This window comes from Aedes aegypti, chromosome 2 (genome assembly GCF_002204515.2).
Source record: "Aedes aegypti strain LVP_AGWG chromosome 2, AaegL5.0 Primary Assembly, whole genome shotgun sequence".
In the NCBI taxonomy this organism is placed as follows: domain Eukaryota; kingdom Metazoa; phylum Arthropoda; class Insecta; order Diptera; family Culicidae; genus Aedes; species Aedes aegypti.
Genome location: NC_035108.1, coordinates 109,448,764 through 109,520,852, shown reverse-complemented (window position 1 = coordinate 109,520,852; position 72,089 = coordinate 109,448,764). Strand labels below are relative to the sequence as shown.

General features: G+C 39.2%; 1 protein-coding gene and 1 long non-coding RNA gene across 2 annotated transcripts; both read right to left on the bottom strand.

Moving 5' to 3' along the window:
- Window positions 1–1,279: 1,279 nt before the first annotated feature.
- On the bottom strand, window positions 1,280–3,580 carry LOC110675269. Its single transcript, XR_002499319.1, has 3 exons — window positions 3,187–3,580; window positions 2,741–2,907; window positions 1,280–1,307 (listed from the first exon to the last, which is right to left on the bottom strand). It is a non-coding gene; the product is annotated as an uncharacterized LOC110675269 (long non-coding RNA).
- Window positions 3,581–24,054: 20,474 nt separating this feature from the next.
- Window positions 24,055–63,239, bottom strand: LOC5564738 (neogenin). Its single transcript, XM_021839501.1, has 10 exons — window positions 63,212–63,239; window positions 61,724–62,041; window positions 50,950–51,706; window positions 50,716–50,831; window positions 49,608–50,166; window positions 38,317–39,098; window positions 36,971–38,251; window positions 36,711–36,912; window positions 36,513–36,646; window positions 24,055–26,381 (listed from the first exon to the last, which is right to left on the bottom strand). Exons 1-10 carry the CDS (start codon window positions 63,237–63,239, stop codon window positions 26,140–26,142), a joined length of 4,419 nt encoding a protein of 1,472 aa, XP_021695193.1. The 3' UTR covers window positions 24,055–26,139.
- Between the last annotated feature and the right edge of the window lie 8,850 nt (window positions 63,240–72,089).

Below are 72,089 nucleotides of genomic sequence, written 5' to 3'. Positions count from 1 at the left end.
GATCTCCGTCGTAGTGCAAGGAAGTCGCGCGTTTTGCCCGAAGATAGCGTAATCATACAACGTCAAACACGTAGCAAAGGACAATCAAGGTTCTCCCCCACGAGATACACAGTTGTAGATGAGAATAATGGCAGCTTGCTTCTACACTCCGCGGATGGCCAATCCATCAAACGACATGTCACGCAAACGAAGAGGGTTTTCCAGGAGCAAATCGTTCCATTCCCCGGTGACGCCGCTGATGTTAGTGCTCCAAATGTACTAAGCGAACCTAGCAATGCAGCGAATGCACCAGAGCGAGCAAAATACTGCAGCCGCAGAGGCGATCGTCCGAAGAAAATTCCAGCCTATTTAGACCAGTACGTCCGGTCAGTTTTTAAGGAGCATCATTTTTTCAGAATGATTCGCAATAGCATGCGCTGAAAATATCAATCGTAGAAGGATCGTTGCGAATCTTCTCATTTAAATGATCCTATGCTCACTAGATATGAAATAGTGCATCATTGATTCAAATCATTTCGCTGGTTGTCAACATAAAGGATATAGGTAAATTCAGCACAAAGTTTAATGGAAACTACTGACAAGGACAGGCATTATTGTGAATTAGTGTTACTATTAGCAAGTAAGAACATTATTAAAAATAAACAACATAATTCTGCGATGTAATATCCATTAATTGTACATCTAATGACTGAAAATACAACATAACTCCGTCCTGTTGTGATACATTAATACAGATGAGTGATATATCAATACAGATTTTATACTACAGCCTTTATTACAAGTGCATAACTTAAACATATATTAAGAATAAAATTATAGTAAATTATTTTAATCCTAGTCGCTCGATGGCTTCAGGAAGCAGGTTCATATCACATCTGATGATCATTAAGTCATTCAGCTTAGATGAACTTAGTCTTAATCTTTGGTCTTCTAATAACAAACTTCAAGCCGGAAAAACACCGTTCTACAGAAACTTGAGTGCAAGGGACAGATAACGCAGTTATGGCGAGCATGTAAAGATCTGTATCTTCGTATCGCTTCGATTCCCATAACTTTAGCACATCTGTCTTAGAATCCATGCGTTGCTTGGAGTTAGCGAGACTTAAAAGCTTAATTTTGAGGTCAATATCCGTAGAAATTGCAGATTCCATGTGGCTGCTGCACTCATTTTCGAGGCTTTTCTCAAAATCTTCATCGCCTACATATGTTTCGGATGAACCAGGAGTTTGATCTGTTTGAATTATTGGTTGATCGTTTGGGGTTCCCGAAACTATTTTCAATATCTTGGCCATTTTCAATATGTGATCCTGCAATAATAGTATAACAATGTGAGTTGTAAAATTAATTTAGAAAAAGAAACTTTTCGTGGTTCTTACAATGGCAATGACTTTATCTTCTTTAGGGCCGATTTCTTCACCAACGCTTAGGCCTTAAACCTAGCTTAACTATATGGGTAAGCGTGGTTTACGGCTTAAGCCATGGTGAAGAAATCGACCCTTAGTCAAATACGGAGATTCCATAAAATTCCATCTTGGATAAAAAAAAGGGCGGTTTTGGCAGCTGTACTGGAAAAAATCTCGATACCTTGTAATTTATATTGGCAAACTTTTATTGATCTGAACATATCCCCAACGATTAGGTTTTGCTTCTGAAGTTCTTTCGTTAAAAATAGTTGCGGTTTCAAAAGCTTCGAGAAAACTTTCCATCATGGCCCATTCTTCTTCGGTAATTTTGACCCTCTCGTCGCTCTTTCCAATAGTTGAGTAGAAGTCTTTGTCTTCCACAATTCGTTGGAACATCTCGTACTTAGAGCTCCATCTCGTTGGCATACTCAGTTTTGGCAGACGTACATTAGCTACTGTAAACAACGAGCGGTACTGAGCAGTTTTCAAAATTTTTAGTTTTGAATGGACTGAAGAAATTTGCTCAGATACTTCTGCGCTGATTGATTCGTTAACTGCCAACTGGATTGTGTGCGCACCGCATCGAACAAAATCGAGACATTCGGCATTTGGTGTTGAAAAAATGTCTTTTATCTGCATTTCGGCGGAAGTAATGCTATCTTGCAAATCTTCATTTTCGCCAAAATCGTTGTCATCCATATCTTCATCCTCATCTTCGCAGTGTACATCAATATTAGCATCATCATCAGTCACGTTTAAGGGTAACGAAAGAGCTTGCTCTTGACTTAGTTTTTTCACGCAACCAATCATGTTCGCCCCATTATCCACTGTGACGGCGAAAACATTTAATGTATTGATTTTGTAATCTTCCAACACTTGCAACATTCGTTCCTTCAAATTAGCGATTGTCTGTCTTTCGTTAATTTCGAGCATGGATAACGTTTGTACGTGAACGATACCATTGTGTAAGTACTGACAGTTAATTCAGAATATTTTTTTCTCATGGCGCTGTCGCATTTAAGGCAAACCATGCGATTCTTAATTCTCTCAGATATTACGTGCCGGATTTCAGAAGCTACCTTCACAACTTCTGCAGAAACCGTCTCCGAATTCAATGTCATCCCCAATTCTTTCGCCAGAGGACAAATGGTCTTCTTGCAGGCTTCGGAATTGAAAAAAATGAACGAAATCGATTGCTTGGCAGACATTTCAACAATACCGGATCGAAAATCATCGGGCTCTACCAAAACCGTCACCTTTTTGTAAAATTTTCCGTGGAACTGCATGATCATTTTCCGTTTTGAGTTTATTAAAGATACTAGCTAATAAAAACGCACCATTGCTATATCAGAATGCATGTTCATAACATGACGGGTGAAATTCCCAATGTGATCCTTTATGAAGCCGTACCCTGTACATCCTTCAATTACGCACTTAAATTTCTGCTCCGCTTCACTCCAAACAAAATATTTTCTGAATTCACTATGTTTTTCACGGCCCATTCCTAAAATATATATTTAAAGATAAAAATCGTCATAAATTCATATATTTTGAACCATGTTGCATCGATTTGCCGGACGCTTCGAAAGTTGGACACTCGCATATTTGACGGTATTTGCAAACCCAAATCCATTTATTTTTCGTTTTTTTTTTGCATCCATATAAGTAGACCAGACAACATTGTTGGCAGAATTAAGGTCAGTGTCCAGGATTCGAAGCGTCCGGGTAATTTTAATGAACACAGTTCATTTTGTGTGGAATTTAAAAGTACAAAACACTTTACCTTACGTTGAATATAGTTGAATAATGGTTTGAAGAGCCTACGCAAAAGCAAAACTGGGACTCACTGATCAGTTAAACTAAAACCTTACTAAGTTTGCTAATACGATCAACGGAGATGCAGCTTGCGTCACGCAAGGATGAAAATTTATGACTTTGTTATCGGTAAGCAGAGAGAACTAGATCATTTTCTTAACTGTATAACTAATGAATGATTCAGATAAATGATGCAGTATTTTAGCTGAAAAGATGGGAGCAAATCAACGCCTCACTCGATTGAAAAATCAGGATTTTTCATTCTCTTGTTCCTTGCTTTGTGAATCAAAGTAATGCAATGCAAAAGAAATTTTGAAGACTGCGTCCGGTCTATTCAACAATAATCCACGGAAACACTTTCCATTTCGTTACTTGGAGATGTAAAACATCTGAAATAATATTATTAATCAATAAAATCGATTGAATTGAAGAAATTCTGTTGTGCTTCTTATCGAGCTATGTTTGATTTTGTTTCATTTTCCGTTCGTCCTCATTTTAAGTAAAATGACATTTGTTTCATGGTTTCATTAAACCACCCAACAATACACCGCTTTGTTTACGCCCACTCCATCCCACACGGGGAAAACAAAGTACCGTTTTGTCTCAAATTCCGAACAGACTCATATTCCGAACACTCGCTTTTTGTATGGAGATTTGGTTGAAATGTTTCGCTGAAATATGTCACCAAATAGCAATGAAATGGCCGTCAATTGCAATTCAATTTTATCGTCTCCAATATAATTTATATCGCGGGAGTAGTGATGGTTCTCTAGTTTGAGACTAGTTGAATCAGCTCAGATAAATTTATTTGCGAAATTATTCATTTGAATACGATTTTTTCGAGCTGTTCGGAATTTGAATCAGAGTGTTCGGAATATGAGACAGAATCAACACAGTGTTCGGCATTTGAATCAAAATGTTGTTCCATACTTTCACGTAAAAACAATACTAAAACTAATTAAATCAACATTATTATCAGTACACCCACCAGCTAACAGTTAGGCTTTGTGAAGAAATTAAAATTTACACAAATATCAACTAATTTATGCCAATCAGATGCATTTGAAGTCACTGCTGGCCTTAAGTGTTCGGAATATGAGTCAAAACGGTACACTCGAATCTCGTTGTACCATCTTTATGAGCAGGCTATGTTATAGTTAAGCTACTGTTTATCAGGTTAGAACGCTGATTGTAGCATAATTGAGTGTAGGCGATGTAAAACACATTTTGTCAAAGCTGTCTGTATAAGATAGAACTTTCTAATAATGAAACATTGAATCTCTTTTGTTGTTGTTGTTGTTGTTGGAAAAAAAAACAGTTCATCGTCGTTAAACGGGATACGCTCAACACAAATGCATGCGTGCGACTCGTCCACTCTTTTGTCAACCATCCTCGAGGTAAGTCACGCTACTAGGAAACAGGAGCTGCACACCTGCTATACCGAACACGGACCAGTTCAACCCAAGGCCGACGAGATGTGCGAGTCAGAAGCCTGAGACGGACCCCTGGTTCCGAGATATCCCTGAAGCGATTCGGAATCCGAAGACACGTACCATTCAAGGCCAGCGGGCCGTTTGAAAAGCCTGTTACAGACCTAAACCCTCACCGATCGCCGATGGGCAGAAACTCCCAACCGAAATGTCGATTTTTGTGTTTCCCCCTTATGTCAGCGCGTTTTCGCTGTCTGAGTGGGGCTCAGCGGCACGAAGGAGTAGGAATTTTTTTACAAACACTAACCAATACAATTTCGAGGCGATTGGGTATAATCTAAGGGACATTTGTTTTAAATGTAACAAACGCTTGAATTTATAATTATTGATCCCATACCCTTGGTAACGCTTTTTGTATATATTTTTCTAAATGCGTTTGAGTCGTAATTCTTGAGCTTCCCTCCCACCCTTTTGAGCACTACGTAATTTGTGGACGCCGCCTTATGTTTACAACACTGTTATTAATTAAATTCATGTCCTACGAAGTCGAATGTAAAGGCCAAGTATTTTTTTCCTGTCAGGGTCCGTCACTGCGACCAGTTTTTAGATCTATTATGACAAACTCATACAAATAATTTATTTTTTTGTATTCTGAAATGAAAAACAACATTAACTACGTACGACGCTTAAATATGAACAATTTCTTAAGGAGCTTATTCGCCCACCCCTGATGGATAAACTGGCTACACCTATGATGCGGGCCCAGCATTACTGGCCTTTGCCGATGAGTAGGTAGACAGAAATATTCGAGGGCCTCATCATAAGTGGTAATCAGCGACAATGGTGGTGACACTGTGACACCGGGCGTCCGCTTATGTCCTACTCTTCACATTGCGTGTATGTTTTTTTTTGCCATGAAGTGTGTCTGCACGCTACTCCACACTGATCAGTCGAATCTAACGAGAGGAACTCTGTGAAAATATTCAGATGCTTGGCAACACACACTTCGGGGCTGGAAACTAGAAGCGTTTTCAAACGACAGTGACTTTAGGCAGCCGACAACATATGTCTTGTTTTCTTGGTCGATGAACAAGACATATTTTCGAGTTTGCTTTGTTCCGCAAGATTAGCCACATTAGAATATGCAAATTCGACGGGACTGCAACAGAGATTTTAGGAGAAATTTGCGACTGGGAGTTGCGCTGATAATTTTAGTTTTGGTATTGGATCGTACGCTGATGACTTCTTTGACTTTAGAAAATGTCATGTTTGGAAAAATTTACAGAAGTGAAACATTTTCAACCGATTTTTCTTATGATTAGGAAATTTCCTGCCCTTAGGCATATTCCTTAATTCAAGGTGTTTTTAATTTTAAAATGACTAAAAAAGTATAACGATTTGTAAGAGTTTGGTATTTATATTTGGCTTCAGGGCCATGGTTCAAGTAAATAACAACTTTTTCAATATTACCGATCATTGTTCAAATGGTTAATCAATGTAACTCGAATCACATAACACATTTTTTAAACATGCTCAAAACCAACTATCTATTCTATTTATAAATAGAAAACATGCAACATTTACATTTTGAAATGAAATTTGTGGCCGTACGGATAGTGTTACCAAGCATTTTGCCTCATCGAGTCAAGGAGTATGGGTTCGATTCCCGCTTTAGCCTGGAAAACTTTTCGTCAGAAACGTACTTAGATTATGCTACTGGGCGTTGCATGCTATTCCATTGTCTAGTGTGGTGCTTCTTTCAAAGGGTAAATCGTCCACTGGAAGCACTAACGAGTCAGTGCCTTTAAATTTTCAATACATAACACAAAAAAAACTGATCAATGTTACCCCGGATTGCGGGACCAACACACAAGACTTTGCTTAGAGTCCATACAAAGCACTCGGGAATGCATATCCCAGCTATTCATATGAAAAACCCCGAAAATTAATGGATAGCCCCTTTACATAGTAGATAGATGTGTTTATTCCAGCATTTGTGGGTTATCCATAACTGTGGGATGACTATAATTATTTTTAAATTAAGTGAAACAAACACATTCGATTGAATAAAGGGTTCATTCACAAATTTTGTATCACCAAAATTGACTATTTTTGTATCCTACCGTAACGCTTTTTGTATGAATAATCCACAAATTTTGAATAACTGGTAGCATTTGAGAACACCCACCCCTTCAGCGTTATGAAATTTGTGAATTGACCCGAAATGGGACCTAACCTATCCATAACGATTTCCAGTTTATTATTTTCTTTTTAAACTAAATCGATCTCACTGAATTTTGTGTAGAATTTTCTTACCGTTTATAATCGTGAACACATTTGCAAGTATACATTTAGGCGTAAGCAGAAAACTTAAAGGTGATGGAAAGTTTGCTCGATGAGACCGATGCTATAATATTTTAGGCGCAATAACATAGTAGGCGTAGAAAATTTTATATGTTTATCTATCATTCGCGTTTGATTCGAGAAATGTTGCCACCGATACCAAGGACCTTTTCCATGTGAGGTTGGGAAAAAGTGCCATTCTGCTTTAATTTTAAAATCATTTTCATGGTTGCATACATTTTTGAAATTTGACATTAAGCGAATGGCTAGAGATGCTAGTATTAGAAAGTCAGCAGAAATTAACAACGCCAAACAATTTTTCGACTGGGCTGTGTCGCAAAAGGTGAAAGACCAATTTAAAAAAGATTGGGAATTTATCTATGCAACTGAAAATGACTATTCAGAGGCTGGAAAATTTCTTCAGGAAAGATTTTCTAACCTTGTTCCAATTCCTGGAACAAAAAAAAATATCATTCATATATACCAAAAGACGAACGAAGCATTTTTGCTAGTGAATTCTCAGATGCACATGAAAACCAAGAAAATACAGCATGCCTTGTTTGTAATAATACAAAGAAACGAAAATCTTCTGGTGTTAGGAATCTTCCCGGTTGAAAAAATAGATAGTATTAAGATGAAAATGTAAGTTATATACTGCATAATTGAATAAATAAAATAATAATCTTATTTGTTCCATAGAAAAAAATCCCTTTTCAGTGTATTGAAAAATTGAGGCAGAAACAGTTTTTTCAGTTTTTCTTAGCGTTGTAATTTTTCATGAAAAATATCATCCATTCCGACTTATACTTCATTAAAACCAATCCCATATCTTTTTTTCAGATGTTTTAGAAAATTTACAATTGCTTTGATACAGAGTCTTTGTTTTTCCGATGCTTCGATTGAAATATGGGTTTTCAAAGAAAAGGCTTATATGGTCATTTTCCACAAAATTGGCCATAACTCAAGAACGAAAAAAATACCATTTCAAAAATTTCAGCGATTAAAGCTTATAAAATTATCTTCTCAAAAATATATTTTTGAAAATCTTTCACGAGTTGGAGCATACTTTTTCCGGCTTTTCTTTACAAATTTTCTCAACGGTGGAAAATTTTGTGGGTAACTGTTTCCAGGTAATATTTTTTTTTATTCCTGAGAAAATTTGCTTTCAGTTTCATAAAAAAAATTGTTTATAAGATGCTTCTTTCTTGAGTTATGATTTTTCAAAGAAAAGGCTCAAAATGGCACATTTGCACATTTTTTACAAAATTGGCCATAACTCAAAAACGAAAAAAAAAAGTACCTTTCAAAAATTTCAGCGATTAAAGCTTATGAAATTACCTTCTCAAAAATATTTTTTTTTAAATTTTCCACGAGTTGCAGCATAGTTTTTCCGGCTTTTCTTTAGGAATTTTCTCAACGGTGGAAAATTTTATGGAAAACTTTTTCCAGTCAATATTTTTTTTATTCCTGAGAAAATTTGCTTTCATTTTCATTTAAAAAAAAACTTTGTTTCTACGATGCTTCGTTCTTGAGTTATGATTTTTCAAAGTAAGTAGTGTCAGAGGAAAACAAACAAAAATTCCAACTGAGTTTTCCGGGAAAATAAGCGACCCTGAATTTTTCTCAATTTTTTTTATTCATATATTGATGAGCCCTGCCTGTGGAAAAAGTTTCATGAAAATCTGAGACCCTTCGGCCCACTTTGTACGAAAAAAAACCCCCTAATCATAAACCAAAATAGAAAAAAAATAAGTATTGAACAGAAAAATGAGCCTCTGTACGAGCCATAAATTCTTTTGTTCTTTTGACTTTTACTGTGCGCCGCGTGTTGGTGCTGTCTCGCTCTATCTCACGGCAACTTTAAAACAGGTCGCACAGTAAAAGTCAAACGTTTTATGGCATGCACAGGCTCATATGAAAATAGTTTTAAAATTCCCATTCCCCGTAATCACGAAAGTTTGACGTTTCTCTTATATTGAGGATTTTGCCCTCTAATAGACTCACACCTAAATAATTTTGTCACACCAAAATATTCTCTCACCATGTTTGCCATATATTGGATGGCGTCGTAGCTAACAATACCAACAAGTAACGCACACGTGACGCATTATGTTGGATTGTACATTGAATGCAAGGTGCGTGCTTCTATGAAAGCGCCATATAGGCCTATTCAAATGACGTCTTAAATCAGCTGATCGGGAAGCACTTTGACATTTCTTCTATGGAAATGACAGACCCGTGTTAGCACCGGTCCTCCATCGATGTAAACAAATGCATAGACGGATCTGTCACATGAAAAGGCCTATAAACCGACGTGTGAGTATTTATTTTTCCACGTTGAAAATGTGCACGAGAATCTATTCCTCAACAAAACGAACAATATCAACATGAAAAAATTTACATCGCAAAGTTTGCTTTGATGAAACCAATCTTCTAAGATCATCCTTTTGCTCCCAGATTTAAACAAGCATGCTTTGAAATCATCTCATTGTGCGGGATTGTTTTAAATCCTGATTTTTTTAATCTCAGCGTGCGTGATTTATGCGACAGATTTCACGCCAACTCGACAAAGGGATTGGCAGCACCCCTTTAGAATTCAATGAAACTTTCTGGGTGTGAAGACTATGTGAAACTATACTGCTTCGCGTTGAAAAATGGGTTAACCAACGTGCGAAGTTTGATTTTTAACCAACTTCGCAGCGTCGCAACTCGATTCTCAATAGTGCGCATAATGCACACGGTGAAGGGCATAGATGCGCACTATAGCGAAACGACTCGCGAAGCTGCGAAGTTTGTCAAAAATCGAACTTCGCAACGTTGGTTAACCCATTTTTAGTCGCGAAGCAGTATAAGATACTTTACATTCTTTGTTTTTTCAAAATCGATCTAGACTAACATTTGGAAAGGGTCAAAGTTTTTTTTTTTGTTTTTTTATAAACCCGTATAACTCGAAAACGGTAAGACCTACAAAAAAGTGTTGTATGGGGGACTGTCGTGAAATTTCCTGACGTTTTAGAGAAAAATATTGAAAAAATAAAAACACATTTTCTACACTGAAAAAAATATATTCAAAACTTTAAAGTCGATTTAAAAAAAACGGCCATTTCAGATTTTGATCATCCTTAAGCAAAAAGTTTCGTAATTAAATTTACTAAAAGTCGTCCATACATTGCAAATTGGGCATATCTAAGGGAAAAAAGTTTTTCTAACAACGAATTTTTCAAGTCCAAAACTGAATTCTATGTACCACAAGGGCTCGAAGTGGGCATGGAATTAGTGAAACAGATAAACAGGTTGTTATTGATTTCTTTGATAGTGATGATATTAGGAGGCCTATGCCAGGAGCCAATGACTTAGTTTCTGAGTACCGAAATGGTAGTAAAGAACAAGTTCAAAAGCGTCTATTGATGATGTCTCTTAAAGAGGCGTACATGATTTTTGAAGAAAGATGCCAAAATGTAGAAATTGGTTTTACTTTGTTTACTATGTTGAGGCCTAAACATTGTAGGCTTCTCGATAGCACAGGAATTCACAATGTATGTGTGTGCACATACCACGAAAATGTTAAATTTATGCTTAACAGTTTAGGAATTGTCTCTCAGGCAGAAATTTGTGAAAAACTGTTATGCGATGTTTTAGTAAGAACGACTGATTGTTTTTTTTCGAGAATGTGAAAAGTGTAATTCCAAAGAAAATATTACAGGAGAACTAATCTCGCTTTTAGAGGAAAGCGACAAAGAAGATGTAGTTTTTCAGCAATGGCTCACCACCGATCGCTGTAATTTAGAAACTATAATAAAGCCTGTTGAAGAATTTGTTACGTATTTCGTGGAGAAAGTTGATAAGCTAATAACTCATGATTTTATTTGCGAAGAACAGTCTTCTTTTCTACGAAACAAAAAAACTCCTTAAAACAAGGTGAAATACTGGTAATTAGCGACTTTTCTGAAAATTATAGTTTTATCATACAAAACGCTGCTCAAGGATATCACTGGAATAATTCCCAAGCAACGATACACCCATTTGAGATTTACCATAAAAAAAAGATAATAAATTGGAAAACGTTAGTTTTATTATAATATCAGAAGTGTTGACCCATGATACAGTAGCAGTTCAGCTATTTATTTCAAAATTGATAAATTTTGTTAAACAAAAAATAAATTTCTCAAAAGTTATTTTTATGTCAGATGGAGCTGCAGCTCATTATAAAAATAAAAAAAAATTGCCAGCTTATGTAATTTCAAGAAAATACATGGATTGGAAGCAGAGTGGCACTTTTTTACCACATCCCACGGCAAAGGCCCCTGTGACGCTATTGGTGGCACTCTCAAGCGAATGGCGAAAAGAGCAAGTCTTGCAAAAGACTATGGAAACACAATCGCAACTCCGCGAGAACTATTCGACTGGGCAGTGAAACAAACTGATACATGTATCACCAAATTAAATTTCTGTTATATATCTAATGAACAGTATGTTAAAATGTCAGAGGAATTGATGGAATTGTTTGATAAGGTTAAAATTGTCCCTGGTACCCAAAAATATCATTTTTTTATGCCTATTAGTGATACACAAATTGCAGCCAAACGGTATACCAATTCAGAGGATGAACTAAAAATATTCAATTTATTCAGTAAAGCCCAAAAATAATGTAAATATTCATGTGCAGATACTACGTTTTAGGATATATAGCAATAATAAAAATAATGATGCATGATAAAAAAAAAACAATGACTTTTTTTTATAAGCATAATATTGACCCTTTCCAGACACCTGTTAAGAATGGCTTTGACCAAATCTATATAAATAAAAATGAAATGGTGTTTGTATGTCACGAAATGGCTTACGAACGGGTTAACGGATTTGAATGATCATTTCTCCGTTTTGTTCGTCAAGGGTTCCGACGTGTTCGTGCGTATAAAAATCCCAGGATATTTACCGGGAAAGCCGAAAAATCGAGAATGGACGGAACTGTCCTTTTGTATAGGACGATCCATAGCGTATACAACAGCCTACTTGATGGCAAGACGAAGTTTGCCGGGACCACTAGTAAGAAATAAAATATTATTGTGATATCTTTCCAACCATTAAAAACCCATCGGATTGTTAGACGGAGTTCATTTTCTCATAAGCGGTTTGGTGCGAGATCAATTGTATTTAATTAAAAAAAAACTCTGTATAATTCCATTTTATTTCTTTTAACTACTCCCAATAAAACAAATAAAATCTATTTTGTGATTAAAACTCATTTATCACTACAAAATATGAGCATACTAGACTATTTAAAGCGAAATAAAAAAAAAATCAAAAAAAAATTTTGGACTTAAAAAATTCGTTGTTAGAAAAACTTTTTTCCCTAAAATATGCCCAATTTGCAATGTATGGACGACTTTTAGTAAATTTAATTACGAAACTTTTTGCTTAAGGATGATCAAAATCTGAAATGGCCGTTTTTTTAAATCGACTTTAAAGTTTTGAATCATTGTTTTTTCGGTGTAGAAAATGTTTTTTTATTTTTTCAATATTTTTTTCTAAAACTTCAGGAAATTTCACGACAGTCCCCCATACAACACTTTTTTGTAGGTCTGACCGTTTTCGAGTTATACGGGTTTATAAAAAAGTAAAAAAAAAACTGACCATTTTCAAATGTTAGTCTAGATCGATTTTGAAAATACAAAGTATCTTAGTTTTACATACTTTTGACATCCAGAAAGTTTCATTGAATTCTGAAGGGGTGCTGCCAATCGCGTGTCGAGTTGGCGTGAAATCCGTCATGCAAGGATTCAATCCCACGATTGAATCGCTGTCATTACGCTCATAGGCAATCGAGTCAAGGTAAAATGCTCTTCGTCTGGTATATTTTACGTTTCATAGGAGATTGGGACAAACAAAACCAGACTACCGAACAAGAGACAAAGTAATGTGGAAGCCAATGGAATTCAGCAAACAAAAATAGAGTAGAAATGGTATCATACCACTGCGAATTGGGACTAATTGTGGTTAGTTTCACTCAAGGAGAAATTAATTTAGACTAAAATTTGAGCGCAGGAGTTTTGTTGAATTCAGACATCTTTCAACGGAAATTCAATCTTAAACTCTTGATAGCACCTGATTCATATTTTACGTGTAAGAGCTTGAAGTCTCGTCTACATGAGGAGTCATTACATCAGATCAGAATGTTACCAAAAATTGTCGCTAGTTTCCATAAACTGTTCACTGGAAACAGCTGTGCATGATAAAATCTTTCAGACATATGCCAAGTATCTTCTGTCAGACAAAAGTTTTCAACCGATATGGAATGAAATAGCAATGCTTACTCGATTCATTTACCCGGCTATCAATCGATCAAAGATCGAATCCTGGGATTCAATCGTCTAATGAGCCTATGCATGCTATAAAACGTTTGACTTTTACTGTGCGCTCTGTTTTCAAGTTGCCCGTGAGAGAGAGACCTAGACAGCACCAAAGAATTTATAGCACGTACAGAGGCTCATTCACGTGGCATGATTCGTTGCATTCCTGAATTTGAACAAAAGATGCGCGAGTTCGCGTTTTCGCGGTTGGGGTTTCTTTTTAAAAAAAGAACCAAGTCGATTGACTACTAAACTTAAACTGTTTTATTGCCTTAATGTAACCTACCACCTAACCTAATAATGCCATATCAGCACCCTACAACTGGCCTCGATGCCAATCGATGATACTGCTGACCGAGCTCCGTGCCGTCGCCGTTGCCGAGGGCACCCAAATTGCTGACGTCGGTGGTGCCATCGATGAAATGTGCTAAGTCCGGTTGGCTGGGGCGTTAACTCGACCTTCCTTAGAGATGAACCTCCTGGTTCATAGTATCCACTATGGAAAAGGTTTTGAAATTTTCCACGCTCTGCCTAGGTTCCTGTGCTCCATGATGTTCCTTGTTGCTTGGTACCGTCTGTAGCTTGATCTTGGTAGTCCTATGGAAGAAAATGCTGAAGAAAATAGCAATACCGATTATGATGGGGAGGATGGCAATTCCTCCAAACAGTGGCCAATGTGGAAAATGTAGGCTGTTGGTTTCCAAGCGAAGTAGATCCAACTCCTTTCGGGTTTCTGACTGGAGTTTGTGGAGATGTTCCATGCTGAGGTTCAAAACATCTCCGTTTTTAGAAATGGTTATCCCGTCCAAAGGGAGATATATCGGTTTTCCGGCAATGTTTCGGGTTTGACTTGTGTATGGGATACCATTGATCTGTATGGTGCAATTCTCGTACTGGATTAAATACGATCCGGATAGGATCCTCTCAGAACCGCTGCAATCGGATGAAAAGGTGAAGTTTTTTGCAATGTTGACCAGTATATGGTGTGTATCAATTGAAATGATCTCTTGTTGGATAGGGTTTGATGTGTAGTTGCAGACAGCTGCTTTTCCGTCCAAGAGATTGGGTATACATGAGGAATCGGCTACTTCAGTATCTTCCAAATTGTAAATTGTTGGTTCTAGCGTGTGGACTGTAAATTTTTCAGACGGGTGGATTAAGAAATACTTCTTGGTCGTGTGTATTTGTTGTCGATTATGGAAGGTTGGACAAACAAGGATCTTATGAAAAACTCGAGGATCCAATTTCGGCATTTTGATGAGCAGTATGATCTCCTGGTAGTTGGTGGCTATTGAAGTAGTGGCATATGTGACAACTTCGGCTGACGAATGGACAGTTACATTTTCCCTCTCTAAATCTTTCCTGAACATTTCTATCTCATTTTTAGTCAATATTTTTTCATTTAAAATCCCTAATTTAGCTAACATTATCGTATCTATTATATCTCCAATTTTCTCACTTAAATCTTTGAGGTTAAAGAGAATGTTTATTGAATATAGCTCTGAGGATTTGTTCTTGAATAACTGAATAGCTTCTTTAGTCTTGAAAACGGATTCCTTTAGCTGAAGAGTCATTTCTCTATTAATTTTGACTTGCTTGTTATTATTGTAGATGAGATTGTTAATGCTATTGTTAATCAATTTTAAATCATTTGCATCGGGTGACCCAGCAATAAATTTCCAAACAGTTCCTACAGCATCCCATCTTCTTTGCCTTCTAATAGGGATTATACTTTTTAAATACTCATTAATTTCATCGAATTTTTGTAGTATAAATTCCGAGAATTGATTTTTGTCTATTTCATCAAATCTATTCCTGAGATCTACGACATGTGTTCTTAATGACTCTATGCTGAAGTGGTGGATGTAATGATACGATGAATATTTTAATCTGCTCATTCCGTGGTCAAAGACGAAAATAGGTTGTTCCAGTCGTTGTATGTGTAACGTCCATGCTTCTGTCAGTAGGGATGAGAGTCTGAAAAAGGGGGGAGTTTGTCAGTCAAATTTTCCTGATTTTTATGTCGTTTTTGTGGACACGTCTACCGTCATCTGTTTTTATTGTGCTTTTGTTAACCTTAGCTATTTTAATCTTTTTATATCGTGGGGTCGTTTTTACTCTACGTCTTGTCTTTTCGTATGCGTCAATTCCTGCTTCAATTTCTGTATGTTTTGTCTTTTGATTGTGACGTTTCAAGTCTTTAGTCTGTGTCGCCAGCAAGTTACTATAAACGGTTTCACATATTGTCGAGCTTTGAGAGCTGGGAATGACTACTTCGTATGGGGTATGTCTCGTAGTGGAGTGAATGGTGTTGTTGTACTTTATTATTGAGATGTCCATGATTTCTTGTGGGGTTTTACTTGGATTCTCAGCTTTGCTTATTCGATAAATTTCTAGCAAAGTCGAATGGAAGCGTTCTACGATCCCATTCATCTCGCTTCGACCAGTAGCCACGATATATGGCGTGATTTTGTTGGTGTTATAAAAATTTACTAGCTCGCCCGTCATAAATGACTTTTCCTGGTCCATGACCAAGGTTTCAGGGAACCTAAATTTTGATAACACTTCCTTTACAGCCGGAATAAGGTCTACAGCGGCTCTCGATTCAATTAAACGAGCTTGGGCGTACTTTGAAAATTTATCGACATAAGTTAAGTACTGAAGATTGTCTATGAAAAGAATGTCGATGTGAGCTATTTGAAACGGTTGATTAGGTATTGGAGTTTTTTGGATAGGGAAGTGAATAGGGCTTCTATCATATTTATTCTCGTGACATATTCGGCAATTTTTTATAAAGTCATGCAATTTTTGAGAGAGCTTTGGAAAATAAAACTTCCTCAAAAGCTGCCATTTATTTTCATCTGCGCCGCGGTGCGCTCGATAATGTTCTTTGTGTATCAAATCCCACTGTTCGTTCTCTTCTCGGACATCCTGGAGTTGACGTTGAGTGAAACGGATTTTTAACAGCTTTTTATCTCCAAAGTGAGTTTTATACACTTCCTGTAATTTACCCATAATTTCCTCAGTTGTTAAGAGTCCGTTTAACTTATTAACATCAAAATGGTTTTTCAATACCTGTAATAGAGAATTGTCGTTAATATCACTGATAAAAACATTTACTCTGGTGAATTTTTCAAAGGGGTGTTCTGTATTGACTTTATCGGGACCTTTTTTCAAAATAACCTGGTGTTTAAATACATTAATAGGGGATTCCGTAGATTTGATATAGAAATGATCGCTATTTTCCGCTGAGTGTTGGGTGGCTGTCATGGAACACACTATTCGACTCAAAGCGTCAGCAACCACATTGCTTTTGCCTGGCTTGTATTCAATGGTATAATCGTGTTCTTCCAAATACGCCTTCCAACGCTTAAGCTTTGCATTTGTGTTTTTTGCTGATAGAGAAAAAGTTAAGGGTTGATGATCTGTGAGGATTTTGAATTTGGAACCGTATAAATAGTTTCGAAACGTTTGTAATGCCCAGAATATGGCTAACATCTCCTTTTCTGGTACTGAGAATCCTTCTTCGGATTTCGAGAGAGTTCTAGATGCAAAATGGATAGGCTTATCTTTACCTGCCTCGCCTTGCGACAAGACAGCTCCGATGGCGAAATCAGATGCATCGGTTGTGAGAATAAAAGGCTTGCTGTAGTCGGGATAAATTAAAATGTCTGAGGAAGATAGAATACTTTTCATCTTCCTAAAACAGTTAGATTCCGCTTCGTTAAATTTGATCTTTTTATTTGAGGTACATCCCTCCCCTCTCAGAAGGCTTGTAAGGGGTTTTGCGATTTTCGCAAAGTCCTTTACGAACCGTCTGTAATAGCCCATCATTCCTAGGAATGATCTCAGCTCTTTGATTGTTGATGGTTCGGGATACTTCTCTATCGCTTCAATTTTTTTAATGTTTGGTTTAAGACCCTTAGATGTGATGACATAACCGAGAAACTCAATTTCCTTATGTAAGAATTCTGACTTATCCAATTGAATTTTCAGATTAGCATCATTCAGTGCCTTTAAAATTACCTCGAGATTCTTAAGTGTTTCTTCGAGTGTTTTGCCGAATATGATTACGTCATCAATATAGACGTAACATATTTTCCCAATATGTTCCCTTAATACATCATCGATTGCACGTTGAAATATCGCGGGAGCATTCTTGAGACCGAATGGCATACGAGTAAATTCGTATTTGCCATTATTAATCGAGAAAGCAGTTTTCTCGATGTCACTCTCTTTCATCTTTATCTGGTGGAAACCAGATGCCAAATCGAGGGTGATAAAATATTGTTGACCTTTTAATTGGTCAATAACATAATTTATTTCAGGCATCGGGTACCTGTCTGATATAGTTTTTTCATTTAATTTTCGGTAGTCTACTACCATTCGAAACTTTTTCTCTCCGGAGGCATCGGATTTCTTTGGAACAATCCACACAGGGGACGTCCAAGCAGATCGGGATGGCCTTATAATTCCATCATCGAGAAGTTTTTTTACTTGTTTATTTACCTCTGTTGCATATGCAGCAGGGTATGGATAAACTTTTTGGTGGATTGGAATATCATCCGCGGTGTTTATAGCACACTCAATTACAGTACTGCAAGTCAATTTTGCATCGGGCTGATGAAACACTTCTTGATGCCGTTCAAGCACCTCGAATAATTTGCCCTTCTCGTCGTCTGAAAGATGAGCCGTTCTAAACATTTTGTCAACGTTGCTTGCCCGTGGCTCGAGGGCCGATTGTTGGGGTAGGCAACTGGATGGGTTTGGATTTGTTTCCAGGGAACTAACAATTTGTGCGGGGGAATATTGAAGAAGGGGAATAGTCAGAAATTCATTGTCTTTACTTAGCTGGAGAGTGTTATTTTTGAGGTCAATCTTTGCACTGAGTGCGTTTAATATTCCGGTACCTATTATACCGTGAAAAAAAGGATGAAACTCATGTAATAGAAATTGTGCTCGGTAATGTATTTTTGGTCTAAAAAATTCAATATCAATCGCAGTGTTAGAGCTGAATTTCCCATTAGCGCTACTGATACCATTTGCCGCGAAATGATACGGTTTTGCTAATGAATAATTGTACGCTAGCATTGGATGTATTAGATTTATATTCGCGCCTGTATCAATTAAAAAGGGGAATTCGCCAATGCTTGTTTTAAGGTTGATGTAAGGCATCGTTGGGGTTACCAACGGGGGAGCCATTCTAAAAAATTTGCTTGCTGTTCTGGAGGTTCAGCAGCATTTTGTTTTGGCGGAGAGGTACCAGAGGCTTCTCCTATTTCAAAGTTGTCAACAGGAGGCGCTTCGTCATATGAGCCGTCCTGCGTGGGATATGGGATCGAATAATCTGGATAACATTCGTTGTAGTATGATTGATCGTACTGATAAGCATACTGGTTGTAATTATCGTAATTATCATAATAATCATAAACAGGGTATGCGTTTTCTAACGGATGTGCTTGGCGTTTGATATTTTGGTGATATTGTTGAGAAGCTGGCCTTTTCAAATTCATTGGCGGCCGATTACCATAATTTATGAATTTCGATTGTTGACTCTGGTCAACTTCCATGGGTTCTACTTTTTGGGAAATTTGAGGTGACCTGAAGGGGTTTTGTGAAAATGGATTGTATGAGAATGTATTTTGGGAAGGCTGATTTCTAAATGGGTTGGTTTGCAAGGGGACTCTGGGAGGTAAAGCATAATTTTGAGGCACACTAGGCCTTCTTGGAGGTAATGGTGGCGGTAATAGAATTTTTGGATTTAAAAACTGTGTCCTGGAAGGTATTTTTGGAGGTTCCTTTGGCTTAGGCAATGATTGGCTACCATGTTCGTTTCGAAAGGGGGCGGAACGGATATCTAAATTATAATATTCAGTGCAGAAGTTGTAAGCTTGACCCAAGGTTCTTGGATTTGTACTTTTTAACAGGATGCTCAGAGGTTTATCCAATCCTCTGATGAATACATCGAGTGACTTGTCACGGAAGTAGTCGATATGTGCTGCGGCATTCGGTCGCAGTTTGTCGTCCGTTTGTATCTGAGCTATTATCAAAGATAATAATTCATTGACACGGCTGTAATAACTGCTGAGGCTTTCCTCGGCAGATTTTCTTATAGATGTTAATTGGAAATCTAACGTTTTAACATCCCGTCGGTCGCGATAATACAGGATTAACGTGTTTTTTATATCCGTCCAAGAGGACGAGATATTATTCGCATTCAAAATATCGGCAGCTTCGCCATCAATTTTGCGGCGCACTGACCGTTCAAGGATATTAATTTGCGACGGTGTCGCACCGTTGTCGCGGTAAGTTCTGAAAATGGAATCAACATCGGTGATCCAATCAATAAGTCTGGTAGGATCACCCTTGAAAATTTTAATTTCTTTGACAAAGTCTGGAACTTTGCCTAGATCAATAAACTGTTGAATGGTCATAGGAGAAGGTGGGGGCACTGGATTAGGGTTAGGATTCATCATATTGGAGTAATAGAAATTTACTCGCGGTTTCTTCTTCGGTAAAATATTGAGCGAATTGGGAAAGAGCTTGAGAACTACGACAAAATCACCGTAATCAGAAAATCACTCAGATAGGAACAAAAATTAAAACTTTTGAAATATTTCACTCACACTTTTCGGATTTAAAACTATCACTAGCACTTGTTTGATTGAATAAAATAAAAGTAACTTACAGTAAAATTGCCAACATCCTCCGTTGGACTTCCTGGGTTTTCCTGGGATGATTTTTTTTTTGATGGCGGGACTCCGTCTATGGGGGAGAACCAGGCAGTTATTTCGGGTTGATCCGTTTTGCTGCTGACTGCTACTCCGGGCCCTGATAACGATTGATCCAGCTGGATGCGGTGTCCTGATCCTCGCTTCGTTCCGTAGGGTAGGCTCGTTGAACCTAGGGTGTGGTGTTAGGCTCCTTCCACCAATGGTGTGATAGATCACTTTGAGGATTTTTACACTACACTTGTTGAACGATTTTTCACTACCGGACACTTATACGATTCCCACTTCGACGGGTCCCTATTCGGGCGCCAGTTCGCGTTTTCGCGGTTGGGGTTTCTTTTTAAAAAAAGAACCAAGTCGATTGACTACTAAACTTAAACTGTTTTATTGCCTTAATGTAACCTACCACCTAACCTAATAATGCCATATCAGCACCCTACAACTGGCCTCGATGCCAATCGATGATACTGCTGACCGAGCTCCGTGCCGTCGCCGTTGCCGAGGGCACCCAAATTGCTGACGTCGGTGGTGCCATCGATGAAATGTGCTAAGTCCGGTTGGCTGGGGCGTTAACTCGCGCAGAATTAATCTTGCTCTGATGGTGTTCGATCTCAGCAGCTCTTGGAGTGTGATTTTTGAAGACTGGATGAAACCATAAAAAATATTATAGTGTAGGTATAGTGTATAGTGTAAGATAAGTCGAAAAGAGATGATTTAAAGTTTATAGCGAGCTAGCGTAAAAAGCTGGATAGTACTAAATTCGCCACTAGGTTCGTAGAGGGAAATCAACGGAACGGTTGGATCGACGAGGACTGTCAGTTTGGAAGAGAATAATGCAGCGCGGGCGATGATGATGCAGTAATAAACCCGTTAAAATGTAGAACGATAAAAACAAAAGAGAAAACCCATTTATTCCGGGATGAAAAGCTGGAATAGTTAGAGTGCGAAGAAATGGAGCAGCTGTATCGTTCTCAAGAAACGTGCAAGTCCTAAAATTCAACAAAAAACACAGAATGGCTTCATCAGTTCGGCGGATGAGGGAGACGTGCCAACTTCCACAACAGATGAAGTTAAGGATGCTATCAAACAGCTCAGAAGCAACAAATCAGCTGGGAAAGATTGTATTGGAGCGGAATTTTAATCAAATCTTTATGTTGCGGCAGATCCTCCAAAAGTGTCGCGAATATCAAGTTCCTACGCACCACCGAATCATCGATTTCAAAGCGGCCTATGATACCATCGACCACAAAGAGCTATGGAAAACTATGGACGAGAACGGGTTTCCCGGAAACCTGATCAAAGCAACGATGGATAGTGTACAGTGCTGTGGAAATACGAGACAATGAGTCAAAAAGGTGAGCCAACTCATCCATGATTTTTTGACTGCTGAGTTGGGTGCTTGACAACTCACGTATGAAAAATCTCAAGCGTGAGTTATGAGAAATTGAGGTTTTCACAACACTGATTGGCATTCGTGTTGGATGAATTTGTCTTCCTTGGATCGTTGATAACGTCGGATAAAAACTGCAGCAGAGAAATTCGAAGACGGGTCATTGCCGGAAGTCGTGCTTACTACGAAAAGACCTTGTGGTCTGGTAAACTTCACCTCCGTAGTCAGTGTACCATGTACAAGACGTTGATAAGACCGGTAGTCCTCTATGGGTAGGAGACGTGAAGAGGACCTGCAAGCGCTAGGAGTTTATCGTGTGTCTAGGACGATCTTTGGCGGAATATGTGAAAACGGCGTCCACTGATGGACGGCATTTCTTCGACATTATTGACGTCAGAACCTATTGTGGTGCTAACATCAACTCTGACCACTATCTGGTGATGGTTGAACTGCGCCCAAAACTCTCCGTCGTTAACAACGAACGGTACCGGTATGACCTAGAGCAGCATCTCGAGGCTGCATTACCGGAAGAGGGTGAGTTGAATGAAACCCCTCTTGAGGACTGCTGGACAACAGCGAAGGCATCCATCAACAATGCAGCTGAGAGCAACGTCGGGTACATGGGACGAAGTCGACGGAACGATTGGTTCGACGAGGAATGTATTTTGGAGGTCATGATGCAGCAAGGGATCCGGCAGAACGTGGAGCGTTTTAGACGGAAACGGCAACAGCAGACCCGCCTCTTTCAGGACAAAAAATGCCACCTGGAGGAGACAAAGTGCGAGGAGATGGAACAGCTGTGCCGGTGTCAAGAAACACGCAAGTTCTATTAGAAGCTCAACGCATCCCGCAACGGCTTCGTGACGCGAGTCGAGATGCGCAGGGATTTTGATGGACGAGCGTGAGGTGATCGAAAAGTGGAAGCAGCACTTCGGCGAACACCTGAATGGCGCTGAGAGCACAGGCAATGAAGGATGGGACAACGGAGGAAATGCCTTCTTCAGTACTGCGGGCGATGGAAACCAACCAGCCCTTAGGATGCCATTCACCAGCTTAAGAACAATGAAGCTGCTGGTAAGGATGGTATGGGAGCTGAGCTCATAAAGATGGGCCCAGAGAAGCTGGCCATTTGTCTGCACAGGCTGATAGGCACAATCTGGCAAACAGAACAGCTATCGGAGGAGTGGAAGGAAGGGGTAATATGGCCCATCTACAAGAAAGGCAGCAAGTTAGATTGTGAGAACTTTCGAGCGATCTCCATTCAAAGTATTATCCCAGATCATCTTCCGTCGTCTGTCACCCGTAGTAAACGAGTTCGTGAGAAGTTATCCAGCCGGCTTTGTTGACGGCCGATCAACAACGGACCAGATCTTTACTGTACGGTGATTCCTCCAAAAATGTCGTGTATACCAGGTACCAACGCTTCGCTTTTCATCGATTTCGATAGTATCGACCACGTAGAGTTATGGAAAATCATGGACGAGAACAGCTTACCCGTGAAGCTCACGAGACTGATAAGAGCGACGATGGAAAGTGTGCAAAATTGTGTGAAGCTTTCAGGCGAACATTCCAGTTCGTTTGGATCCTGCCGAGGACTACGACAAGGTGATGGACTTTCGTGGCTGTTGTTCAATATTGCGCTAGAAGGTGTTATGCGGAGAGCCGGGCTCAACAGCCGGGGTACGATTTTTACGAGATCCAGTCAATTTGTTTGCTTCGCGGATGAGATGGAAATTGTCGACCGAACATTTGAAAAGCTGGCAGACCTGTACACCCGCCTGAAACACGAGGCAGCAAAAATTGGACGGGTGGTGAATGCGACCAAGACAAAGTACATGCTAGCTGGTGGGGCCGAGCGTGACAGGGCTCGTCTAGGTAGCAGTGTTACGATTGACGGGGATATCTTCGAGGTGGTCGACGAGTTCGTCTACCTTGGATCCTTGCTGACGGCTGACAATAACGTCAGCCGTGAAAAACGGAGGCGCATCATCAGTGGAAGTCGGGCTTACTATGGCCTCCAGAAGAAGCTGCGGTCAAAAATGATTCACGCCCGCACCAAATGTACCTTGTACAAAACGCTCATAAGGCCGGTAGTCCTCCACGGGCTTGAAACGTGGACGACGCTCGAGGAGGACCTGCAAGCACTTGGAGTCTTCGAACGTCGGGTGCTTAGGACGATCTTCGGCGGTGTGCAGGAGAACGGTGTGTGGCGGCGAAGGATGAACCACGAGCTCGCCCAACTCTACGGCGAACCCAGTATCCAGTAGGTGGCCAAAGCTGGAAGGATATGATGGGCAGGGCATGTTGCAAGAATGCCAGACAGGAACCCTGCAAAGATGGTGTTCGCTTCGGATCCGGTTGGTACAAGAGCGCAGCGAGCTCAAGTGCGTATCGATTTGGTGAGCGTGGAGCAGAACCGAGGATGAAGAGATGCGGCCACGAACCGAGTATTGTGGTGTGAAATTGTTGATTCAGTGTTATCTGTTTAGATGTTAACTAAATAAATGAATGAATGTTGCTCATCATTTCGAGTTTTATGAAAGCTATATACAAGTTTTATCTAAAGAATTTCGGAACAAAAGAAAGTTGAACTTTTCTTCAATAATTTTTATTAGGATTTATTATTCTATCCATAGTTGTGTTTGTTTGTTTCGAATTCTCACTGCCGTATTGACGGTCATATTCGTTCAGCATTTTTCGTGCTGCCCAAGTTTTTGTTTCAGTGTATACCATGTACAAATGTACACGATCATTTTGTCATGTTCTATTTGCTGTTTTGGTTCAGTGCTTTCAAACCAAATTTAAATTCAAAATTGAACCACGAAACGGGCAAACTTGCGTGACGATTTACGAAACAGACTGAATTAGGCAGTTGCTTTTTTCCGGATTTCCGTTGTAATAAATACGATTCCACAAAAGTGATAATATTTACATTAGGCATTGAATTATATTTGTTCTATTACCTACATTTAGCAGCCAATTCAGTGTCCCGATTCTGTTGTTTTAGTGTATAATGGAAACCAACAAGTTTTTTTTTCCAATTTGCTAGATTATAAGATCCGAGTAGATTTCTTTTTCGATTACAAAAAATCATTTTTATTAGGCATTTTACTGAAGCAATCATTTGGTTAAAAATCCATTACCACTTCGCGTCTTCGATTGGTATGACTATTCTTGTATAATACGTATAAAAAGTTTTGTTTTCTTGGGCAATTCTTCGATTTCGCTCATTCGAACTCATTTGCTGTGAGGTGGTGGGAATTGTGACTGTGTAATGTGTGTTTGTGTTTGCATGTGTGATCCCTTGCATTTTGTGTTCCTTGTGTGTGTTGATGTATGGTTTCAATGTGATGATGTGTTTCAGTGTGCTTTTGTCCTATGAGGATTGGAAATTTGGGTGTAAAAATCTTGAGTTTATAAAATACGACTACTGTACATTGATTTTTTTCTTCAGATTTGTGTAAATTATGTATACTTGATTGGTTAGATTGAAGTTTGAGATATTTCGAAATTGAGTGCGATTTACATTTACAATGACGGAAAGCTGGCTAACTATGTGAAAAGGTGGCTAAAATATGGAACTTAAATGCAATCAATCGATGAGTTGACATATGGCAGTTGACGTTGAGCTCCATTTTGAGTTTGTGGCGAAACTGCAAATTGAATTATCCCAACAGAAATTTAATGCTGATTAATTGATTCAACCATACTATGTAACAAATTCTTGCTGAGATACTTCACTTTACAAACACCTCAAACAGAAACATAGAAGGTTTATCATCGTTTTCGGCTTATGAGTGAATGATTTGATCCCTGGGTGTAGATTCCTCTGGTTGTATATTTTTGAGACAATCCCTTGTATTCGTTGAACTCTCATAATCAATCTTACTTCAAAAACTAGTAAAGAACATAAATGCGTTTTGCAATCTCCGGTAGCACCGTCGACGTTCTACAAAATAACTACCTTAAAATTCAATCTAAAATTAAAAAATCACTGGGAATGAAATGCTAGCTATCGGGACAATAGTTAAAAGTTAAAATATTTAATTTATAAATCATAATAAAATCGTCTATTGGGAAATGGCTCGGTCGCTCATCACTTTGCTAGCCGAATGCAGTGACGTACGACACTATAATATCGATCCATGCCGTGTTTCTGATAACGTTAGCATGCATGAAAGCCTTATCGATAAGCTCTATGTACAGCTGGTGGATTTCCATTTAATTATCTTACTCGAATTCGCTCTCCACTGGACAAAATGTACGATAAACGAAACCATTTTTGAAAGCATTGACGTTGCATGCCTTCGGTACCTAGTTGGATTATTTTATACAGATAAATCATTCACTTTCTTAGTACGATTTTGATTCAGTGTTTTTTGTTTTCACGAGAATAAATAAATAATTTTAGAACACTTAATCCACATATATTACGATTCGGTTTCAGAGAGTGAAAGGATCAGTGGGAAAGCACTTGACTTGTATACACATAATCTGACGACACGTACGAAGCCTTCCATCTTAAGTATTCTATGAACAAAGGCCATAGAATCGAAGAAGAGAGCTTTCTAAGAATTTCGCATTAAACTAAAAGTAATTTTGTGAATTATTAAACGAGAATGACTAAACCGTACATCACTTTCACGTCGGTCCCCGCTGGGACCTTCCCTCCTCCGTTCAGCACTCGAACTCGTTGGCCGTTATTGCACTGAGATCCTTCATCAGTCCCTCGAGGTTGGCCATCTCCTGGTTGAGTTCCTCGGTCGACGTGGACGGAGCCAACCGTTGGATTTCGTCGGTGGAGTGCTGCACTGCTGGACCGGTTTGTAGCCGGTTGGTGAGCGAGCTTGTCGACAGCGACGGGGGTTTCTTGTAGGGGGACGAGTTCTGCGGACGTATCGTTACCGAGGGGGTTTGTGCTGAAAGTGGAAGATGTCGAGAAGGATTTGAGATTAGAAAACTGTTGACGTATTTTAAAGTTCTGATGAAACTGAAACAGTTTTACAAACAGTTTAAAAACAGAAGAGTCATGGATTTATATTGCATTGACGGGGTTGGTAGACTAATAGCTACCGCTTCAGCTTCATAACCAGAAGGTCATGGGTTCAATCCCAGGCTTCAAGCTTAGTACCGTAATCCGGGGGCAAATTGATCATTGGGTCGAATTTGATCAGGTCGGTACCAAAAAAACATTTTCTCCCAAGGCAATTGAAGGTTTCGATGGCACTTCTGACTGTCATATACCAATTTTAATATATAATAAGTTTAGTGTGCATGAACTATAACTGTCAAAGTTAGACGAGTGACAGAAGAAGAATGTATATAAAGAAGCAAGAGTTTTGATATGGGAGGTTAGCTCTAAGTGAGAATAAATAAACACAGTCTCTTCTATTTCAACCATAGACCTGTCTGGACGTTTATTGGAGAATATCACAGACACGACGAGGTAAAGAAAATTAATCGCGTGCGAAAAGATTAAGTTTTGGTAAAGTGCTGGTGATAAAGTTCTCGGTTTTCATTAGCTTTTTGATCCGGAATTGTCGGACGGTGGCAAAAGATTAGGCTGTTGCTGAGATTGCTTCGGATTGAAGGTAATTTTCAATGAGTTTTTTAGTAGAATTACAAGAGTTGAAATTGAATAGCATTTGAAAGAATTCTATTGTTTGAAGTTTCTTTTTGTGGCAAAAGTATAGTTGTTTGGTGGAATTGATTTCAATTGTTTTTTTTTTTTTGCTTTCTTTTGTTCCATAGCCGGTCGAAAGCGACACTATATTGTGGTTAGCCAGATTGGCCAGTCTGTTGTGTGGCCCCGCCGATTCCCAGAACGAGTAGCTCCCTGGTTGAGTGTCGTTAGTGGAAGTGCTTGAGGTGATTAGCTGTTGTTGGCTGTTGGAAGGAAGGATTGATGTGCTGTTGAGAAACGCGGATTGTTGTGGATTGTTCCGGCATAAGCGACCGTTTTCTCGCCCGTTCCCTTACCCGTATCGGCTCTACGGAGGATTTGCAAGACATTAACGAAGGTACGTGATTATTTTTTTTTGTTTTTATATTAATTTATGCTCACGGACTGAACCAAACGAATTTTGTTTCCTTTTGTTACATTTCAAGTTGTGTACCATATTAAGAATTATGGGACTAATCGGCTCAATTGATCCGTAAATTCGGGTGAAATTGATCACCGTGTCAAGCGATTTTATTTCTTACTAATAGTGCACCAAATTCATTGCAACCTATAGTAAATGAACGGTGTTTGTTGCGTGACAAAGTAGTAGAACTTTTACAAAATTTGGAAAGAGATAATATTATAACTCCGATTAAGACAAGCTTATGGGCTTCTCCTGTGGTTATTGTACCAAAGAAAGACAATGATATTAGATTGGTCATCGATTGTAAGGTGTCATTGAATAAGGTACTGATACCGAACACGTACCCATTACCCACTGCACAGGATGTGTTCGCATCTTTGGCTGGTTGTACTGTTTTTTGTTCCTTGGATTTGACTACGGCTTACACGCAATTGAAACTTTCAAAGAACTCTAGAAAATTCATAGTCATTAACACAATAAAGGGTCTGTTCACGTATAACCGATTGCCTCAAGGTGCATCATCAAGTGCTGCCATCTTTCAGCAGATCATGGAAAATATTTTGAAAGAAATTGAATTTGTATACGTATACCTTGACGATGTGCTAATAGCGGGGAAAACTCCAGAAGAATGTTTGAGCAAATTAGAAGAGGTTTTGAAACGACTATCACACGCCAACATTAAAGTCAATTATAGAAAATGTAAATTTTTCGTTAGTGAACTACCCTTTTTTGGGACATATTATTTCTAGTAAAGGTCTCTCTCCTAATCCGGAGAAAGTTTCTACAATACAGGCGGCAAAGATACCGGAAAACGTGGGTGAACTTAAAGCTTATTTGGGACTTCTAAACTATTATAACAAATTTTTGCCGAATCTTTCTATGATTTTGCAACCATTATATGGTCTACTGAAAAAGAATGTCCATTACCAATGATGTCTTAACTGCGAGAAGTCTTTTCAGCAGTCCAAGGCACAATTGTTAGCTGCAAACATACTTACGTTTTACGATCCAAAGAAACCTATAGTAGTGAGTACTGATGCGTCATCATATGGATTAGGTGGAGTGATTTCACACATTATAGATGGCAAAGAGCATCCTATTTGGTTTACGTCATTTTCCTTGAATAATGCGCAAAGAACTTATCCAATATTACATTTAGAGGCGTTAGCGGTGGTATCCACAGTAAAAAAGTTTCATAAATTCTTGTACGGTCAAAAGTTTACTATCTACACGGATCACAAACCACTTTTAGGAATCTTGGGCAAATTTGGAAGGAATTCAATTTTTGTAACTAGACTTCAAAGATAGGTAATGGATTTGGCAATATATGATTACGATATTTAATATAGGCCGGCTGAAAAGCAAGGTAATGCCGACTTTTGCTCAAGATTCCCATTGAATGAAGAGGTTTCGTTTGATGCAACCATCGATTATGTGAAATCATTGATTTTATCAGAAGATTTTCCTTTAGATTATTCGACAGTAGCTAAAGAAAGCAAAAATGATTCGTTTTTGCAACAAATAAGTTCTTATATAAAAAATGGTTGGCCAGAAAGAATACCAAGTTGTTTTCGAAATGTTTATTCACAAAATCAAGATCTTGAAGAGATCCCAGACAATCAGAAATCGCATGAAAGTTCACGTTACAACTCGTTTATTCATACTAATTACATCAAACCCGCAAAACACCGTGGATAAACTCGTCAGATTGATGATGAGTTTCATCGCAGTGGGGACGGACCTGGTGTAGTGGTTAGAACACTCGCCTCTCACGCCGAGGACCTGGGATCGAATCCCATCCCCGAGATAGTCACTAAAATTATAGTGACGACTTCCTTCGGAAGGGAAGTAAAGCCGTTGGTCCCGAGATGAACTAGCCCAGGGCTAAAAATCTCGTTAATAAAGTCAAAACCAAAAAAAACTTCTTTTCTGAGTTCATTTGTACATTTTGTTTCGTCTCGTACACTCGCATAAAGTAAGTCGGATCAATCCGTAGCAGCTGTCAAATCAACATTTGTTATCATAAGCTGAGTCGCATAAGATCACAGGTTAGTTCGGTAGAATATTTATACACACTTGTATGTTATTATTCATCAGATAATATATGCACGCATATCGCCTCCACTTTTGTACGTAGAAGGCCTTTTCGCGACATCTAATAAGTGAAATTTTGCACATATAAAGCCTCCAGGTGATTTCGATATACGTACATTTTGGTTGTCTGGGATAGAAGGCTGTTTGTTATTTCAAAACAGGGTAATAGTGCCTGCGAGCCTACAGTCTAAGGTTTTGAAGCTTCTTCATGCAAATCATAACGGTATAATCAAAATGAAGCAATTAGCACGGAAAGCAGTTTATTGGTTTGGCATAAATAAGGATGTGGAAAATTTTGTTAGTAATTGTGATATTTGTTTGAAAATGACCAATACTTCTGGAAGCAAAGAAACTAAAGAATGGATCCCGACAGTAAAACCTTTCAGTCGAACACATGCTGATTTTTTTTTTATTTGAAAGGACACACACTACTTTTGATTGTAGACAGCTGGTCCAAATGGTTGGAAATTGAAATAATGGATACAGGTACTTGCGCAGAAAACAGTTTTAAGGAAGTTTGCGGGAATTTTTGCTAGATATGGTTTGCCAGACACTGTGGTAACTGACAATGGTCCTCCGTTTAATTCAAATGCTTTTGTTTCGTATCTTGAAAGGCAAGAAGTATGTACTATCAAAAGTCCACCCTACCATCCTCAAAGCAATGGCCAGGCTGAGAGATTGGTAGGAGTTACCAAAGAGGTACTAAAGAAATTTCTTCTAGATCCTCAAATGAGTTCTTTAAATTTACAGGACAAAATTGATTATTTTCTTTCCAACTACAGGAATACCTGTATTGAGAATGGAGTTTCACCATCTGAAAAAGTTCTGGGTTTTGAGCCCAAAACATTACTGGATTTATTGAATCCTAACAAATCTTTCAAAAATCATTTGCAATATCAGCCGGGTGAATATGCAATAAGGGATCATTTTGATGGTTATCATGATGATTCGTTTGGGAAATTAGTACCAGGCGACAAGGTTTACTATAAAAACACTAATCTATCAGAAATACAAAGATGGGTAGAAGCCAAGTTTACTAAAAAAGTTTCTACCAATATATTACAGATCACCATCGGAGCTCATCTCCTGACGGCCCACAGGGGGCAGATAAAGCTAGCCAAGAAGAATGAACAAAGGCGAAACGTGTCGCTTCATGTCGGGGAAGGGAGGACAATCGAGCGTCGAGTGAAGAAGAGAAGGTACGTCGAGTCTGAGGATGAGGAACCGTTTTTAGGTGTCGATGAGCTAGTTGAACCACCACCCGCTAGAAGTGAGTTACATCCAGAGGCGTTACGAGAACCAGAAACCGAGAGCCCTCAACCGAAGAGTTCGAAGACTTCATTTGCCGTAAGACGTTCGACTCGGAATATCAAGAGATCGAAGAATAATGAATTTTGTTATTACTAAAAGTGAAGCAATATGCATGATGTTTAAAGCACAATCGATAATATTATTAAGAAATATAATAAGTGAATGAAATATGTTAAATCAACATGAGATTAGTAAATATCTTTTAACTATTAGGGGAAGGAATTGTCATATACCAATTTTAATATATAATAAGTTTAGTGTGCATGAACTTTTGATATGGGAGGTTAGCTCTAAGTGAGAGTAAATAAACTCAGTCTCTTCTATTTCAACCACGGACGTTCTGGACGTTTATTGGAGAACATGACATTCTATGTTTTCTGGTTTATAGATGTCTAATGATGATTCTGAACTATTTCATTTTTATTATGATCAGTTTTGCATAGAAAATTCACACTTTTTGAAGGTGTAAGAGAGTGTAAGAGACCCATAAAACCCTATAAACCCATTGAAAGTTTCATACGAGCCCCATGTGAACCTTATATAGCTCCTTGGGAGCTATTGGACGCTTTAAGAACTACATGGGAATCGATGGTAAATAGTAAGGAGGGGTGCTGGGAACCTCTTCATAAGAATTTTTATGAACATTTTGGGAACTTTGCTGGATTTCCATATATTGGTGATATTCAGGGAGCCGTAGAAAGAACAACCTTCACGTACAGTGGTTGGAACATGAATAACGTTTTATTGTGACAAGAACTATAACAATGGACCTATGCACGGGTTCACTATGTGACGTTTCAGCGGTGCCGTGTTATTTACGTGACCATGGCAACGAGTGAATACGGCACCGCTCAAACGTAAAATTAGTGAACTCGTGCATTGATCCATTGTTAAGTGTGGCTACTGTGATGTGTTATTTGTTTAGTGTGACTACTATGATTGATACCAACTTCTGCATCTTGGCGCTTAATTCTTCCACACTCCTCCTCGGCAAGATCTGGTAGAATCCCAATCTTCTCTCGCAGTGTCTTGATTCTCACGTTTTGCAGAGGTTTCGTTAAAATGTCCGCTAACATCATCTCAGTAGGGCAGTATTTCAGCATTATCTCTTTTTCTTCATTCAGCTCTCTCTTCTCAATTTTGTCTCCTTCAACTAATTTGATACAGCTTTGATTGGCTTCATATGTAGGTACTGGGTTTGAGACATCTTCGCCGAAATCTTTCAATAGCTTCTTTATCCAGCTGAGCTCCTGACATCCTTCCGTCAACGCTACGAATGGTTACTTGCCCAGTCGGCGTCCACAAACATTTCTAGTCCAGTTGAGGTCGATCCAAGGTGTAAACGATGATCGCTGGTGCTGTTCAGATATCGAAGAATCCTCTTTGCTTCTTGCCAATCTCGTTGAGTAGGGCAGGAACATTTCTGTGCCAGGATGGATACGCTTACTGATACATCAGGACGAGAATTCACGGATACATACAGCAGACCTCCATTTAAACTTAAGTATTGACTCTTGTTCATTAGTTGGCAATCCTCCTCCTCCTTCTGCTGAAGGTATGCAGGATCTAACGGAATCCTCGATGGTTTCGCATCTTGTAGGCCGAATCGTTCCGCTAGCTTTCGGATATACTGCTGCTGACACAACGTGTAACTTCCTGACTTGCGTTTGATGTCGATGCCCAAAAATGCTTCACATCGCCCAGGTTCGTCATGGTAAAGTTTTTCTGCAGAACTTCAAAAATCCGCTCGAACTCCTCTTCAGTTTGCGTGGCAATAATGACGTCATCAACGTAGATCAGGATGAAGCTTACTCGGTTTCCCTTCTTACTTACATACAAACACGGGTCGGCCTTGGATGGTACGAACTGCATTGATTTGAACACGCCATCAATTCGTTGATTCCACACACGAGCTGATTGCTTGAGTCCATAGATGCTTCTCTTCACAGAAAAAATCCGTTCTCGTATCCGTGAACAGCAGACGTGAACTCGTCAACAACAAAAATACACCGTGAACTAGATCATGTTTATGTGACCATTTGTGGTAGTTCATGGTGTATTTTTGACAGTTCACGTTTTCCAGAATTCTTTTTTGAGCGTGTTGAGACGACAAACAACATTCGCTCCTCCTGTATGGTACCTATCCGGCTGCTTCATGTATATCGTTTCGTCCAGTATCCCGTGGAGATATGCAGTCTTCACATCTACATGCTTGACGATCATTCCACGTCGGCTTGCTATAGTGAGCAGGGTACGCAAGGATACCTGCTTGACTACTGGCGCAAACACTTCATCAAAGTCCACGCCAAATTTTTGGGTAAATCCCTGCGCCACTAGTCTGGCTTTGTGCCGCACAACATTTCCATTTTCATCTCGTTTTGACTTGAACAGCCATTTACATCCGATGGCTTTCCTGTTCGGCGGCAGCTCCACGAGTTCCCAAGTATCGTTATCGACCAGAGAGCGAAATTCATCATTCATTGCTTCCTTCCAATGCTGCGATTTCGGGCCTTGTAGAGCTTCGGATGGAGTACGAGGATCATCACCGCCAGACGGTTTGTCTCGAGTAACTAAGCCTTGTTGTGACTGCTGCATTTCTTCCGCTACGGCTTCCGATCTCCGGGTGACTGCGGGTTGCTCACATGTTTCACCAACTTTTTCTGGAAATCTGGTTGACGGCAGTCCTCGGATTGGAAAAAAGAAATCTCGCAGCTTGTCGGGCAGATACCGCTCTCTTCCACTTCGTCTCAGCATTGGTGGCTCTATTGAACATGGAACTTGATGCTCACTAGATGACGGAGCCGCTACAACTTCATCAGCACTCTCTTCATCACTTTCATCGCTTGTCATGATTGCTTCATCGATCATTTCTGAACGAACAGCTTCCGCAGGACCCGGTGCATCGATGGCAACTTCTTGAATTGGTTCTGGTTCATACGAAACTATGTCGTCCCAATCTAGGCTTATAGTCTTCGGTTTGCTCACCGGGGTAGGCTTGACTTGTGTTACCGTATTCGCTTGTTCGCTTAGGAAAGTGACATCACGTGACTTGATCAGCTTTCTTGATTGAGTGTCCCACAAACGATAGGCCTTCGTGTCTTCATCAAATCCAGTTAGTATACATTCGACAGCTTTTGCGTCCCATTTCCTTCGTTTTTGCTTCGGGACGTGCGCCATCACAGGGGATCCGAAAACACGTGTATGGGCTAGGTCTGGCTTCCTCCCACTCCAAGGTTCTTCAGGGGTCATTTCATGTCCTTTGGTTGGCAGATCTGCTTCGAACAGCATACATCTTGCTCGTTCTACGATCGTTCGATTCCCTCGCTCCGCGAGCCCGTTCTGCTCCGGAAAATAATCCGCCGAAGTTTGATGACGAATCCCTAGTCGCCGCAGATAATCTTCAAACTGCTTATTCACGAACTCCTTGCCGTTATCTGTGCGAAGAATTTTTAGCTTCTTACCTGTCTGCTTCTCAGCCATGCTTCGGAAATTTTCGAATGCCCTGTAGACACTTTCTCCAGACTTGTCTTCCAAGAAGTAAATGAAGATCCTGCGTGATTTGTCGTCCGTGAACGTCAGGTAGTATCGGCTGCCACCCAGGGATGAGACTTCCATCGGTCCGCCAATATCGGAGTGTACCAGCTCTAGGACTTCACTCGCTCTTGAACCAGACTTCGGAAACGGGAGTCGCGTTTGTTTTCCCATCGCACAGATTTTACACTTCATGTCTAATCTCGTCGTAGGGGTATCCGGTACTTGCATTTCAGTGACCATTCCATTTTTCAGACGATGCAGACTGTTGATGTTGAGATGCCCCATCCGTCTATGCCACAGGTCCAGGTTCTCCGAGGAAGAGCACGCCAGTGCTTTGCGCGACACCAGATGGTCCAGCTTGAACAAATCGTTGTACCTCGTACCAGTAGCGATTACCTGTCCCGCCGGGTTGATAACTTCCACACCATCCACGTTGAACGTAACTGTGTGGCCTCGCTTCACTATCTGGTTCACGGAAATCAAATTTACTGAAAGCTCTGGAATTACCTGGACGTCATGCATTTCGATGGGCGAATCTTCAGGACAACACTCCGGGTAAATCTTGACTGTTCCCTTGGCAACAACGGACATGGAACCTTTGTTCGCTGCTAGAACTTTTCCACCGCACTAACAGGAATTCTCCAAAAAATCTTCCGTTTTCGTGAAATGACTTGAAGCTCCAGAATCGAAGTACCAATTTTGATCATCTTCGGCAATGGTTGATAGCACAGTGCACCAAGCGTTTCCATTTTCGGTCTTCGAAACCTTCGTCGGACAATTATTGGTAATATGTCCGAACTTCTTGCAGTTCCTGCATTTCGGGCCGTTGCTTGCTGATTTCACATTGACGCCTTGTTTTGCTGCCAGTTCTGCCGCTTGCCTGCGAAGGCCGCACCACTTGATGCTGACGAGGAAGTACTCACATCTTGCAGAAGCTTGGTTTTGATCACGTCCGCACCGATCTTGAGTCCAGAGTTTTCGATTGCCATTATCATTGGACGATATTCTTCGGGCAAACCAGCAAGCAGTAACGTTCCAATCCATTCATCGCTTATGTCGAAACCGATTCCCCGCAACTGGTGGGCCGTTTCGATGATGCTATTCACGAAGGCTTCCATGGACTCGCAGTTTCCGAGAGATGTTGTAATTAGCTTCCTGAGCAGTCCGACTTTCCTTGTTAAACCGGAGTCCTCGAACGCCGCTTCCAGGCGTGACCACGTCTCTCGGGCTGTCGTAACGTCCTTTACATGAATGTAGTTCACGGGGTCCAAGAGTAAAATAATCTTGCCACGAGCTCTTCGGTCTTTTGATGCATCCACTTGAACGAATGTTCCGTCAGGATTTTCCGCAGGCTTCACAGTTTCCCATAAGTCTTCCAACTCCAAAAACGTCTGCACAGCGAACCTCCAGGTAGACCAGTTGTTGCGTCCCTGGAGCAGCTGAATTGACGGCAGACTCAATGGATTGTGGCTTCGACATGGAACTGCTGCAACCGCTAAATCGCCTCCACCGTTTCGTGCCATCTTCGAGAATAGGCTTCAATGAATTTTCTTTTTTGTACTACGTTTAGAAACTTTCTAGGCTGGGCTCATAACCTATTGGTGATATTCAGGGAGCCGTAGAAAGAACAACCTTCACGTACAGTGGTTGGAACATGAATAACGTTTTATTGTGACAAGAACTATAACAATTGTTAAGTGTGGCTACTGTGATGTGTTATTTGTTTAGTGTGACTACTATGATTGATACCAACTTCTACATCTTGGCGCTTAATTCTTCCACATCATAAATATTATGAATCGTGAAAAACTATGATGACTGTATAAAAAGAGGAAAAAACGTACCTTCAAATATTGAGTGAAAACAAAAACGGCACGGATGCACAAGAGAGACAGACATTTTTATGCTCATAAAACCCCAAGTCTGAACAGAATGGCGATTTCGATAAGATTCCTAACCCCCTTCCGGTAGATATCAACAATAATCTGAACGTGTATACCTTCGTTGGATATCACTTTCACTTACCATGTTTACCCTGACTACTGATGATCGGCGTTGATGCGGGTGGTGCAGGTACACTGAAACTCTTGAGCGGATGACCCTGCCCCCGCTTTGGAGCATCTACGGTCATTCCCGGAGCGTACGTCACATTGGGATTACTGAAACCGAAATTCATCATTAAATCTTGAGCTTAATAACGATAAGTTCTTAGGCTCAACTTACCTATAGTTTCCTTCGTAGGTGTATGGATTCTCCGGCGTTTGGACCAAAGAGTTTGCCGGAGGCAGCTGTGGGGGCTGTTGCAGCAGACTCTGCTGGGACAGTGTCTGCTGGTCGAGAGATATATGCGGCCTGGATGCCATGTTGTACTGAGTGCGGGGGTACTGCGGTCGTTCCATCGTGGAACTCAGTGGAGTCGTTGTTCCTGAAAGATCGTATTCAACATTACCAATTAATGTTTAATCAGTTCGTTCATAACCCACCTGTATAACCAGGAACGTAGCTTCGCTTATCCAACGAGTTCGTCACGTGCGTTATTGGTGTTTCACTGTCAAATTCGTGCCCTCCGACTGATCGGGGCAACGTCATGGCTCCGCTACTGGAAGCGCCGCCATCCACCGATCCCGGCGTCGTACTGTGATTGCTTTTGTCCATATTCTTCAGTTCCATCTGATCGTGGTGGATCCAAAGGTCCGGAGGCTTTATAATGCCCGCATTGTTCTTCTGGTAGCTCTTCTTCGCATGTTCCGGAGTTCCTTCCGGCTTCTTTCGACAGATGAGAATCACGACCGAAACGGCAATAACCGCTGTCAGTATCGAGAATCCCACGATCACGTAGATCATCTCCGAGGAAATCGCCTTCGGCATGGAGAGGTTCTCGCTGGAGTCTACGTCGGCTCCGGTGGTTTGTGACACCATGGCCGAAAACAGACCGTAGCCTTTGGAGTTGCGAGTTTGCACCTTGAAGTAGTACGTGGTGTGCGGTTCTAGATTGGTGATTTCGGCGGACGTTTTGTCACCGACAACCGCTTCAGCATTCCACTCCCGGTCGCGTTTGTTGGGATCGGTGGTGTAGAGGACCACGTAGCCGTTGATTGGGCTGTTACTGTGCTTCGGGGGCTGCCACTGAAGGATGGCTGTAAGGGGATTGCGATCGTCGTAGGATACCGTGAGATCTCGAGGAGGAGAGACTGGGGCTGCTTGATGGGTGGAATTGATGACTGACATGGACCACGCGGATTGCCGATGACCTTTGACGACTTTGACAGCGAATTCATATTGAGTGTTGGGTCGCAGATCTCCAATCATGCAGTTGAGGTCAGTTGTGTTATAAAATCGGATTCTGGTAGATGAGGTCGGAGTGAACTTCACCACGTAGTACCGATTATCGGTGACATGTTGACTTTTACTTAGCGTTGTATCCGTCCAATACACTACAATTGAGGTACCGGACATGGGAATGGCCCGCAGTCCAACTGGCACTTCCAGTGGAGTTGGAGCTTCTATGGGAGAGTCTTCACGAGTCCGCACGGTGTCGTAGATTGGCGGACCATCTCCCATATTGTTCCGCGCTCGCAGCGATATCACATACTCCGTATTGGGTTCCAGATTTCGGATTTCAAACGATCGAATGTGTTCTTCGACGTCGCTTGTGTCTTCGTCCGGGATACCTTTGCCCCACCCGAGAATATAGTTGCGGACCTTGATTTCTTGGTGGTTTGGTGGAGCCCAAAGCACAGTTATGCTTTCCGCGCCAGGGCGAGCTGCAAGAGAAAAAGTAAATTATAATCATGAAACTTTTCACAGGGGAATGCTTAATCGAACTTACTTTTAATCCACCCAGGCTGCCCGGGAACCTGCGACTCGTCCAGGTCATTTTCGTACGTCTCAATGTGATGCCATTCGCTGAATGGTCCCGAGCCGTTGACGGTCATGGCAGCGATCTTGACCTGGTACGCAGATAACCGCTCCAGGCCCTTCAGTTCCCAGTGTCGAACGTTGGCCGGAGTCGTTTCCACCTGGAGAGGTTTCTTGTTCTTTCTGTACCGAATCTTGTAGCCGGTGATCTGTCCGTTTCGGTCTTCCACTGGTGGCGGTTGCCATCGGATGGTGATCGACGTTGAGCTGGACGCTTCCAGTGTGACATTCGAAGGTGCTTCCGATGGGACGGAAGAATGCGTTTTGACAACGATTTCGTGCGAGGGATCTCCCATACCCATCTGGTTCCAAGGCACCACGTAGAGCGTGTACTCGGTGTAAGGCCGAAGCTCGCTGATGGTGATATCCGTGGACATGGTGTCCGAGTACATCTCATCGCCGTTGTCGTTCTCGGCGTAGTACACTCGATACTTGGAGATCTCGGCGGTAGAGATTAGTGGAGGATCCCACTGAAGATGGATCTCTTTGTCGTTGAGAGCTTCACCGCGGATGTTTTGCGGAGGTCCTGCGATGTTCTCTTCGGAGTGGGTGCGAACTTCTAGAACTTGGGATGACTCTCCGGATCCATGGTTGCTATTTCCGATCACTCGGAATTGGTATGTCTTCCCGGGGAGAAGAGACTGGATGTTGACTTCCTGTTCGTCGCGGGATTTGGTGGTGATTTTGCGCTCTCTGTGAATTAGGGATGTTTTGGGTTAATGGATGTTGTGCTAAGAATCAAGGATCAAGATTTAAAAAAATGCCTATCAACCATCGCTTCCAAGAATTACGGACAAGACACGAATTACGTGTGTACTGTACTGTTTCCTGAGTAAGGAAGAGTTACACCAATTTGAAACGGTGAAAAGAAATATAAGGACTCGGTTCTGGCATAACATAGACAGGCTTTTAACCTGCCTCACTGTTCGCATAGACAATCATGGGATCACGAGAAACGACTATAAACAACAGCTGAAGAAAGTGTAGTCAAAGTGAGCTACCGGGAAACCATAGAGGCTTGAAGGCTTCCCGAGTTAAGTGATTACATCGAAGCCGAGGAACAGCGCTGTTTAAGACAAGTTGCAGCACGGGAAACCATAGTTGGCAGAAGTGCAGAGGAAGGCCAATGAACTCCATGAGATTATCAAGGACATAAGCAATGTTTAAACCCGAATCAAGCAGCTGGTCACGAGCAACAACTCCGCTTTAACAGCCGCAGGACATGAACAGAAAGAACTGATAATTAGATGTTTCTGCTTGCCTTGTCACATGAGATGCCTAAGAGACTAAAAAAAGAGCGATTGACCGAGAGAACGAAAAAAATCGATCAGGAATGCGTCAGCGAGTTGATGAATGTTAGTGAATGGCACATTTAAATACCGGAAGAAAAGGATATTGATGAGGAATTTCAGCTATAACTCGCACGAAGTATTCCGACAAAATTCTTAAATTATGTCTTTGTCGGGGATTCTGAACAGTCATCGAAATGGGAATGGATATGGGAATTTCTTCAAAAATTCTATCTAGAATTTTTTGTGGTTTGTGAATTCCTGGAAAAAGAATTCATGGGTTGTATTGGGGATTTCACTAGAAATTTTTCCTGGGCTTCTACCAGGAAATTTATCAATTACTCATAGAAAAAAAAAACTATCCATAGGTTCAACCAAAAATTCCTTCGGGGAAAATCTTCCAGGCATACCTACAGGAATTCATCCTAGCATTTGTCCAGAGATTCCTTCATAGATCCTCTACATATTATTCAGGATTTCCTCCACTGATTCTTTCAAGGAGCAATCAAAACAATAAACCTCAAGTGATTTCTTCAGTAATTTTTCAGGGTTTACTTCCAGACAGCCTACTGGAATTCCTGCAAAGATTGCAATAACAATTTCTTCAGGAATTCCTCTAGAAGTTAGTTGCAAGGATTCCATCTCGAATTACCCAGGAATCACATCACGAATTCTTTGAAAATCTTGTCCAGGGATTCCTCAAGATATTTATCACCAAAAATTCCTTCAGCGGTATCATCAGGACTTTTGAAAGGGCTTTCTCCCAGGATTCCTCCTAAAGTTCCGCCAGGCGTTCCACCAGAAATTCCACCAGCAATTTCTTCAGCGATTTTTTCTAGTAATTCTATAGATTCATCCGGGGATTACAAAAACTCCCCACGGGATTTCTTCAGAATTCCACTAAAAATCATCCAAAGATTTATTTACGAATTCCTCCAGTGAAACTTCAGAAATTCCTAAACAGGTTCTTTCAGGATTTATGACCTGCGATTCATCCACATACTCTTCCAAAAAATCCTTCATCGATTATTCTTACCATTTTTTTCAAGAATTGCTTTAGAGATTCCTACATGGTTTTCCCTAGAAATTCCTTTGAAAATTCTCACAGAAATACATGCAGAGATTAACTTCAAGAATTTTCACAATTATTCTACCCAGAATTTCTCCAAGGATTCATCAAAGAACTCCTCCCGAAATTCCACTAAGAATTTATTCAAGGATTCCACTATGAAGCCTTCAAAGATTCTACAAGAAAAACTGCAAAAGAATTTATCAAATTTTCCTCCTCGGGATTCCATCAGGATCTTCTTCAGAGATTCCGCTTGCATTATTTTTTTTTTTTTTCGAGAGGTTCACCCAGCTTATCTCTTGGGGATTCTTCTAAGGAATCTTCAATTAATTCTGTTAAAAATTCTTCCAGTGTTTCCTTCAAAAAATCTTCCTGGTATCCCTGAAAGGACCCTGTGAGGCATTCGTTCTGGGATTTCTCCAGTAATTACTTCCGGAATGTACCAAAAATTCCCCCGAGGATTCCCAAAGGAATTTATCCATCCATTCCATGTAGTATTTTTTGCAGGAATTTCATCAAGGAATCCACCACCCTTTGAGAATCCTTTAGGAACTTTTGCAGGAATTGCTTCAAAAATTCTTGCGGAGATATATTTGGGAATTTCTTCAGGGAATTATCTGGGTTTTTTTTTCCAGTCAATCGTTTGCTCCAAGAATTTTTCAAGAAATTACTTCATGGATTTTTTCCAGAAATTTTACAAAAAAAAAATCAGGATACTTCAAGGATTCAACCTGATGGCATTCAGAGAAATGCTTTGTTTAACCATCTGAGTAAATATCAGTGAAATCCTTGGATGAATAATCTTTTGGAATTTTGTAGATGTTTTCCTGGTGGAATACATAAAGCAAAGACAATAAAAAGTTCTAGTTCAATTTCGCGGAATTCCTGGTCGATTCTCACGCGAAAAAAAAGGTGTTTTTTTAAGATTTGTTTGCGCATTCTTTGAAATTTGTTTGAATTTCTAATAACCCTGAATAAATTCATAGACGAAAATCCTAATAAAACCTATGAAATTCTTGCAAAACTCTCGTGATATTTCCAGTGCTAACCCTGGAAGAACTCTTGGGGATATTCCTAGTAAAATACTTAAAGATACTGGTGAAGTCTCTGAAGGATTTCCTGGTAAAATCTCTGTAGGAATTTCTGATAGCCCCCAAGAATATTTCGCGAGAAATTCCATGCAAAATTCCGGAAGGAATCCTTTGAGAAATTCCGGGATTAATTCCTTAAAGAAATTTCGTTAGGAATCCCTTGATGAATACCGCGTGGAATTCCTTGAAAAATTCCGGGAGGAATCTTTTGAGGAATTCCGGTGGTGAAATCCCTTTAAGAAATTTCTGGGAAAATCCCTGAAGGAATTTCTGATAATCGTCAAAAATCCTTAGAGATATTCTGGGAGGAATTCCGAGAGGCATCCCTTGATTAATTCCATCTTTTGAAGACTTCCCTAGAGTAATCCCTGGAAGTAAATTCTGGTAGAACCCCTCAATACATTCCGGGAGCAATCCATAGTAAATAGCCGGATGGTAGCCCAAAATAACCGTAGAGGAATTTCTGAAGGAACCTTTAGAATGATGCGTGCTAGAATCCATGACAGAACTTCTGATGGAACCACTGGAGCATTTCACAAATGAAATCTTAGAAGTATTCCCAATGAAATCCATGGAAGAACTACTGACGGAATCTCTACAGAAACTCATAATGAAATCTATAGATAAACTCTCGATAAAATCCTTAGAGAAACTTCTGATAGAATCCTTGGAAGAATTTCTGATGTAATACCTAGGAGAACTTCTGACGAATCCCTGGAGGAACTCCAAATGGAATTTCTGAAGCAACTCCTAACGAAATTCATATAGGAACTCCTGATGAAATCCCTGGATTCATCACAATATCCACATAATCCCCAGACGAACTCCTGATTTAATCCCTAGAAGAACTTTCGAAGTAAGCTCTGGAGGAGTTCCAGGTGGAATCTCTGAAGCAACTTCTGATGTAATCTCTACAGGAAGTTCTATTGAAATATCTGGATGAATACGTGTTATAAATCCTGATGGAATTTCTGGAGAAACTTCTTATGAAATAATGATATTCTTATGATATAATATCTGGAGAAGTTCCAGGTGGAATCTCTGAAGGAACTTCTGATGGAATATCTGGAAAAGAAATCTTGATGGAATAAAGAACTTCTGATATTATATCTTGAGGACCTCCTGATTTAATCTCTTGAGGAATTCCAGATGGAATCATTAAAGAAACTCCTAATGAAATCACCAGAAGACGCCTTAAAAATACTCCTGATAGATTCCCTGGAGGAATTCCATGAGAAATTTCTAAAGGAACTCCTGATGGAATCCCTGAAGCAACTCTTGATAGAATCCTCTGGAGGTATCTCTGGAGGAACTCCCGATGGAATCCCTGGATAAACTTCTGATGGAATTGTTAGAGGTGCTCTTGATGGAATGCCTAAAGGAACTACTGATGGAATCCCTAGAGGAATTCTCGATAGAATCCCTATAAGAACTTAAAATGGAGTCCCTAAAGGAAATCCTGATGGAAACCATTAAGGAACTCCTTATGGAATCCCAGGAGAAACTGATGGAATTACTAGAGGAACTTTTGATGGAATCCATAGAGTAGTTCCAGATGGAATCTCTTAAGGAACTTCTTATGGATACCCTGGAAGAACTTCTGATAACATAACTAGAAAAAATCATGATGGAATCCCTAGAAAAACTCTTGATGAAATTCCTGAATTCCTGATAATATACCTGGCAAATTCCTCATGAAATCGTAAGGAGAAACCCTGATGGAATCCCTAATGGAAATCCTGATTTTATCCCCAGAATAACTCCTGATGTAATCCCTAGAAGAACTTCTGATGTAATCTCTGGAGGATTTTAAAGTGGAATCTCTGAAGGAACTTCTGATGTAATCTCTAGACTAAAACCTGATGGAACTCCTACAGGAGCTCATATTCAAATTTCTACTGCAAATTTTGATGGAGTTCCTGGTGGAATCCTTACAATAACTTCTGATGGAAATTTTTGAAGTTTCCCTGATGGAATCCAGAAGCTACTATATTACATTCTTCTGGAATTTCCTCCTCCAAGAATTACTCCAGGAATTCTTCCAGAGGTTCCTCCAGTACATTCCTGGACCAAGGAATTCCTCCAAGCACTCATCCACGGATTCGAACAGAAATTCTTCCAGTGATTACTCCAGAGATTTTCGTAGTAATATGTCCAGGTATATTTTCCCCAATCCTTTCCAGGGATTCCTTCATAAATTCTCCCAAGGATTCCTTCAGGAGTTCCTACTGGAATTCCTCTTGGGAGTTTTCAGTAATACGTTAAAACATTATTCCACTTATTCCTTCTGAGATTCCTCCAATTGTTCATCCAAGGGTGCTTCCGGATATTTTACCAGGAATTTTAACAGATCTTCCTTCGAAGATGCATGAATTTTCTTTGGAGAGTCCTGCAGGGTTTCTTCCAATAAACTCTCCAGGAAACCTTAGAGAAATTCGTAATGAAATATCTTGAGAATTTTTAGGAGCACTACTTGGAGGGATTCCTAGAGTAGTTTTCTGATAAATAACTTGCGAAATATCTGGATGAATCCATTTTGAAAAAAATGATACCTCCAAGACTTCAAGGATTTCACCAGGATTTTCCGGAAGAATTCTTGAAGAGATTCATTGAGAGGTTCCCGGTGGAATACTTAGTGGAAATAGTACGGCATATTCTCCAGAGATTTTTTCTTCCAGTTATTATTTCAGGATTGCTCAGGGGATTCCTCAAAGCATTTATCCAAGGATTCCTGGATTTTCCAGTTTTTTTATAGGTTTCGTTTTAGAGTTTTTTTTAATTCTTTCAAGAATTCCTTCATGAATATCTCTACGCATTTTTACAGGTTTTTAGTAATTTGTGTGGAGATTTTTTCAGTTATTCCACTTCCACTTATTCCACTTATTCTCTTCTACGCTATTAAATTGCTCCAAAATTTCCAAAGAACTTCTAGAGAAACTCCCAAACGAATTCTTGGAGGAATTCCTTAAGGAATTACTGGGGAAATTGCTGGAGAAACATCTGGAGGACTTCCTGAAGTAACTCTTAGAAGACTTCAGGAAGAAACTCCTGGAAAAGTTCCTTGAGAAACTCATGAAGTAACTCCTGGAGAAATTAATGAAGGATTTCCTGGGGGAATATTTGGAGAAATGCCTGGATGAATAACTGGGGGAACTCCCGGAGTAATCGCTTAAGAAACTCCTGCTTCAATTCGTAGAAGAATTCCTGGTGAAATGCTAAGTGAAATCCCTGAAAGAACTCTTGGAGGTATTCCTGAAAGAACTTCTGGATTACTTCTAGAAGAAACTCCAGGAGGAACCCCTGAAGAAACTTCTAGAAGAACACCTGAAGGAATCCAGAAACGAAAATCTCTAGATGAACTCGAAAGAAAATCTCTTGAGCAATACCAGGATAAACTCCTGGAAGAACTCCTTAGGGACCTCTATCGGAATTTCTCTTGGAATTCTCTGAGGCACTCTTGGAGGAATCCCTGGAGAAACTCGTGGAGTAATCCCTGAATGATTCCCTGAATGAATTCTTGGAGGAAGTCCTGAAGTAACTCTTGAAAAACTTCTTGAAAAATCTCCATGGAAAAATTTGTTAAGAAACTTCTGATGTAACTACTGGTGGAATTCACGAAGGATTTCCTGAAGTAATATTTGAAAAATTCCTAGAGGAATAACTAGGGGAATTCGTGGAATAATCCCTGGAGAAGTTTCTTGATTAATCCCTAGAAGAACTCCTGAAGAAATTTTAAAAGGAATCCCTGAAAGAACTCTTGGAGGTATTTATGAAGGAACTTCTGGAGATATCCATGGAAAAAAAAATCTCTCCGGTACTCCTTTAGGATTCCTTCAAGGGATCTTAGAGGAATCCGTATAGAAGAATTCCTGGAGGGTTCCCTGAAGGGACTCTTAATTTAATTCCTGAGGGTACTCCTGGAGAAATCATTTCAAGAACTCATGAAGGAATCTTTGGAGAAACTCCTGGAAGAATCCAGAGATGAACTCCTGAAGAAATCCCTGGAAGAATCCTTGAAAGAACTCCTGAAGGAATTCCTGAAGGAACTCGTGGATGAACTCCTTACGAACACTTGTAGGAATTCCTAAAGGAACTCACGGAGGGTTTCCTGAGGATACTCTTGGAGGAATCCCTGGAGGAACTCCTTAAATAATCCATGGATGAACTTTTGAAGGAACTCCTGTAGGGATCCCTGAAAAAAACTCCTGGAGAAATCCCAGGAAAAATACTTGAAAGAACTCCTGGAAACTCCTGGAGGAATTTTTCAAAAAAACTCTTGGAGGAATTTCTGAAGGAAATCTTGGAGTAAATCCTAAAGGAACTTTTAGAGCAATTCTTGAAGGAACTCCTGGAGGAATTCCTGAATGACTTTTTGAGAAATTTCTGAAGAAACGTCTGAACTAATTCCCAGAGGAACTCTAGAAGAAATTCATTAAGGAATCCCAGGAAGAATTCCTTTACAAACCCTGGCGGAATTTCTTGAAGAATCTCCTGAAGGAATCTTACGAGGAACCTCAGGAAGGATCCCTAAAGTAGCTTCAGGAGGAATCCCTTAGGAAATTCCTGGAGGAATACCTAAAGGATCTCCTAAAAGAACACTTGGATGAACTCCTGTAGGAATACAAAACTCTGTTAGTATCAATATTTTTTTTATTATGAAGCATTAACCGAGAACGATACTGTCGAACAAAGGCCAAAGGATTGCTAGAACCGATAAGCTTATCTCAAAACTTCCCGTATCATCTACATTCCCAAAGGATTTATAACATTCAGGCAAGCGAGTCACTGTTTATCTTTGGAATTCTCCAACAACCCAAATTTCCAGTACCGTCGTTGGGGGTGAGAATGGGTCAAAAAGGGATATGTACAATTTATTTATTGAATAACTTTCGCAATTTAACTCCAATAAACTTCAAATTTGGTGTGTATGTACTTTGATGGTACATTAACAACTGTCCAAAAATATAAAGAAAAATATTTATTCACAGCGGCACCACAAGTGAATGAAAAATGACCCAATCTTACCCCATAGAGGGGGTGACATTGGGTCACTGTAATTGAAATAACTTGTTTCTGAGAATATTATTGCAAAACCGTTCACAGCTGAAAGATATTGATGAAATACGATGCAAACAAGACGAGAAGATATCTAAGATGTTTCACAGGTATGATAAACCCACTTAAAAGAACGATTATACCAAAAAATTGAAGGGCTATGAGAAAAATATGGAAATCCAACATTTATCTTCAAGTTTACATAAATTTTCTTGTTTTTTCCTTCAAATTGTCTTCATAGTCTCATCCCCATTGCCATAAAGCCTATTCAGTTTCCCCAAAGATGTACTGGAACAGTGATTATTTTAAACCTTCACAAATAGTTAAATTTTGGTGCCACATTCCACGTTCAATACATTCCAGGCAGATGTTGACGTCATAATCCCAGTATTTCAGCGATCCAACTTATTTGTACTTTCGTGAGATGTTTCTATAGTATGAAAACACTGATAAATAATCAAATTTCGAAAAAAAAAATCCACTTGATAAAACTTTACGATGTTGCTGCGCACAATACACAGTTGCTGGTTTGAGAAGTTGTCAAAATGCGTTGTATTGTTATTCAACGCACGGAATACTCAAGTAGACTTGTTTGATGTTTCAGAGATGCTGTATTTAGAAAGAATGAACACTTCTTAATGAAAAAAGAGAACACCCAGCACCGTAAAATATCATTTCATTTACTATCGTTCTTGCTTGACCAAATCTCACCCCAATTTTTGATGTTTTAGACACCGTACAGAAAAAAAAAAGTTTTAGTGGAAAAATCAAATATATTCCGGAAAATACGTGTGAAGTGTAATGAAAAGACTTTCAACCTTCTACTAAAATAACGATAGAGGTTAAAATACATGCGTGATACTTTGCACAGGAGAAATTTAAAGTGCTACATTTTATCTAGTATCAACATACTTGTTAATTGGTAAAGTAAACGAAAACTACTTTTTCTTAAAATGTATATAGAGATGAATTACGTGTAATACTATGTTCCCTAACATATAAATAATTATATTAAGTAATATAAGCGTTATTAGCTGAAATATTTCATAAATCATAATATTCCGTTTTGACCCAATCTCACCCCCTAGACCCATTGTCACCCCCATCGACGGTACCAGTGAATATGTATTCAAAAATTAAATACAAAAACTATTAATTTGCGAAGAAATTTGGTCTGGGAATCAGCATGATCAATTCCCAAAATTTAACCACTAAAAACATCCTTCAAGAAAATTTTTGAAAAAAAATCTAGAGATGTTCATGAAGATGATTTATTTGATGAGTGCTTTGAAGAGTTTTTGAAAAAAATGTGGAGATTATCTGTTTACCGAGAACTCAGGACAACTCTTGGACAATATGAAAAATATTAATACCAGAGATCCCTTGTGAATATGCTAGTGAAATAGCGAAGTTTTCAATGAATAAATCTGCCGAGAAACCCCTCTGAGAACACCGGGAGAATCTTTGGGGTTTTTTTCAAGTAATTCTGGAGACATTTCTTTACAGAATTATTGGAGTAACGTGTATTATCCTAATATGATCCAATGGTCGCATACCGTAAAGAACTTGAACATGATTTTCCGTCGAAACTACTTAGGCTGAAATGTGCAACACTACTTAGGCTGAAATGTGCAACACTGGATGGTTCGAAATCAGGTGTTCGAATTGCAGATTAGGGTCGTACGATCGTATAAACCTCCTAGATTGGAATCGATCACAGATCAGTGGAGCAGACATTCGAGCCTTCGAATTGGAAGCCAGCAGGGATAGTCCTGAACTTTCATGCTACCAAAACGAGGTAAATGGTTGCAGGAAGAAATAGAGGTAGACCTTGTGGTGCTAATGCCGAGGTAATGTTTTTGAAATTCAACTATGGAGGAAGACGCTATTCATGCGTCTATCTATATCAAGGGTATAAATACTCAATGCGAATGTAGGAAGAATAGAAATGCGAAAATAATATTCAACAGGGGATCAGATAGAGGTCGACGATGTTATGTAAGGCTGTGCGCAGTGAAAGAAGACATGGGAGCCCTAAGCGTTCGGAGCAACCAGAGTCTAAACTAATACCGATGTAGATTGAGCTCTACAACACGCTCAGAAATTGCGTGATACTACGCTGTAGCCATCAAGTCCTATTCATATTGGACATGAACCTCGGTGAGACGAGACCCGCATTCGTTTGTAGATCTAAAATTCTGTAGTTTGAACAGTTGTTCTGTCCAACTTTTGATAGATTTTAACTAAACGAGTGTGTATAGGTATCAACACTGCTCACCATTTTCTCTAAGATCACTGGTTGCGCTTATAGACAAGGCTTTTAGCCAATGAATTTCTTGGGTAGCCATAAGCCATAAATAGTCAGTGAAATAGTTTTGACAAAACATATTTGATTGGGCCAATATTCTAACTCATGTCATTCGAAAACTTCTGAAAGGTTACTGGATACGCTTGTAGTAGAGCTGAAGTCCTGAACTCAGAGGAGATATTGGGTAACAAAAATGGGCGTTCTACTTTAAACTTCGTAGGGCTTGATTAAATTAGCTTGTGTGTGTGTATGAACCTCCAAACCAACCAAAAGTCTCCAAAAGATCATATGTTACGCTAATAGATATGATGACCTACACTCCAGGTAGCCAATAACGATCCAGCTATATCTATGAATTGATCCACCGAAAAAACTTAACCCTAAACTTACCTCTCGCTGGTGTGCATCTTGTAGTACACCGAATACGATATAACCTCATCCGGGTTCTTGGCCGGTTCCAGCCAGCTCAACGTAATAAACCGCGGCTTCACGATCTGCGCCTGCAGATCCCTCGGTGGGCCCGGCAGTGGCGCCGCAAACTTTCCGCTCCCATCTAGCAGTGGCGTTTTCGGATATTTCCGGGTGACGGCGTTGATGGGATAGTGGGAATTAGAAAAGTGTCCAATTTCGGTGCCACCGGGTTCAGACGAGCGGGACCCCGTCAGCGATTGGTACAGCTTGTTCGGGTCTTCGTTGGGTCGCAGGGCGTAGATTTTTCCGGAGTCGTCTTCGTCCTCGTCGTGGTCTTCCTCGTGCTCGAGGTAGTCGTCGTCTGTGTAGTCATCGTAGTTAAATTTGTTCTGATTTATGTTCGCCTTGTCTTTCGTTTTGGACAGCAAGCTGTCCAGAATGCCCTTGGAAAGTTTGGGATCGGAATGGATGGGCTTTTCGTAGGACTTCATTTTGCCTTGGTTCTGGTGGTACTTTTTGCTCTTGTGTCGTTTTTGTCCTGTCGGGGTCGAGTCGAGTCGGCGAATACAAATTGTTGCATGCAAATTCGAGCAGTTGAATAAATCATAATCAACCGAAATTCACGAAATGGAATGGAATGGAAATCGAACACAAATCGATAAATCGCACATCCAACGGAAGACAAGAAATAAAACGAAATCAGAAAAGAAATTTACGAAAAAAAAAATGTCATTTGAATGTAAAGCAAGAGAAACCAAATGAAAAGGAGTCAATGGTCATAATGTACAATGGTCCGAATCGATGATTTAGCAGAAAAAGTTTTATCTCCGTTCTCAACGATTTTAGACGTATTATGTCTTCTGAAAAGCTTTTCGTAATAATTTATACCTAAAGAAGAATCTCCCTATCCATTTTTTTCTAATAAGATGAGACATTCCAATACCATTCTTTAAAGACCTTTTGCGTCTAAAATTAACGAAAACAAAAGTAAACCTTTTTTTTGCTAAATTGTCAATTCGGACCATTGTGAAATGCATTGCAGCTGACTCCGAAAAAAAAACGGCTACCAAGAAAAGCAATAAATTACCTGGTTCGATGATCTCGAGACGGGCTGCAGCTTGAACGCTACCAGCCGGATTGGTACCGATGCACTGGAACATTCCCGCGTCCGATCCAATAAGGCCAAATATTTTAAGGTTGTGCCTGTCGAAGTGCGGAATAAAGAAGTGAATAATTAATCAATTGCTTGCAATTTATTGGCTCCTGACAATCAGGCCTGTGAAAAAGAATTAGGTCCTTCAATTTGTCATTTACGACTTACCCTCCAACAATTTGCATATACTCATTGGGCGTAATCAAATCGCCATTCTTCAACCACTGAATAATGGGCGTTGGCTTCCCATGAATCGAACACTGCAACTCCAACTCCTCCTTCTCGAAAGCGGTCTTATCCTCCGGACTTAGAATGAATTTCGGTGGAACCTGCACCTGAACAGTTGCCGAGGCATCCAACGAATCCTCCGAATTGCTCGCTCTGCACTGATAGTCACCTGCATCCAGATCCTGGATGGAGTTTATCTGTAGCGAACCCGTTCCAATTATCCTAAACCTCGAGTCCAAATCGTTCATATCGATCTCCTCGCCATTTCGCAGCCATTTGATCGTCGGCTTTGGGTTCCCATTGGCAACACAGTCCAAAATAACCGTATCACCTTCCCTGACTGTCTGAGGTTGAGGAACTATCACAAAAGAAGGCGGCTCGAAGCTCTGCGGTTGTCCAGCTGTGGACTTGATGTTCAGATTCGATTTGCTACTTAGAGTCGAAAATATCCCGGAGCTGACGTTGCACTGATAGGTCCCCCGATCGGCTGGAATAACTTCGTCGATTTCCAGTGCACCCGAAGGTAAGAGGAGCATCCGGGTGTAGTCCATTCGTAGCGGGGATTCGTCCTTGAGCCACTCGACGTGGTACCGTGCCTCCAAACTGGACGGCAGTGGGCTGGCCATGCACTTGAAGTAAGCCGTTTGACCGGTGTACAGATAGATTTCGTGTGAGTCCTGGTTGATTTCGGGACGATCTGCGAAAGGAAATGAAAAATCTTGATTACTTTTGGCTGATATAAATTTAACATTATCTGTTTGATAAAATTTTTTTAAACTTTTGATCAAATATTGCAACCAGCATGAACAGAGCTCTGTTAAATCCTTCGATCTTGATGCTCGCTCCTGCGGGGGCAGGCGACGAAGGCAGAATCAAACATGTCGCGCGTCGAGTAGAGAATAGAAATTACGCCGCGGATCGTTAGTAGTGTTTGATCTATGAGCCTATGCATGCTATAAAACGTTTGACTTTTACTGTGCGCCCTGTTTTCAAGTTGCCCGTGAGAGAGAACGAGACAGCACCAACACACGGCGCACAGTAAAAGTCAAACGAACAAAAGAATTTATAGCACGTACAGAGGCTCATAGATCGCGTCACTTGCTCTCGCGTGGGCGAGTGATGAACACTTGTTCGGCGTACAATGCGTTTATCGAATAATAAGGTTAGGCGTGAATATAATATGGATCGCATTACTAATCAAAGGTGACTCCAAGATCTTTACTCTATCCTACTAACACAATATCCTTTCCATGACAACCGTGAAGATGCAGAGGTGATCTCGGTTTATAGTAACAACGGTAGTCACACTCACATTCCTTCCCTTCCCCGATGACTGTAAGGACGTGGCCGGCGCCGTTATTGACTTTTGAAATTTGAGCTCTCGATTTGTGCACATTGAAGAATGGCAAGCTAATCCCAAGCCCATTCATTAATTCCCTGTGTAACTTCGATTGTTCTGGTCAATCACGGAGTAGCAACAACGAATTGTACGGTCATCTATGTTCATGCTCATGCTCATGCTCATGCTCAATACTGCAACCATCATGAACAGATGTTGATGAACATTCATCGAACTGACTTCGATACATATTCATCAACATCTGTTCATGGTGGTTCCATAAATTTTGTTCAACATGTCATATGAGTTTCAATCATTGTCGCAACCAGGAGGTCAAGTTTGGAGGCTTTGGTCTCGGCTTTTAATGCTTTGATTGACCTTAATTTTTCACCGCAGCTTCAAAACAACTTGATTTTTTTTCAGTTTTCATGCCCAAACTTTTGAGTGATCGCAAATCTCCAATCTGAAATTTTTAACAAACTATTGAGGCGTCCAAATGCAAAGGGGTGTAAGTGACATTTTAATCAGCTGTGAGTTAAGTATACTAAAAAATATGTTGTTGCCAAGCGTTCTCACTGTGCTTTGGATGATTTTTTCGTCCAAAAGAAAAAAAAAATAACACAATTCGTAAATGAAGAGTTTGTTTTTTGACTCTCATTTAATTTGTATAGAATGAAAAATTGCTGAAAATACTTCAAAGTATATTTTTTCTAAACTAGGATTTTGTCACCCTTTCAATTTACATTATAATCGCTTATTTTTAAAATATTTTCTAATTCATTTAATGCTTTTTTGCCAAATGTACAATTTCCCATTACTAAAAGTTTTTATTTAAAATATTGTAAAAAATTGTTGCTGAACAAAGTTTACGATTTTCCTGATTTGCAGGGAACATCTCAGCACAATTGAAGTACTTGAAACCGAAACACAAGCCTCTAAACTTGACATGTTGTATGAAAAACGGTCAATATGTAGCTGTAAGTGAACAAAATTTGTTGGATGAATTTCAAAACAAACCACGAAGGATGAAGATATTCTCATATTGATGATTGCACTTTATCATTCTTATCTTAACTTACGTTTCTGAAGAGCGGAACAGTATTTGGAACTCTTAGCTTCTTACGTTCATTACGGATGCATTGCGAGCAACTTTTGAAAAATTCACCATCCTGCCTGTCAGTAAAGCATGTTTAGAGAAAATATTCGAAATATGCTTGGATTTTAACTCTAAATTTAGATAGATAGATATTTTTGTTTAATGAATTTGCAGCCCGAGGCTGGCGCATCTTTTAACTCGAAATTTGTTTTTACTGTTTTATCATTTACCTCCCCAAAACTCATTACCAGCAATTTTCATCAAAAAAATCTAGTTTTAGAAGTATTTACACCAAATAATATGTAACATGAGAACTACTTTCAAAAAAGTTGATGTCTGAAGAGTTTTCTCTCACTTTAATTTCAATTATCATTATCTACAAATTTGTTCAATACACCAGCATAATTTGAGCATATATATTGAAGATTGTTTTTACACGGCACGGCTAGGCGGATAGATCACTAATACCTTCATATCAAAATAATGCTTATAGTGTAACCTACAACTCTTCACTCTTCAAAAATCACGTTAAGACTTCAAAACTAGAAAACGCAGGTTTTTGGGGTTCAAAATCAGTGTGTGGCGTTCTAAAGTTAAGGCCATAGTTCCGGGCGATGAGTAGTGGTCATATGTCAAAAATCGACAACCCAATTTTGAAGCACAAAATTCACCTTCCTATAAAAACCATTATTATTCAAGGTTTGGCGTCATAGGCATTTCCATCAAACAGCTTCTAAAAAATCAATCGATGTTCAGTCGATTTTTTTTAGTCTAACGCCATTTGTCCTAAAGTGGGCATTAAACACATGTTGAAAAAGTGGACATTAAACAAAATGTTGATTAAACGGCGAAGCGAAAGAACAAAAGGTCGGAAATGTTTTGCTCCATGGGATCTTTTCTTTGAAAAAAAAAGAGTTTTCGACCCAATGTCCCCTATTTTTTTTCGACCTGTTGTCTTTTCGACGTTTTGTTTTACAATGTTTTGTCATAAATTCTGTTTCTTGGAAAGTACAGAATTTATACCAGCTATTATAGCTATTATTAGTATTAAATTTTTCTCAAGACTTCTGCTCGGAGTTTTTGGAAGATTCGTAAAAAAAACATTTTAGGGATTCTTACTCTCGTTACGTTTTTTTTTTTTCAATTTGTTATTGTGTTTTAACTGATTTAGAAGCGGTTTTCACTAAATGCTTTCATATGCTAGCACAAGTGGACCAATTTATTTCCTATGGCCGGAGTTATTCCGGTGTCCTCCTGGGTCAGGTCTGCAAATGGTGCAAATGGAATAGTCGAGCCCACAAAGAGCACTACGTTCGGAAAGATTGGTCAAAACGAGAGCTTTACGGTTGGCCGAGAAAACGTAAAGAGTTGCCCTTTTGGGGATATGGACAAAATTGTACTTCCTCCACTGCACACAAAACTGGGATTCTTCAAAATTTTTATACAGACTTTGCCGAAAGAAAGTCTGACATTCCAGTACTTGAAATAAGTGTTTCCAAACCTGTCAAATGCGAAGATAAGAGCAGGAGCTTTCGTGAGTCCTCCAATTAAGAAACTGATGAATAATCCTGCGTAGTTTGATGTCAAGAGCGAGAAAACCTTTTCAGAACGTAGTAAGCAACTTTTTGGGGAACACCAGAAATCCACATTTCGAGGTCATGTTTCAAGATTTGCTTGTAAATTATGTCAAACAGGTAAACATTTTTAATATAAAATTTACTTCTGCTTTTGCTGATAACTATTTTCCATGCAATGTAGGTGTGAACAATGAACATATCATTGAAGATTTATTTTCTACACTCGCACCTAGATTTTTTCCGAAACAATCTTGGAGATGAGAGTGACGAGCAAGAAGAACATTTTCACCAACAGATGAACGCCATGAAACGGCGTTGTCAATGTCTTTGGGATTAAGCAATGATAGGTAATTATTGCTGGCTTCTTTCTTCTTCTTTCTGGCGTTACGTCCCAACTGGGACAAAGCCTGCTTCTCAGATTAGTGTTCTTATGAGCACTTTCACAGTTATTAACTGAGAGCTTTCTTTGCCGATTGACCATTTTTGCATGTGTATATCGTGTGGCAGGTACGAAGATACTCTATGCCCTGGGAATCGAGAAAATTTCCTTTACGAAAAGATCCTCGACCAGTGGGATTCGAACCCTCGACCCTCAGCACGGTCATGCTGAATAGCTGCGCGTTTACCGCTACGGCTATCTGGGCCTCTTTATATAGCTCAATTTCAAAAGCATCTCGATCTAGATCTCAATCTCGATCATTTTCAAAAGCATTTTAATTCAATAAAAACTGTTTAAAATTTAAATACTAGTTACTATTTATAAACGAGAAATTATGTAGACATAACTACAAATTCCACGTTTTTGAACTTAAGCGTTGTTTTCTTAAAAGATTTTTTTATATGATTTACTTTATTTTTTCGTAAATCCAACGAAACGTGTAAATTTCTGAGACATATAATGCACATAATTGGAGCGTGGAATATCATGGATATTTACATGATATGTCATGTAAACTTCAATTATATGTCATGTAATTCAGCAGGATCCTGTGTGATTACATGATATATAACACATTTTTATTTATTAATGTATTCGGGATACATTCGTATCAGAGCACGCGTGGATTGCTTCCGTTTATATTTTTGCTAATTCTGCTGTTATAAGCTACAAACTCATCGTTATACATTATTCAAGTGAAACCAACACAAAATCACATGCCGGAGAAGTAAAGTTTATGTGATATTTGGTCTCAACGTAGTGAAATAACATCAAACATAGAGCGGTACAGGACAGCGAGAGCCGAAGAAAAGCGAATCCACCGCATAAAGAAAAGGCAGCACGAGGAAAGTGTGGTAGCTGACGCTCAAGAAAGCATGAACCGGAATGATATGCGGAGATTTTATGCAACGGTCAATGGTGCGCGGCACAATACCGTACCAGTGCCCGCCATGTGCAATAATCGAGAAGGGAATTTGCTGACCGATAAAATGTCGGTGGCTGCCAGGTGGAAGGAGCACTTTCAGCAATTGTTGAACGGTGCGAATGGAAATGTAGCGAGGAACAGGATGAACATAGATGATGACGATCAAGCTGTGGACCCACCGACCATAGGAGAGGTTAAAAAGGCTATCAGCGAGCTGAAGTACTGTAAGGCTGCTGGGAAGGACGAGATCCCGGTCGAACTTCTCAAGCACGGAAGCGAGCAGCTTTACCAGTCGATCCATCGAGTACTGCTGAAAGTATGGGAGGACGAAGAATTGCCAACCGGCTGGTTGGATGGCCACATCCGCCCTATCTACAAGAAAGGGCACAGACTGGAGTGTGCCAATTACAGAGGAATTACCCTGCTGAATTCGGCGTACAAAATTCTGTCGCGCATCCTGTTCAACAGACTGCGACCGCTCGAGGAGTCCTTCGTCGGCGAATACCAAGCTGGTTTTCGTGAGGGCCGTTCGACAACGGACCAGATGTTTAGCTTGCGAATGATCCTAGACAAATTCCGGGAGTATAACTTGCAGACTCACCATCTGTTTATTGATTTCAAGGCGGCGTACGACTCAGTGAAAAGAAATGAGCTTTGGCAGATAATGTCTGAAAATGGTTTTCCGGCGAAGCTAATTAGGCTGATACGTGCTACGCTGGATGGTTCGAAATCAAGTGTTTGGATCGCAGACGAGGTGTCAACCTCGTTCGTGACGTTAGACGGATTGAAGCAGGGAGACGCACTTTCGAATTTACTGTTCAACATTGCACTGCTATTAGGAGATCTGGCGTGCAGAGAAATGGCACTATTATCACAAGGTCGCACATGCTCCTTGGCTTTGCGGACGATATAGATGTAATTGGAATCGATCGCAGGTCAGTGGAAGAGGCCTTCGTGCCTCTGAAGAGGGAGACAGCTAGGATAGGCCTGACCATTAATTCTACCATAACGAAGTACATGGTTGCAGGTAGAGATAGAGTCAGGCATGGTGGTGTAGGTGCTGAGGTAGTGTTTGATGGGGATGTGTTTGAAGTTGTTGAAGAACGACGTTTCCCGCGAAGTGAAAAGACGTGTTACGGCTGCGAATAGGGCCTTTTACGGACTTCGTAACCAGCTTAGGTCCCGCAGCTTGCAAACGGAAACAAAATTCGCCCTGTATAAAACATTGATTCTACCGGTGGCTCTCTACGGGCACGAAGCGTGGAATTTTAAAGAGTCAGACCGGAAAGGTCTCGGTGTTTTCGAGCGTAAAGTTCTGCGGACAATACTCGGTGGGAATTCGAAAATGGTGTATGGAGCAGACGCATGAATCACAAGTTGTATCAAGTGCACAAAGATGCGAATACTATCAATCGTGTAAAATACGGCATACTTCAGTGGGCTGGTCACTTAGTGCGAATGTCGGAAGAAAGAATTGCGAAAATAATATTCAGCAGGGAACCAGGTAGAGGTCGGCGGCTTCGGGGAAAACCACGAATATGCTGGCTTTACGCAGTGGAAAAGGGCATGGCGACCCTAAACGTTCGGCGCAACTGGAGAAGTTTCGTCCAAGACCGACGAAGATGGAGCTCTACAATACGCCCGGCAATGGCGTGACGCTACGCTGTAGCCATCAAGGTATCAAGGTATCAAGGTAAGTTTCAATCCACGCACCGCATCCGATGTTTTGTGTAACAATTTCAATAGAATCAATGGTAAAAGGAAAATAAGGGGTTAAAGGGCTCGTCATTGATGGGGCGTTCGTACAAGATCATCTCATAATTGCTGAACGGGTTGCCAACTATTTCCAACAAGCATCTACAACTCCCGCAAACTCAGCTAGGGCAAGCAACGGAGAAACCATGCTGATATCTCCCTCTGAATCGAATTCAGAATTAGATAAAGAGTTCTCACTAGACGAACTCTTACGAGCAATAGACTCTGCTAAAGGATATTCCACCGGATATCCGATGATACGTCATTCACCAATTTCCAGTTAATATGCTATGCTGAAATGTTTCAACCGCATTTGGGCTAAGGGAAAGTTTCCGCAACAATGGAAAGAAGGGATAGTAGTTATTGTTCCAAAACCTGCTACCGCCCAAAATACCATCGGAAATTTTTGAAATATCACCCTCCTTAGTTACATAGGGGCAGTGCGTCAAGAAAGCCTGAGCAGTCGTCAGTTGTTTTCCCTCTCGGGTCGCGCGCCTATTTTCTCTGAGTGCTTTTATATAGCCGAACAAACGAGTGAAGCTGAAAGTGGATTGTTGCTGCTCAAGGATGGCGGATCAATTGGTGAGCTCGTTTCATGCTACTATTTCTAATCAATAAAATATGTATGACTGCACTTTTAATCGTTACAACGGTGAGACGTAAATATGATTTTTCAACAAACTTTGAATGGTTCGTCACTTTGAGTGTCGACATAAACTCGGATCCATAAATTATGTATGTCCATTTTTTTTTACTTTCAAAACTGTTTTTTTACCTTTATTTTTGTAATTAAAAAAACTTTGAATGGTTAGACACTACAAGTGTAGACTTGCGAAAGGTTCACTTTATTCAACAAACTTTGAAAGGTTCGTCACCTCAAGTGTCGGCATAATTTTTCTCTACATAGATATTGTTCATATCAAATGAAAATATTATATTTACATATAAGCATGTTTATATCTCACAAATAATTATTTATCATGGTCTAATCGCTTATCAAAGTGAATCCTGTGACCCAACGATCCTCCCCATTAACAAACACCCCTCCCAGTAACCTTTGTGGAGATGCAGAGGCAAACATGGTCTCCAAATAGCAAAGGTTACACACTAACATTCCTTCCCCCAATCCCACCTGACTGTAAAGACGTGGCCGGCGCCGTTATTGACCATGTATAAATGTATAAATGAATTATGCACACTGAAGAAGATTATGGCCAATCCCAGCTGAACTTCTAGTTGAATCTTTGTGCATTTTCACTGACTTCGGTCAATCACGGAATAGTAACCATTGATATGTGTAGTCAGTCTAAGCTAAGCTAAGCTAAGCTAAGCTATCACCCTCCTTAGTTACATAGGAAGGGTTCGAACAGCGCCCTTAAAAGGGCACTGCAAAACGCAAGTGCGTAAAGAGAGCCTATAGCTCATTACCACAGCGGGTTAAGAATAACAGAATGTCCTGAAGATTCAGGCTTCTGAATTCAGTTTCACTCAATAAATGTTTACCAAATAATTGGAATCGCATTTGCGCAAAAACTGGACAGTTGCATATCAGGTGATACGAAGTTCCATAATCGGAGTCACAACTATCACACACAAATGAGTCAACACGCTGAATATTTGTCATGTGATAGTTGAATCGGCAGTGGCCTGTCAACGCTCTGACCAAGGGACTGCAATTATGCTTTGACAGATTTGTTAAATACTTCGCCACCCTTAGAGATGGCTCAGTATTGTAAAATTTTGTTTGACGACACGACTCCAAACTATTCCAATATTGCTTGTGCTGAGTTGCCGCCCAAGAATTAATCTGAAGCTTCACCCAGCACTTCGAAATTGGAATAGCCGACTCAGGGCCAATGAAGTCATGCGATGCTCCATCGCGAGCTAGCTCATCAGCCAATTCATTTCCAGCGATGGAAGAATGGCCAGGTACCCATACAAGGTTTACAGAGTTGACTGAATTCAGTTTCTCAATTTGAGTTCGACATGCGATAACAAACTTCGACCTTGAGTTGGCCGAAGTAAGAGCTTTTATAGCAGCCTGACTATCTGACATACTTTACAAACAGCCAGACGTCCACTTCTCCTGTGAAGGAAGTTGTGTAGAAAATTTCCTATAAGCAAAGTGACAATCAATTGTGAGATCACTCGAAGCAAGGACAATTGTGTCCCAACTCACCGGAAGTGGAAACATCCGTAATACTAGGATTTCCAATGGACGGAGAGAATCCATGGAATTTGGTCACAACCAATTCCCAGTGTATGTAGCGATGATCAGATAATGATTCATCATCTGATACATGCCAATTTGTCAACTTGTGACTGATTCTGTTCGAGCAGAGCATTATGTCTAACACTTCTTCTCTAACAGATACCATGAAGGTTGGGCGATTCCCTAAAATAAGTAATCCAAGATTTGAACTACTTAAGCACTTTATCAGACTGGAGCTTCTCAAACTGATAGCTGAACTGCTCCAGATGATGTGATGAGTATCAGCATCACTGCCCACAAGGAGCAGAAGGCCTTTTCATAGGCAGTGAACGACAACTCGTTTGAAATCATCCATTGGGGATGGTTCATCATGTGGCAAATACACCTCATAACGAAAGACGTATCTCCTATTGAGGTCACCAACAGAAATATCAATTGTGACAGCACATACATCTCTGGTTGTTAACTCAGAAATGAGTGTAGCAACGATAGCGCTATTTACGAGCACGCATGCACGAGAAATGGCACGCGAGTTTACCATTTCATGCTTCTGAAAGTAGCAAAAACTGGGTCCACAAGGTTACCTAGATAAAAGTTCACAAAAGTAAGGTTTTTGAACAAGCGCCATTTGAGCTGTAGCATTTGCATATTTTATGCTGAAGATTGGTCTAACAAAACTATCCTAACCGTAGCCACTACCCAAACTAGGCAGGATTAAGCTTTTCGCAATCTCAGAACGAAAAAGACCAGCAGTGTAAAAACCAGATCGGTATCTCTTTAAAGTCGCCAAAGGCGAAAAGCACAGACTACACTGTGTAATACGCATAATGCGAAACTATAGAGGTGGAAATTTAAACTAACTTACAACGTATTAATAATCCCACCCTTATTTAGCCTCAGGCTTTAGACTGAAGAAGGACAGCCGATTATCTCGGAGAAACACAAGGTCACCTGCACCATTGCTCTGGGTAGCACAGGAAGGGCATAATACTGTAGAGGGCGCCCTGGTACTCCACAGGCTCCGTTTGCGATTAGGTTTTATTGAGACCCCCCTAACCGTTCATTCTTAGGCACGGTAAGCTTAAAGCCACATGAATTAGGGGTCACCTGTTAGGTGGACTTTTACCACCGGAACAGGCAGTCCGTAGTGTGAATTCTTGGCCAATTGAAACAACCGCTACCGACACTACGCGGCTATCTAGGCTGATCGGGAAAAGGAAGTTAACATTGATGATTAACTCCTGACGTGCCCAAACAGCCCAAATTTGGGCTTCACTAACCATTGAGACGGTTATGAAACTATGACAAAACCGGAAATATTTCTTGAGTGATCCTATTAGCAATTAAAAATAACAAAACAAAGTAACTCACCTGCAATGGCCACCCGGGCCGATCGACTCACTATCGTCCCCACTCCGTCCACCGTGAGCAAACAGTGGTAGAACCCCGTCAGGCCCCGATTGCTCTCGACAGTGCTAATGTACAGGGACCCATTGGTCAGCTGCGATCGAAAAGTATCTCCCACGATGCCAATATCCTGCCCGTCCGGACCACGCCATCGAATGTTTGGAGCGACTTTTCCCTCTCGTAGAAGGGACACCTTGGGATCCACCCTTCCAGCGCACTGTAGCAGGACCGAGTGTCCTTCCGGTACCGTCACGTCCGACGGTTCCACTGTGAATTCCAGAGCTGCGGAAAGAAAAGACGAAAGAGAGGGAGAAGTTAATGCCTTGATCCGTATTAAAAATGCCAAAATAAGGCAGTCTTAAGAACAAGTTTTTGATCTTCAAATAAAATGGTCGGCCATATTGTATGCTGTACCAATATGGACCAGCTGCTGTAATACCAGCAAGAAAGTTCTGCAGAGGATTCAAACCAATATTTTGAAAATGATTCTGGAGCTTCCTACCTGGTTAGTACTATAATGAGTTACATAGAATATTTAATGTTGAAACATTGGAACAAACGTCGAATAAATTTATTAATAATTTAAGACCTAAATCGTTGCAATCTTCTATTGTTACGATAAGAGCTTCAAATATAATTAGGTAAGGTTGGGTTACGTCAAAAATTTAATTTACCTGTAAACATTTTGAATTGCTACGAATAATGAAATATAATATGTTGTTAATCAAACGTTAATTTTAACTTAATTTAGTTTTATCAAATTAGGATGATTAAGGCATCATTTACACAAAACACTCAGATAAACAAAAATGTGATGTTCGAAGTTATGCCAATAAATGAATTTGAAAAGGGGAAAACTTCCCAGTCAGCGATGATAATTTACGTTTAACTGTTTCCAATTAATCAACCGATCGGTTGCGGGTGATAACTTAATTAAATTTCTGCCGATTAAGTGCAAAGAGGGTAAGCAACTTGCGTCGCTTAATTGTAATCACATGTTGTGATCGCCACAATGATGTGCGCGATGGCAGATGAAAATAACGTGACGAAATACGAGAGTGGGGCAACCGAGGAATGAATGCACCATATGGGTAGCAGCAGTTGGTTGCCGCCATTCGTCAATGGTCGGATGAAATGCAGTTCGGTGGGTTGGAGGCCGACCAAATGAGTGGATCATATCAAGATGAGTGAAGTGTGAAAAGCATAAAAACATTTCACACGACAATTACACTGCATTTGGAAGGGTTCAGAACGAAGCAGCTGATTGATTTTAGCACGCAATGTTGATGATTGATTCGAAACTTTTGATGAGTGCAACATTTTTGTTTCAAGACGATTTTTTTCCATTTGATATAGGAAGGGATATTTATTTAGAAATTTAGAATCTTTATGGCAGAATGCAGAAAAATATCAAAATTACCCAATTTTGCTTCATACTACTTCAACTATTACGAATATCCTCGAATTTGCTCTCAGTCATATGGTCCGTTCTTTCGTGTCAAACCTATTGTTCTCATCGTTTCATTAATATTTCATCAGCCTGTTACTTCCCTTCTTTCAAAAACAAACTAGACCAAAGAACACTGTTACACTTCACCACTTGCTTAAAAACCTTCCAACCCAACCCAATTCATTAATCTTTAGTAAGCTTGACAAACTTTCACCCCCTCCCCAAAATTCTATTTCTCACCTTTCCAATGGGAACCTGTCGAATGGGACGAAAGAAAACTTTCTTCGCCCTAACAGCAATGGAACGCTCTAATTGGGGCAAATGATGATTTAGGATTAGAGGGTTCGGATTCTTGGTCGGGTATCTCCTGTAGAGGAGGAGAGCCCTAGTCACGTGCCAATGTGTAAATGCAACAGTGGATTCGAACGTGAAGCTGCTTCTACTTCCGGAGGATAATGCACTTAGGTTATTTATTTGCTCTCTGCTGCTGTAGTCGTAATGGCGGTACGTCAACACATCTAATGGTGTACTTTTAGGGAAAAAAAGGTGAACGAACTCTTATCCTGCTGAATGGCTTCCAACTTCAACATGGATTACAACAGGAGCTTGATGGAGCCTTGTGATAGAACCTTTTAACGAACTCATCAGAAACCTTTAGAAAGAATTTGTTAAGTGATTCAGGTGGAATTATTGAGATATTTCGCAATTAAACTACTAACAATGGAAGCATATACCAAGGATAGAAGAAAACGAAAGAAATAGGAGAATACAATTTGTAAAAAGAAGTAGGAAAACCAATATATCAAAGAGGTATCAAGGAATGATGGTGAAAAACAGAGGACAAGAGATGCACATAATGACAATAATAGGAGAAAAAAGAACAAAAGTAGGAAAAAAAGCATGCCTAAATAATGACAAATTGAGATAAATTGAAGAAGAAAATGAAATCACATAAAAACAACAGAATAAAAGAGCACAAAACTAGAAAAAAAGAAGGACAAATTGAGGATGTGGGGAGGATCAGAAGCGGACTATTTTAAAACAAAATAAGGACGAAATTTCAGGATATTTATCAAAAACTCACCTTTGTTCTTTCAAGTAGTATGACAAAGATTTAGGGTTTATAAAACACAATTTCGGAAGAAATCTGTAAAAATATCACCATAATCTCAACGAGTAATTGGCCAAGGGTATCAAAAGAGTTTTACATTTTGCATCCAACATGTAGCTTCTATGGGTTTGGTGAAAATATTTGAAATCAATACACCCGAATCAATCACAAATCTTTCCACAGCACCACATGTTTCTCCACGAACCATTTAGATAAAATCTGTTATGAATATTGTAACGATGTAGAAAGTACAAAATAAATAAATAAATAAATAAATAACAAGAAAGAAGAAAAATAAGAGACTAAAAGAGAACAACTACAGTCAAGAATAAGGCAGAAAAAAAACAAAAGAGGCAACAAGTGAGGACAAAATGAGAAACATGGATTGAAGGAGGATAAAAAGACGATATAGGAAGGATAAAATAGAACAGAAAAATAAGAAAAAAAAACAACAACAAAATTTGTCGAAAGATGGATTAAATATTTTGTGAAATAAAATTAGGGACATGACCAGGGATCCTGAGAAAATTGAGAGAATCTCTCACGTATCGCTCTCTGTAACTATCATAACATGCTGCACATTATGAGAGACTGTTTATCGTATACTGCTAAAGTTTGATCAGATTGGGGGGATAGTAGTGCATGATAAAACCCCTCCAAACATGCTCCAAGCCTGGGGGACACTGTTGTTATTGGAAGTTCGTGGATTGTTTATCGTGCCAGTAAAGAAAAACGCCTATCCCCAACGGTAAACAAGCGAGAAAAATGGATTTTATCATCGCTCTCTCGTTGGGGATCTCGCTCGCTGCTTCCATTTATCAGACTTGTTACACCTTGCGATACAATGTCGATCGTGGACCGCAACAGATGGGATGTTTTTCTTTGCTTGCTTTGATCGTGCTTCATTCTCAAATGAGAGCGAATTCTGTAACGCCTGGACAAGACATAAAAGAGTGTAAAAGATGGATAAAAGGAAGATAAAACTAGGATTAGAAGAGAATAAAAAAAAGATCAAAGAAGAGTTGAAGGAGAAAGACAAAAGACAAAATGTGGATGAAAATTATTACAAATAAAAGACTAGAGAACGGATTGAAGGGTGAAATGGGTATTATCCCCACTACTAGTAGCATAATATAATTCCTTAAGGCTAAGTATCCCAACATTCATTTTAGCAGCTATGTTGACTTTGCAGCTTATAATTTCAAATTAATAAAACTCAGTCATTATAGTCAATATTGATACAGAAAAGTATCACCATATATGCTTATACCGGGTACCACCGTTGGTTTGACCACATTTAATCTGAACACTTTTTAATTTGTACCCCGCTAATTTGCACATCGTTCAGATTAAAAATGGTCCAAACGTCATTTAGCTCATGGAACGGAGTAAATTGAAATGGAACGCTGTGGAACGGAACGCAAAATCAAAGCAAATCAGTGAAAGAGGTTACCAGAAACACGTGACTAGATGTTCAAATCGAAAATGAACCCCGATGGTTTGCATGAGGTATCGTTCAAATTAGCAAAAAATAACAATGAAAATGGAAGAATACAAACGAAGCGGACGATAAGATGACTAAAAAAGAGACAAAAGTAAGAAAAAACTGTGAAATAAGAATCAATTTAGCATTCAACTTAAATAAAATTGAGAACAAGAAAGAAAGGAATAAAAGAGCAGAATAATAGGAGGATAAAACTATGGTTAAAAAAGGATAATAGAAGATTCAAAAAGTTCAATTCAATTCAATGTTTTATCACAATGAACTATTCGAATCACAAATATTTTGCTGAAAAATTTATTTGAAATTGTTCACATGGCTTTACAAATATTTGGCAAGAATCTACATAAAACTCCACTAAAATCACAATGCTGGCTTATAAAATCTTTCAAAGAGGTGAAGGAATAGAGGAAGAGAGTAAAAAAAGACAAGAAAAAAATAATAATCAAAGGACGGCTGCAAAGAAGGACAACTGAACGACAAACAAGACAGAAAGAAGACAAAAAAAGACGAAAGGAAGACAAAAGGATGATGAAACGAGGATTATACGCAAAGGACAAAAAGATGACTAAGAGAGGATAAAACAGTAAAGAAAGAGAACAAAAAAAAAACAAGTAAAACCAAAGGATGCAAACTAAGAGGGCAAATAGAGAATCAAATCAGAACGAAAGAAAGTAAAAAGTAGGGAAAATTCGACGAAAGAAGGATCAAATGAGTTAAAAAAATAAGGACAAGACACGGCAAAATGTGAATGAAAGTAGGATAAAGCCGAATAAAAGAAACATTAAAGAAGGGTTGAAGGGTAGACAAAAGATCCAATGTGGATAAAAAACAACAAATGGTAGACCAAAAAACCGGTTTGAAGGACGAAATGGGCATTGAACCCTCTATCACTAGCAAAATTTATTTCCACAATTTAAAATTTAGATTACAATTTTATGATTGATCATCTGGATCCGGAGGTATTCTGAATTTACTTGGGGGACAAAGAAAGGATAAAATAGAAAGAAAGAAGAAAAACAAACAAACCAACAAGTGCAAACAAAGATCAGATGGAGGGAGCCAAAGGAGAACGAAAGAAAGAAAGAAAAAAGGAAGGGGCAATACGAGAATGAAGGATCCAATGAGCATATAAGTAAAACCAAATCAAGAACAAGATAAAAAGAAATGTGAAAATAGAATAAAAAGAGGACAACACCAGAATAACAAGAGTATAGAAGAAGGATTAAATAAGAGTTACTGGTATCAATCCTCCAAAAAACTCAAAGTGGATAGAAAAAAATACGAACGGAAAACAAGAAAATGGATTGAAGGGTGAAATGGGTATTAACCCCTCTACCAGCGGCATAATTTAATTCCATAATGACATATTTAAATCGCAATAGGATGCTTGGTCAACCGGATCCGGAGATATTTTGAAATTCCTTGAGGGAAGAAGAAGGTATAAAACAGAACAAAAGAAGTACAAATACAAACAACTTGGAAAACGGAAGAATGCAAACAAAGAGAACAAAAAAAAAAACAATAGTAGCAAACATACGGTGAAATAAGGATCAAATGAGCATTTAAGAATAAAGATAGAGGATAAGAGTAAGATAAAAAAGAATATAGAAGAAAAATCAAAAACAAAGGGATAAAAAAAGACAAAAGCCAAAAAGTACATAAAAATAATTAAAATTAGAGATCAGAATATGGATTGAAGTACAAAAAGCTACAGCACTAACAGCATTTTTATCCCAACAATGAAACATTTCAATCGCAATTTTGCGATTGGTCATCTGGATTAGCAGATATTCTTAAATTCCTTGGGGAACCAACGCGTTTCCATGGGCCATGTAAATATTTCTGTCTTCAAGATTTTTCTTATGTTCAGTTATTCTCTTTCAATGCAAAACAATACTTTGATGTGGGGCTGTGAAACAAATTGGTGCCACCGTTTTTGAGCAACGAGCTTTTATGTTTCTGGTATCACTCTGGCCGTAAACAAATCTTTAAATACCTATGCAGAAAACATCATATTATTATTTTTTGATTTCTTGGATATAGTTCAACCAAATTATGTGTTTTTTTTTCAGACAAGCTTCTTCTTATTATTACAGGTCGGACTCGATTATCCGGAGACTCGATTATCCGGGGACTTGATTATCCGGGATTCGATTATCCGGAATTTGTTTTTCGATGTTCTTGTTTTTCAATTTTTATGCAGAAATCGGAGATAATTTGGTATTGCAATTTAGAACGTATTTAAGAAAAGGGGGTTTGAAAAAATTATTTATTGTGTATGCTGGTCAAATTGTTTTTTTCTTGTAAGTCTGTTCCTACAAAAAATATCTGGCTACGAAAAAAGATAATATTTAAGTTCTTTTATCAAAGATATAAATTTTTTTCTTAGTGATTCGATTATCCGGAGGATTCGATTATCCAGAGTGAAAAAAAAATCGATACTCCGGATAATCGAGTCCGACCTGTATTTGATGTTTATTATCCAATGTTCTACTTTTTATGAAAACAGAAGGCGGTCAATGAAATTTTCAATAGAAAAGATCATCAGAGTATCTTAAAAACTAGGAACAATGAACAATTTTGACACAGAATCTTAAAATAGAAGAGAGTTTCTTGGAATTTGTTAAAAAAGTACTTTTTTTTTCGCAAATTATATATTTTTTAGGTTAAAAAGTGGTCAGTAAAAGTGTTTAAGGAAATCAAATGACAACTGATCACTGAAGGGCATCAAATGACAATGATATTTGGCAGACCAAATATGAAAAAAGAGATTACAAAGAATACTAAAGAAGAACTAATTGATAGAAAAAGATGGCAAATAGAGGATAAAAAATGATCAAAGTAGAAAAGTAGAACAATAATTATAAGAAGACTTATAAGAAGACCAACAATACCAAAGGAACATAAAATTTACAAATGAAAGAGCACAGGAATTGAGATAACAAAATGACATAGTGAAGACCAAAACAAGAGTAGGAAAGTGTGAATGTTGTAAAAAAGTGTAGAAGGACAAGAAAAGACTAGTAACGGACAATATGTGACGTAAGCAAAGCAAAAAAGTCAAAAAGATGGCAAAGAAAAGTGAAAAAATGAGAAATAGAAGACAGAAAAAAATATCAAAGAAGGGCAAAAGGAGGACTTGTTGTAGAAACCATAACAAATGGAAGACACAAATTAGACAAAAGAATAAGTAAGAGGAGGAAAACTGTGGTTCAGAACAAAAACTGTTAACCAAAATTAGAATAAAACTATGATCAAAAGGAAATCAAAGGATAGTTAGTAAAAAAAACTAAAGGGCTAGAGTAGGGCTGAAGAAAACCAGGAGATGCGGAGGATCACAGAATGACAAATGAATAAAAAACAAACACAAATGGAAGACACAATAGGACAAAAGAGCAATAAAAGAGCGAATTTTGTTTCTGGTATCATTATGGCCTTATGAAAACTTTGAAAATGTCAAAAACAGCATATTGTAATTTTTACGTTTCTTGGATACAACTCAACTGGTTTGTATGATTTCTCAGAGAACCAGACCTCATTACCCGAGATGCCCACATTAAATTTTATTTTTTGATGAATTGACTTAAATCAAAATGACGACCAAAGCCATTTTATATGGAGGATATTGAAGCCCCAATGAGTATCGGAATACCTTCAAAACCAGGTGACCCTAGAGAAATATCGACACTAATTTTTCAAACAGAAAAGTTCATTGATAATTTGTGAAAAAAGGTGCGAAAATATCGAGAAACGAAAAGTTATCGATTTTTATTTTTTATTATTTGGTAAAAAAGTGAAGCTGTCTAGGAAAGCTGAGAAGCAGAACAAAATATATAATATTAAAATAGGATAAAACCATGGTCAAAAGGAAATCAAAGGATAGTTAGTCAAAAACCTAAAGGTAGAAAAAGGACAATAGTAGGGCTGAAAAGAACCAGGAGATGCACAAAAGAGGCAATAAAGGATCACAGAATGACAACTAAAGAGAAACTAACAAATAGAAGAAACAATAAGATAAAAACATGGGCAAAAGGAGGATAAATGAGGTCCAGAATAAAAAAGATAAACCAGAAAGAGGACACATGCAGCATCACAAGGAATTCAAAGGATAATTAATAAAAACTTAAGGAGAAAATGGACAAACGAAGGAAGAAAAAACAAGGGGATGATAAAAAAAAATTCTAAAAGAGCACTAAAAGACAATGAAAGGAATTGAAAATAATAATAAAAAAGTATTTGTGAAGGAGTGTTTGTAAAAAAATCAAAAGCAGAAAACGGATGAGGAATGGACAGAATAAAGAAGGGGAAGGCGTTCTAAAGTTGGACTGAAAGAGAAAGAAAGAAAAGAAATACGAAGACAAGGACAAAAAGAGACTATAAATCGAAAATATGTGACGAAAAAAGGGTAAGAGAATGACAAAAAAAGACAGAATGACAAATGGAAGACAGAAAAATCGAAGGAAGACAAAAAGAGGACTAATGGAAAACATAATGAGCTAAAATAATGGGCTAGAGGAGGATGAATGAGGTGCAGAACAAAAGAGATAAATAAAAAAGGGAACAAATGCAGGATTAGAAGGAAAACAGAGAAGAATTAGTAATAAACAAAAGAAGAAAAAGGACAATAAGAGGACAGAAGAATAACAGGAAATAAACAAATGGCTGAAAAGAAATTTCAAATGAGGACTTGAAGAGAAACTGAGAATATGTGATGAAAAAAGGGCAAAGGAGGATCACAAAATGATAATAGGAACAAACAGAAAATCAAAGAAGGCCTAAAGGAGGACTTATTGAAGAAAAAATAACAAATGGAAGCCTCAAAGAGATAAAATAATAATCAAGAGGACGGAAAAATAAGGAGCAGAACAAAAAATTGAATACCAAAACGGGACAAATGCAGGATCGAAAGGAAATCGAAGAAAAATTAGTAAAAAGTTAAGGAGATAAATGATAAGAGGATGACAGACAAAAAAAGAAGATGATTAGTAGAAGCATGATTTAAAAGGAGTTCTAAAATAGGTAGGAAAGATAATGCAACAAGGTAAAAATAAAGGAAAAGAGGACGAAGAGAAGATCACAAAAGGATAATATGTGACGAAAAAAGTGCAAAAGAAAGACAAAAAGATTGATATTGAGATAAGATAATTAACAAGAGGAGAAAAGTAGTGCAGAGCAATATAAGATAAACCAAAAAAGAGGACAAATTCAGGATCAGAAGGATATCAAAGAGAAAATAAGTACAAAATCGAAGGAAAAAAGGACAAGAGGAGGACGGCAGAAAAACAGGAGATGTACAATACGATGACTTGATAGGCGTTCTGAAAGAGGACTAAATGAGAAAAAATCAAGCTGAAAATAAAGAAAAAGAGAACGGATAGAAGGACAAAAACGAAAAGTATGTGATGAAAAATGGGCAAAGAATAGAAAAGATGGCAAAGGAGGATGGCAATTGGAAGTAAAAAAAACGAAGAAAACAAAATGAGGACTTGTTCAAGAAAAATAACAAATGGAAGACACAATGGGATAAAGTAATTAACAAGAGGAGGAAAATGAGGTGCAGAACAAAATAGATAAACCTAAAAGAGAACAAATCCACTATCAGAAGGATATCAAAGAAAAATTAGTAAAAACCTAATGGCGAAAAGGGACAAGTGAAGAACAGAAGAGAAACAACAGAAGGGCGAAAGGATGACTAAGTAGAAGTGTTGAAAGAGTACTAAAAGAGAACGAAAGGAGTTGACAAATAAGAAAAAGAGGGCGAAGAGAAAGACAAAAATAGCAACAACGGAGAATATGTGATGACAGCATGTCAATAGAAAGAAATAACAATTGGAAGACACAATAAGTTGAAAGATTGAGTAAGAGGAGGAAAAATTATGTGCAGTATAAAAAACATAAATCAAAAACAAGATCAGCAGGAAATCAGAAAAAAAAAGCGAAAATAACTATTGCAGAAAAATAGTAGATGGACATGATGATGATATGAGTTCCAAAATAGAAGAAACGTGTTAAAAAGAAAGTAAAAGAGAACGAAACAAAAACAATTGGAGAATATAGGGACATTATCATAATAAGATACCAGAAATGAGACAAAACATTCATAAAAGAAATAAAGGGATGACAAAAAAAAAACAACAAAACGATAACACAAGCATGACAATATCTAGACAGAAGGAGAATGATGAAGTACAGTTTGATGACAAAAGGAGAAAATAATGAGTACACAAGGATAAAAAAGCAGTTATAAATGAAGGGCGAATTGGAA

Bases quoted from the DNA above. Each gene is read 5' to 3' on its own strand.
- LOC5564738 (XM_021839501.1), bottom strand. From the start codon at position 63,239: ATGACTGAGAGCAAATTCGAGGATATTC. The intron at 51,707-61,723 runs GTGAGTTACTTT...TTCCTTTCGCAG, and splicing joins GGCCCGGGTGGCCATTGCAG to ATCGTCCCGAAATCAACCAG. The intron at 50,167-50,715 runs GTAATTTATTGC...CGACCCCGACAG, and splicing joins TCTCGAGATCATCGAACCAG to GACAAAAACGACACAAGAGC.